General features: G+C 48.6%; 4 protein-coding genes across 6 annotated transcripts in view; 3 read left to right on the top strand and 1 right to left on the bottom strand.

Annotated features, from left to right (window-relative positions):
- Positions 1-5,867, top strand: part of SLC9A8 (solute carrier family 9 member A8) — a 67,845-nt gene extending 61,978 nt beyond the window's left edge. For both annotated transcript variants that reach the window (XM_047068199.1, XM_047068201.1), the window contains 3 exons: positions 1,037-1,257; positions 2,195-2,341; positions 3,275-5,867. In XM_047068199.1, coding sequence (XP_046924155.1) covers positions 1,037-1,257; positions 2,195-2,341; positions 3,275-3,382 — 476 coding nt within the window. In that variant the 3' untranslated portion in view covers positions 3,383-5,867. The remainder of the gene's footprint in view (positions 1-1,036; positions 1,258-2,194; positions 2,342-3,274) is intronic.
- Positions 5,868-14,137: 8,270 nt separating this feature from the next.
- LOC124503764 (interferon lambda-1-like) lies at positions 14,138-16,048 on the top strand. Its single transcript, XM_047069008.1, has one exon. It carries the CDS (start codon positions 14,970-14,972, stop codon positions 15,540-15,542), a length of 573 nt encoding a protein of 190 aa, XP_046924964.1. The 5' UTR covers positions 14,138-14,969; the 3' UTR covers positions 15,543-16,048.
- A 2,509-nt stretch (positions 16,049-18,557) lies between these two features.
- SPATA2 (spermatogenesis associated 2) lies at positions 18,558-29,780 on the bottom strand. Of its 2 annotated transcripts, XM_047069060.1 has the most exons (3): positions 29,569-29,780; positions 22,821-23,265; positions 18,558-21,905 (listed from the first exon to the last, which is right to left on the bottom strand). In XM_047069060.1, the coding sequence occupies exons 2-3, from the start codon at positions 23,154-23,156 to the stop codon at positions 20,679-20,681; spliced, it is 1,563 nt and encodes a 520-aa protein (XP_046925016.1). In that variant the 5' UTR covers positions 23,157-23,265; positions 29,569-29,780; the 3' UTR covers positions 18,558-20,678. The 2 variants fall into 2 exon arrangements, with proteins under 2 accessions (XP_046925016.1, XP_046925017.1); XM_047069061.1 differs by lacking the exon at positions 29,569-29,780 and having other exon boundaries at positions 22,821-23,581.
- Positions 29,781-40,017: 10,237 nt separating this feature from the next.
- Positions 40,018-55,797, top strand: RNF114 (ring finger protein 114). The gene is made up of 6 exons (XM_047067987.1): positions 40,018-40,180; positions 45,979-46,129; positions 48,738-48,844; positions 49,216-49,330; positions 52,555-52,662; positions 53,939-55,797. The coding sequence occupies exons 1-6, from the start codon at positions 40,041-40,043 to the stop codon at positions 54,002-54,004; spliced, it is 687 nt and encodes a 228-aa protein (XP_046923943.1). The 5' UTR covers positions 40,018-40,040; the 3' UTR covers positions 54,005-55,797.
- Positions 55,798-69,991: the final 14,194 nt, after the last annotated feature.

The following is a 69,991-nucleotide window of genomic DNA, read 5'->3' as shown; positions in this document are numbered from 1 at the left end:
GACTCCAGACCCTGTGCCTAGACCACTCCTAGGACACCCCACCATCGTCCGTGCCCTTCCCTTCCTCGGCCACCCCACCTCCCGCTCGCCCCTGTGGCCTGTTGCTTCCACTCTCCATGTCTCTCTTAATGCCATCCCCCTGCTGTGTCCCCATCTTGGGTCTACACTGCTCCTGTGGTCACACCCCCATTATGCTGTGATGCTCCAGCCTCCGTGTCCGGACCAGATCCTTCACTGTGTGCCCCCCCCCCCATTCTCCCTTCTTCTGGCGCTCACTATCTCACGGGTCCTTGTCTGAGGTCTCCCCTCCCTGGGACCTCCCCTCTCTGGCACCAGGCAAGCCAGGAATTTTCCCAGGAAGTGCTGTTTTCCAGCTCAGTGCAGCCCTTCAGCCCAGCTAGCAGCCTTGCGGGGGACCACACCAGGAAGGAAGAAGGGAAGAGTTCATGAAGCAGTTCCTGGCAGCCTCTGGCCAGCAGCAGAGCAGCCCCGAGCCTGTCAGGAGCTGTGCAAGGGCAGCATCTTCAGAAACCAGGGGCCGCTGGCCAAACTGCCTTTGTGTGGCCCTGGGAGGACATGTCTTTCTCAGTCTCAGTTCCATATCTATCTATCTATCTATCTATCTATCTATCTATCTATGTATCATGAAGAAATGGAGGACCAGCTTTACCGGCTCTCCTGTGAAGGTCCAGCGAGATTGTGTGCGCAGAGCCCTTAGCACAGGGCCTGGCACACACACGGGGAGTGTGAGCCCTAGGCTGGATAATTCTCACGCATGCGCATCTGGGGCTTCGTGGCCCGGACAGGTCACCTCCTGTGAGCTGCTTGGCCACCCTGTGAAGTGAGAGTGGCATGAGCTCAGGTCCTCTCCTCACACCCCTGAGCCTCACGGGAGGACCTCGCGCTCGGCAGTGGGGTGCGTTAGAACGTGCGGCCGGCCTGAAACGGGGCCGTGCCCGGATTGCCAGGGCGCCCGGTCGGTGACGCAGCTCCCTCCTCCCTGTGCGTCTCCTCTGACCCCCTTCCCTGCCCCCAGGCCTGCGGGGGGCCATCCCCTACGCGCTGAGCCTGCACCTGGACCTGGAGCCCATGGAGAAGCGGCAGCTCGTCGGCACCACCACCATCATCATCGTGCTCTTCACCATCCTGCTGCTGGGCGGCAGCACCATGCCCCTCATCCGCCTCATGGACATCGAGGACGCCAAGGCGCGCCGCAGGAACAAGAAGGACGTCAACCTCAGCAAGACGGAGAAGATGGTGAGTGCCGCGTGGGCCGGGGCGGGGGCGGGGGCTTGGTCTCCACTGCAGCTGGGAAAGGGGGAAATGAGACACGATTTGAGGACCTGAGCACCTACGCACGCACGCACGCACGCAGAACCAGAATTCCGAGGGGGAGCCTGGGGGGCCCAGCGTTTTGTGGATTCCCAAGCCCTCCCGGTGATGCTGATGCGGCCGGGGTTTGAGAACCCTCCCCGCCCCTCCCCCCTCCTGCACCCGCACCACCGCCCAGGCCCGCCAGCGGAGGCCACGTGGCTGTGGCTTCAGAGCCACTCCTCCAGCAGAGCAGCAGTTGCTACATTCATACTCTGGTGGCCTTTGGTCATCCCTGCGGAGGGTGGGCCTGTCCTGGGCCTGGGGCCTGGAGCGGTGCTGACCTAGATCCAGTGACCTGACACCGCCTCCCCCTCCAGACCGGCCCTGCCACGCTACTTGTTCTCATTGCCCTCCAGTTCCCACCAGGACCGTTCCCCGCCCCCCACGCTGACCAGGAGACGCCGGCCCAGGGCAGAACCACAGCTGGTGCAGCTATGGGCAGAAATGATAAAAGAGCCTCCCTTGTTCCGTTTTCTGGGAATGAAATAACCTAGGTGGCAGTTCCCAGTCCTGCCCGCACATTAGAATCACCCTGGAAAGCTTACAGACCAAACCCCAGCCCACACATAAATTCTGGTTTATTCATAATTCTGGTTCATCCCTGGGTATCCATCGTGTTTTCACAAACCTTCCCGCCTCCCCGTGGGCTCCCAGGAGGCGCTTTGCTGGCCACAGACACCCCGCACTGATGCGAAAGCACAGTTAGGGCTGGAGACGCTGGTGGCCGGAAGTGAAGGGCTGCTGGATGGGCCGGGTGGTGTGGGGCCCCCCAGGAAGACACCCGCTGATGACCCTCAGACTCCCTCCCCTCCCCCCGCAGGGCAATACCATCGAGTCGGAGCACTTGTCAGAGCTCACAGAGGAGGAGTATGAAGCCCACTACATCAGGCGGCAGGACCTCAAAGGCTTCGTGTGGCTGGACGCCAAGTACCTGAACCCCTTTTTCACGCGGCGGCTAACTCAGGAGGTGGGACACTGGCCCGCGCCCCCCAGCTGAGGCTCCCTCCCCTTCCTCCCTCAGGACCTGCCGTGGCCAGGAGCGGGTGGGCAGCGGGGAGCCGGCCGGGCCAGCTCCCCCCTACTCGGCCCTCTCCCCAGGCCGGCAGCTGGATGCGCTGTGGAACTCAGCATCTGCTGTTTTTCCTTCACTGCCATTTTTAGCGCTAGTTTAATAATAGACTCGTCAACAGTTTGGTTTTCCTGGATGATAGACTCAGGACATTGATCGGCTACTGAGTCTGAGCTGAAAATTTCAAACATGCGGGGCCTCAGGCATTGGCTTAGGGCTCTTGTTCCATCCCCCTGGGCACAGCTGTCCTCTGGGTGACAGTGACACAGTCTCCTGGGGACCAGCCTGGGCCTGCTTTGCCGAAACTGCCATCCGGCCCCACCTTGTTCCTGAGCCATTTTCCCTCGCCGGCGGTCATGATCGCCGTCAGCGTGGGAGCTCTTGCCGAGCCGGGTGTTGTGCCAGATGTTAATCATTGTAGCTGCGTTTCATCCTCCCGACATCTTGTGTCGTGGCTGCAGCTGCTCTTTGACCAGACACTGGGGAGACTGAGGCCTAGAGAGGTGAACTAACCACCCGGGGTCACACAGCTAATACATGGCAGGGGTGGAAGCAGAGCCCAAGCGTGTCTGATTCCAGAAGCCACGTTTTTTAACATCACGCCATCCTGCCGCCTACTCCGGCTTCTGAGTGACACCCCCTGTTAATCTTACCCCTACAGAGAAAAATCCCAGCCTCAGTTAGTCAGTTAAGACTTTGAAATTGCCCGTGGCCGTGTACCCTGCCTCCCTGAGGTATAAAGCAGCCCCCCCCCCGCCCCGCCTTCCTCAGCCCTAACCCTGACCTGACCCAGACCCACTGATGAGGGCTTGGCTGTGTCTTCTGCCCCAGGACCTCCACCACGGACGTATCCAGATGAAAACCCTCACCAACAAGTGGTACGAGGAGGTGCGCCAGGGCCCCTCTGGCTCTGAAGACGACGAGCAGGAGCTGCTGTGATGGAGCAGGGCGCCCGGTCGGGCCCCCCCACGGCTCCCGGGACAGACACGCCGCGAAGGCCCCCGGTGCTGCTTGCATCGGGCGGCCTCCTCGGGGCAGATGGAGGCGGGGTGAGGCAAAGGCCACGGTCCTCTTAAACCCGGCGTCCCCGGCCCTTGGAGCCAGCTGTCTGCTTCGGAAACAGTCATCCCCCCAGGCCTCACTGAGCCGGACCTCTGCTCGCCGTGTTGCTTCTCAGCTCGCAGATCAGAGGGACCATGTGTCCAGGTAAATTCTCCTCTTCTGCACCCAGGGCGAGTAGTCCTCTGCCGAGCTGCGGCGCGTGAGGAGAGAAATGGCGCTGCGGAGCCCGGCCGTGACCGGGGCGGCCAGGGGAGCGCCGGCTCGCAGCTTCCGCCGTTCCCAGCCACGGCCTTCATCCCGGGAGCACCTGCTGAGGCCGGGATGGGTGTCTGTTCTAGCGGGGCGAGGAGCCAGCCGTTTCCCCTTGGTCATCGAGGTGCCTCCGGCCTCAGCAGCAGCAATTCTGACCTAAGTGCTGGGCTCCGAAATCTGGAAAATGTCACACTCCCCTCCGTGATGTTGCTTGCACTCCTTGAGAAAGAAAAACCGAGTGACAAACTTCGTTACCTCTGGCCCCTCGCGGGCTGTCTCCCTGTGTGGCAGGCGGTAGCTGCCCTTCTCTGGGAATACGGTGAATGTTCACGCCGGTATGGAGCAGGGGCACATGGGCCCTTCTCTAAAGCCCCATTGGAAGCTTGGGTTTTGGGGTGAGGAAGCCTAGTCTGTGGGGTCAGAGCGCCCTCTGGAGGGAGAGGCTAGCGTTACAGGGCTTGTGCAGGCCGGCATCTGCTGTCTTCTAATGGAGTTTAAATTCATGCACTTTTACGAAGTAGTGAGAGCCTAGCAGTTACCTCCCTCACTCGGTGGACCTTATTGTCCATAGGCCCCATTTCCTGGGCTCCACGCAGTCTGCCCACCGTTTACCTGCTGCCACCTTCCTTCCCTCTCCCAGTTCTTTTCCATCTTGGGTCCCAGCTCGCCCAAGAACTGGAGCAGGGGCCAGAGCGGCAGCCCCCTGTGCTCCTCCCTGCTACCCCCACCCAGGACTTGCCCACGTGCACACCCCCTGCCCTGTCCCCGTGGTCCCGGCCCCTGGGCCGTCTAGCAGGGGGAGCTGCCCATCATGTCCAGATGAAGTGGTCACTGACTTTCACATCCGCGCCTCACACCTGCTAGCCTTCACCCACGTGTGGGCCAGTGGCAGATCCCCTGTGTGGCTCAGGGTCCCTGCCTTGGGACTCGGCACCCTCTGGCATGGTTTACTTCATCATGTGCGGTCCTTGGTTCTCTGTGGGGACACCGTGGGCCAGCACGGACCCTGGGCTGGCAGCACGTATGTTTCCATCTCTTCTGCCTCAGGCGGCAGGGCTCTGGACGTCAGCAAGGACTGAACTCTCCAGGTCTCTGCTGCCCAGCCCACCAGGCCAGGCCCCTGCCCAGACCCCTTCCCCTTTCCCGAAAGAGTGAGGCCTGTCAGGCTGGAAGCATATGGTTTCCTTTTTATGCATGAAAAGTAAATCTGTACTTGATAGGATTAAAATATGGCCATTTCTCTTTTTGTAACCTCCTACTTTAACCCCTTAATTTAAGCCAAACAGGAGCATTCTACTCCACCTCATACCTTCACTGGAGGAGTAATGCCATGCGTAATTCTGGCCTCCATCATGTCCTACTTGCTTTTAGAGGAAAAGTAAAAGAAGAGGTCAAAGAGGGAGGGGACCTTGTCCACCCCTGGAGGGAGGTGGGCAGGGATCCCCGACTAGAGTGTTCTCTCATTCCCAAACCCGCAAGTAATCTTTCTTCCTTGAAATTCATGGTGTGATCTCAGAAGTGCAACTTGCATTGCAAACTCAATAGTTTACCAGAAAATTTAGTGGGGAGGGGGCTGTGAGTTCATAGAAAATAGCAGTGAAAACAGGATCTCCTCGATTCAGACTGCCCCTTGTCACCAGGTCCCATCTGGCCTCCCACTTTTAGCTGAGACCTGAAAACGACACTGAAGTAGAGAAGGGTCCCCAGGGTGGAAAGTCCCCAGGGCCTGGCTCAGTGGGCAGGGGGCACCTTTCCTGGCAGTTACCAGCACCAGCTTGGGTCTCCTGTGCTGGGTCTTCTGCCCCCCGCTGGCTAAGGGAGGTTTGGCAGGCTGGAGAGCATTCCCGGGAGGACAGGTGTGCCCTGTGTATCTCAGGTCAGTCCCTTTGCCTTTGCCACACGCACAGCTCATGGAGATGGGTTTTCCTGGTGGATTTTTAAAAGTGTCTTTGCCTGAGAATCAGAAATGTGCTGTTGGCTACCTTTAGCATACCTAATAATTCTATTGGGGGCAATAAATGCCTAGTCGATTAAAAAAAATATCCAGCATAACTCCAATTTCCCACAAATTTACTTCGTTCTGGGTCTAAGCCGTGGGACAGGGAAGCCACAGCACATAGACAAGGTCACACTTTAGGGTGAGGTGAAGGCTGTAAAGTCAGTGAGGGCCTCTGGGGAAGCTGGCCAGTCACCTAGTTAGCCAGTGAACTAGAAGACGTGCTTGCCTTGGGGAGCCATGTGGCAGCAAGCACCCCTCCCCATCCAAAAGCGCCCCCCCCTCCACAGCAGGCCTAGCGATTTTGAACTCTTGAAATAAGTCACATGGCCTGTCGTTGTAGGACTCCTGGGAACAACCGTACCCCAAAGCTTGTGGTATAGGTGTTACAGGGAAAGGAGGTGGCTTGCCCTAGGTCCCCCAGAGATCACGTTTTGGGCTAGGCTAAGCCAGGGCCAGGCAGGAGGAAGGTGGCTCAGTTCCACAGTGTGGTGCTCACTCAGCCCAGCAGCAGAAGCACAAACCTCCCGCACCCAGGCCAGCTACCTCTCTTCACAGTGGAAATGCTGGCCAGGCCTTGGTTGACATAAGGCCAAGGGGCAGGGCCTGGCCCATAATGTTGGTGATCCCAGAGGACCCTAAGTCAGCCTAGGGGGGGTCCTGGTTTGCCTGCAGATTCCTTTGTGTGCCATGGAATGTGGAGAGATTCGTGAGTGGGGCTCCTCCTGCCCTTGGAACCTATGTCAGAGCTACAGACTTGGCCTCTGGCCTCGGGGGGTCTCGGTTCCACATTCCCACAGGGGCCTGCACATTTGGCAGAGTCCTCAGCGGGGTGGCCACAGCCGGGATCCCACTTCTGCTTTGGTGGGGAGACTGAGCGTGGGGCAGGGTGGCGGCCAGCTTCTCCTCGTCCGAGTTACGGATGTCAAAGGCGCAGGCCTTAGAACTGGTCCCTGATTCAAGTACAAGGAGGAATCAGCATCAATGATCTGCCATTAATTAGGACTTTAAATGCAAAAAAGAGAGAGAGAAAAAAGGCACCCTGACCCTCCCCTATTCCCTCCAGAACACGTACCCCTGTTTCTCCTGCTGGTTGACGTGTAGGAAACCAAATCTGAACCGTTCCCGAAACAGCAGCCAGAATCATTAAGAAGCTGCTGTACCAGGAACTCCGTCTCCAAAGCCCTAGGCGATACGTCTGAAATGCAAACACCCCTGTGAGAGGAAAGCCTTAAACCGAGCCAAGTAGCCACCCTGCCTTCCGTTTGGGTTCCTGCGATTTCTCACGCAGATGGAGTCAGACATTCAAGAGCTTCTGTTGCTGTTGGCCACGTGACAGAAGAAGGATGACTCTATGTTTCCCCTGGGCCGTCCCATCCCACTGCCCACCCCATTTTTTCACTTTCCCGCCCCAGGCAACGTGGTCCCGGAGGGAGAAAACGTACTTGGCCTCTCTCACCCGCGAGTCGGTCTCCCAGGCGGCTCTGCGCGGACGGACGGGCCCGACGTGGGGTGAGAGCACCACGTGCCCTCAGGAGCAGCTGCAGGAGCCTGGGCCGCGTGACCGGACGGGGGACGTGCAGACGGTTGCTCAGGAGGGAAAGGTCACCCGTCACCTTCGCGGGCCTGTGCTCCCAGGAGCCTGGCAGCCACGTCAGCACGTTCTTGGCGCTCCCTTCTCGAAGCCCCGGCCCTGCTCTGAGGAGCCTTCCCGCTACAGGCCCGGGAGGGCTTGTCACTCGCTTCGGGGCTTTGAGGTTGGTGGCTCACCCGAGGCTTTAATGTTTTCTCCAGCACAGCCTGTGCCAAGCTCGAGTTGTTCTCAAGGTTAATCAGAAGTTTGAATTCTTTTGAGTAACTTTCTTTGTAAAAACGAAGGAATGTTTACAGTGCTGCTTTTTTATTTGTTTTGAGACCTTGGCGAAGGTCAGGCTTATCCTTCGTCCTACCCCATGCCACGTAAGTCGTAAGAGGTATCTGTCAGGTCCTGGTTCCTGAGAAAGGATTTGCTGCTCCTGTCGAGATTGGGGAGGGGTGGGGAAGGTCAGAGATGGGGGCGCCTGTAGCTGCTCTGCCGGAGCCCCTGCTTCACCTCACTGGACTCTTTAAAGAATTCAGAAGCGGATGGCAAACAGTAATGTCACTGGATACTTATTTAGAAATAAAAACGAACGCTGCTGAATCAGAGCCAGTTTCTGTGTTCGTGTTCAGGTGGCTTCGCAAACACATGGGACTCAGCTGTGTCACCACCTAGCAAACTCGGGGGCCAGCAGCAGACGTGTCGCAGACCCGGGCCTGATTCCTGCCCCCGGCCCTTAGCGAGGACCCCGGAGGCCTAGCCTCCCGCCGGCCCACGGCTGCTCCTCCCCGCGGGGGCTAGGGACCCATCCTCCCCAGGGCTCCCTGGGCTGCCGGTCTCCTGGCGCCTGGGACAGCAGATCAGCCCCCGCGGGCCTCTGCCGGGCGGTGAAACCAGGAACACGCGGGTCCGTCCTCCAGGGTCTCGATCCACACACACAGCTGGAGGAGGCTCTGTGGAAGGTGGTGGCGTTAACCTGTGGGAAGCCTGGAGCTTCCGTTTGTTTTTACCCCCCCACCCTTCCAAAAGGCCTCCAAAGCTGCTTATGGCAACAGGCGCAGACACAAACCATGTAGTAGTGAAAGCAGGCGGGATGGCCTGTCCTGATCCCAGGCACTTCACCAGAGAGTCAAGAATGCTTTTGAACATCTTCAAGTAGTTGAAAAAAAATTCACAAGAATATTTCATGACATGAAAATGATAGGAAATTCAAGTTTCAATACCCATACAATAAAGCTTTGCATTTTTTAGTTAAAAATTCATGGGCTGGGGGATGCCTGGGAGGCTCAGTCGGTTGAGCATCCAACCTCGGCTCAGGTCATGACCTCGCAGTTCGTGGGTTTGAGCCCCGTGTCAGGCTCCGTGCTGACAGCTCAGAGCCTGGAGCCTCCTTTGGATTCTGTGTCTCCCTCTCTCTCTGCCCCTTCCCCCCGCTTGCACTCTGTCTCTCTCTCTTTCTCGCTCAAAAATAAATAAGCATTAAAAAATTTTTTTTCATGGGGGTGCCTGGGTGGCTCAGTCAGTTTAAGCGTCTGACTTCAGCTCAGGTCATACCTTGTAGTTAATGGGTTCGAGCCCTGCATTGGGCTCTGCTGACAGCTCGGAGCCTGGAGCCTGCTTCAGATTCTGTGCCTCCCTCTCTCTCTGCCTCTCTCCCACTCACACTCTGGCTCTCGTTCTTTCAAGAATAAGTCAATATAAAAAAAATTCATGGAGGGGCACCTGGCTGGCTCAGTCGGTAGGTAGAGCACGCGACTCTGGATCTCAGGACCATGAGTTCAGGCCCCACGATGGGCATAAAATTCAGTTTTTAAAAAATTATGGAAATTTTTTCTCTCTCGTTACATAAGTACTGACGTTAACTTTTTTTTTTTTTTTTTTGGCCTCTTGGCTCCCAAAGCTGAAGATATTCACTTCCCAGCCATTTACAGAAAAGCCTGCCCTAGAGAAATTCTTACACACTCTTGCCCCGGGAGACACCTGTAAGAATATTTGCAATAGCACACGATTAGAAACAAGCTAAATGTTTCTCTCCAGGATAAGCTGTGGCAGTCACGCAAGGTATTCTGTGCAGCGGTGAAAAAGGATGGATGAACAAGTGAAACTAGCATGAACATATCAGCACAGATAAATCTCAGAACAGTGAGAGGAGGGGACAGCAAGCTGCTGGCGAGCACGGTATGACGAGCACGTATAAAACCACACGAAACGATGTGACATGAGGTGCTTAAGGATGTGGACAAGTGTGGTGAAAGTGTAAAGGCTGGGAAGGTTGACACTGGGAGCAGGGGCTCATCTGGGGCAGGGAAGGGAAGGTACAGAACTGCATTTGAACCGCATTCCCCCCACTCCGGCTTCACCTATCTCTGATGTCTCATTTACTAACGGAACCATGGGCAGCCAGGAGTGAACCCTACCTGTGAAGTTGCAAACCAGAGCCTCTGTCATGCCCCACTCAGTAGAGGGGAGGGGTGTGTAACTGTGACTCGCTCCAAGGGGCCACCCCACGCCATGACTCCCTCCTCTCAGTCAACATTAGGTCTCGTCATAGGTGGCGAAATTAAAATCCGTGATGGCTTTCCTGGAGTCCCTGAGAACCAGGATTCTTAGCATGGGAAAAACAGACTGATGAGGTTAAGTAAAAATCCTATAGTCCTGACTTTTAATTTTTTTTTTTTTTTTTCGACGTTTATTTATTTTTGGGACAGAGAGACAGAGCATGAACGGGGGAGGGGCAGAGAGAGAGAGGGAGACACAGAATCAGAAACAGGCTCCAGGCTCTGAGCCATCAGCCCAGAGCCTGACGCGGGGCTTGAACTCACGGACCGCGAGATCGTGACCTGGCTGAAGTCGGACGCTTAACCGACTGCGCCACCCAGGCGCCCCTGACTTTTAATTTAAAGTAGAAGTGTGATCTTATGACATATTTTGTTCTGGAAAGAACGTAAACTCCGCTCATAAAAAAGACCAAGAAGCAATGACTAGCCCAGTGGCAGTGAGCATCCCTAGCTCTCAGACCGTGGTCTCCAAATGTCACTTCACAGTGACAGGACCCCTCTCTGGAGAAACGTGATTCCAGGACCTGGGGAGGAAATGTGCAAGATGAACTTGGAGCACCCTGTCCTACCAGAGAGTGGAAGCAATCAAAGGTTTCAGGGTCAAGTCAAAAGGATTCAGGAAGGACTGGAAGAGGTCCCTACTGGCCAAACCCAGGCATCTGAGCACCAATAACAATAATGTATAGGACTGATATTTAAAACATACTGAAATCAGTGAGTTCATACTTTAAAAAAATCAGTCGCTGTTGGGGGATTCTAAGGCATCAGCTCATTAAGTAAAAATAAGGCAAAGAGGGGCACTTGGCTGGCCCATGACTTGACGTTTGATCTCAGGGTCATCACTTGAAGCTCCACGCTGGGCCTTAAGCTTACTAAAAAAATGGTAATAATTGGGGCGCCTGGGTGGCTCAGTCGGTTGAGCATCCGACTTCGGCTAAGGTCATGATCTCGTGGTCTGTGGGTTTGAGCCCCGCGTCGGGCTCTGTGCTGACAGCTCGGAGCCTGGAGCCTGTTTCAGATTCTGTGTCTCCCTCTTCCTCTGACCCTCCCCTGTTCATGCTCTCTCTCTCTCTGTCTCAAGAATAAATAAATGTTAAAAAAAAATGGTAATAAAGGCAAATAATTGAGCGTTGATCTCGCTTAAACTAGACTACTGGTAGTCAAATACTGGCTGAAAGAAGTTTCATTTTCTTTTTAAAAAAATAATTATAAATTTACAGGAAGTTGCGAAACAATAATACTAAAAGGTCCCAGTACCCTGCACCCAGTTTCCTCAGTGGTGACATCTTGCACAACTACAGAACAGTATCACAACGAGAAAACTAACATTGGAACAAGCCACACATCTCATTCACATTGTACCAGTTTTACATGCACTAGTGCGAGAGTGTGTGTATTTAGTTCTATACAATTTTATCACATATGTAGATTCACAGCACCACAAGGAAGTTTCTTTTTATAGAAGTATCCCAGTTGCCAAACAAAGAAGGGATACTAGCATGGGAATATCTACATTTTGCAACTTCCAATGAAATGACTGGTCTAAGGACTAAAACAGTCCTAATGGCTGTTACTCTCCCAAAGGGAGAGAATTCAACATCATGTGCCTCCTGATGAAAGAATACAACATCCCCAAAACTCACACCAAATCTGAGCAAGCCTCAAAAGTCAACTACCATGAGATATGCCACATTAATAGAATGGAAGACAAAAAAAGTCACCTCAGTCGATGCAGAGAAAAAGCATTTAACAAAATTCAAAACACTTTCATGATAAAAATACTCCACAAAGTAGGAATAGTAAGAAATTGCCTCAACATAATAAAGGCTACATATGAAAACCTATGTGTCTGGGTCGCCTGGGTGGTTCAGTCGGTTCAGCATCCGACTTTAGCTCAGGTCATGATCTCACAGTTTGTGAGTTCGAGCCCTGCTTCGGGCTCTGTGCTGACTGCTCAGAGTCTGGAGCCTGCTTCAGGTTCTGTGTCTCCCTTTCTCTCTGCCCCTCCCCTGCTCGCACTCTCTCTCTCTCAAATATAAACATTAAAAAATTGTTTTAATTAAAAAAAAAAGAAAACCTATGTGTCCCAGTGAACATCATACCCAATGGTAACAGACAGAAAGCTTTTCCTCTAATATCAGGAACAAGACAAGGATGCCTACTCTTGCCACTTGAGTTCAACACAGTGCTGGAAGTCAGCCAGAGCAGTTAGGTAAGAAAAAGAAATAAAAGGCATCCCAATTGGAAAGAAACAAATAAAATTGCATCTATTCTCAGATAACAAGATCTTCTATGTAGAAAACCCTAAAGATTTCACACACACACACACACACACACACACACACACACACACACACACGAAACCTGTTAGAATAAATGAATTCAACCAAGTTGCAGGATACAAAACTAGCACATAAAAAAAAAAATCAGTTGCCTTCTATACATACACAATGAGAAATCTGAAAATGAAATTATAAAAACAATCCCATTCACAGCATCAAAAATAATACAATCATTAGGAATAAACTCAAGCAAGGAAGTGAAAGATTTGTACCTGAAAACTATAAAACGTTACTGGAAGGAATTAAAGAAGACACAAATAAATGGAAAGATATTTTGTGTTCATGGGTTGGAAGACTTCATATTATAACAGTGTCCATACTACCCAAAGCAACCTACTGGTTCCATGCAATCAATCCCTGTCAAAATCCCAATGGCATTTTTGCAGAGCTGGAAAAAAATGGTCCTAAAATTTATACTGGATCTTGGGAATGCAAGCTGGTGCAGCCACTCTGGAAAACAGTGTGGAGGTTCTCAAAAAACTAAAAACAGAACTACCCTACGACCCAGCAATTGCACTACTAGGCATTTATCCAAGGGATACAGGTGTGCTGTTTTGAAAGGAAACATGCACCCCAATGTTTATAGCAGCACTTTCAGCAATAACCAAATTATGGAAAGAGCCCAAATGGCCATCGATGGACGAATGGATAAAGAAGATGTGGTGTGTATATATATATATATACACACACACACACACACACACACACACACACACACACATATACAATGGAGTATTACTCAGTAAAAAAAAATGAAATCTTTTGCAACTACATGGATGGAACTAGAGGTATGCTAAGTGAAATTAGAGAAAGACAAATATCATATGACTTCACTCATACGAGGACTTTAAGACACAGAACAGATGAACATAAGGGAAGGGAAGCAAAAATAATATAAAAACGGAGGGGAACAAAACATGAGACTCTTAAATATGGAGAACAAACAGAGGGTTACTGGAGGGGTTATGGGAGAGGGGATGGGCTAAATGGGTGAGGGGCACTAAGGAATCTACTCCTGAAATCACTGTTGCACTATATGCTAACTAACTTGGATGTAAATTTTAAAAAATAATAAAATTTAAAAAGAAAAAGCTGGTGGGGGGAGGGGAACTCCTCCTCTTCCCTGAGAAATTGCTTTTCACAACTTGTCACAGGCTTGTCACAGTATGACCACAGAGCTGATATGAAGATGTTGGAAGAAAATGAAATATTATTTATCTGTATTGTGAGCTGGAGAAGAAAGTAGAGAGTGGGGCCATCATGCACCAACCAGATCGTCCGTGATTCTCCCAGAGTAGCAGCTGGGTCTGGGACCACTGGCCTTCTTGGACTCTCAGACCATAGGTCAGGGAACATTTTCTATAAAGGGACTGATAACAAATATTTCCAGCTTTGAGGGCCACACAACTGTTCAACTCTGCCTCTGTAACCTGAAAGCAGCCACAGATATGAGCATGGCTAGGTTCCAACAAAGCTTTATTTATGGACATTGAAACTTGAACTTCATGTAATTTCCACATGTCACGAAATATTGTTCTTCTTTTGCTTTTTTTCCCACAGTTTAAAAAGGCAAAAAAAAAAAAAAATTATACTGGATCTCAAGGGGGTACCCTGAATAGTTGAAACAGTCTTCCTGATTTCAAAACATATTATATACAAAGCTACAGTAATCAAAATACTGTAGTACTGGGGGGCGCCTGGGGGGCTCAGTTCGGTTAAGTGTCTGACCTCGGCTCAGGTCATGATCTCATGGTTCGTGAGTTCAAGACCCGCATCGGGCTCTGTGCTGACAGCTCAGAGCCTGGAGCCTGCTTCGGATTCTGTGTCTCCTTCTCTCTCTGCCCCTCCCCCGTTCATACTCTGTCTCTGTCTCTCAAAAATAAATAAACACTGAAAAAATAAAAAAAAAAAAAACCTGTAGTACTGGCATAAAGATAGACTTAAAGACCAATGGAACAGAATAGAGCCCAATAAACCCTCGCATATATGATCAAATGAGCTTCAACAAGGGTACCAAGAACATACAATAGGGCAAGGACAGTCTCAACAAATGGTGGTGGGGAAACTGGAGATCCAAACGCAAAAGACTGAAGTTAGACCTTACCTTACGCCACATATAAAACTTAAAACGGATTAAAGGCCTAAATGTGAGATCTAAAACTATAAAACTCCTAGAAGAAAACACAGCGAGAAGTTTCGTGACAGTGAATCTGGCAATGATTTCCTGGATGTGACACCAAAAGCACGGGTAACAGAAGCAAAAGTACACAAATGGGACCACAGCAAACGAAGACTGCGCTTCAAAGGGAAGCCGCCTCTGCCGCTCAGGCACCCTCGCCCACACTCCTCGCCCCGGCACCTGCCTCGGCCTCGGTAAGGGGCTCCCCACAGTCAGCTGAAGGCTGCCCCAGAGAGTCCTAAACGCGATTGTCCAGACACTGGACTTCTCAGAAACAAGGCGTTCTCCTATGAGGGAATTTCAGTTTCTCTTTCCTTCTCGGCACAAGTCCAGGGAAGGGACTCATCGGATGCCTTTTCTCTACAGCTCAGGCGGCCTCGCCCACACCCACGTGCTCACCTGCTTCAGCGACTGGCTCCGCCTACTTAGGCCTTTTCAGGCCCAGTGGAGATTCCAATTTCCACTTGCCTTTTCACTTTACATACATCAGCTGGGATTGCCCAGCGATTCTGGCTAAAAGCGGAGCCATGCGGCCGGGGAAGCAGTCGAGATCGGGCCATGGCTCCAGCTTGGGTTGTGGTGCTGGTGACCGCGGTGCTGGGCTTGACCAGCGCGGGCCCTGTCCCCACTTCCAGGCCCCCCCCAACCAGGAGGGGCTGCCACGTGGGCAAGTTCCCATCTCTGTCGCCGAGGGAGCTAGAAGCCTTCAAGAAGGCCAGGGATGCCTTAGAAGAGTCACTCCCGCTGAAGAACTGGAGCTGTGGCTCTCGCCTCTTCCCCAGGACCAGGGACCTGATTCGACTGCAGGCCTGGGAGCGCCCTGCGGCCTTGGAGGCTGAACTAGACTTGACGCTGAAGGTCCTGGGGAACATGACCGACTCATCCCTGGGCGTCGTCCTGGACCAGCCCCTTCGTGTGCTGCGCCACATCCACTCCGAGCTCCAGGCCTGTGTCCGGGCTCAGCCCACGGCAGGACCCAGACCCCGCGGCCGCCTGCACCACTGGCTGCACCGGCTCCAGAGGGCCCCAGAGGAGTCTCAGGGATGCCTCGAGGCCTCCGTCACGTTCAACCTCTTCCGCCTCCTCACGCGGGACCTGAAGTGTGTCACCGGTGGAGACCTGTGCGTCTGAAAACCTGGACCCGACCCCAGCCCGTCCGGGACCCAGAACTTCTGTATGCACCAGGCCTCATCCTTCCTTAAGTTATTTCCTTTCAATCCCTTATTTATGGACCTGCAGCCCCGCTCCATAGCCATAAGAAATGTTTATTTTTCTACTTTTGTGCAATGTGCAGCAAATAAACAGTAAGGAAGAGAGAAAAAAAAGAGCCAACTACTCTGGAGATGGAGAGAACAGAGGAACATGTTAAACAACAGTGGGAGCTGCAATCGGCAAAGTGCAGACTCTAGCGAACTCTAAAGGACTAAAAATCCAGCTTGACAAAAACATTTCAAGGAAAAAAAAGAGAAAGATAGGGTCCCTATACTCTACAGGAACAGCTTTGAGGGTAACGGTGATTTAAAGGTCTATCCACGAAATGCAATGTGGAGACCTTATTTGAGCCCTGATACAAACTGTTTTTAAAATATGAATTTAGGGGCACCTGGGTGGCTCAGTCGGTCAAGCGTCCAACTTCGGCTCAGGTCATGATCTTGCAGTTCGTGAGTTCGAGCCCCGCGTCGGGCTCTGTGCTGACAGCTCGGAGCCTGGAGCCTGCTTCGGATTCTGGGTCTCCCTCTCTCTGCCCCTTCCCCGTTCATGCTCCGTCTCTCTCTGTCTCTCAAAGATGAATAAACGTTAAAAAACAATTTTTTTAATATGAATTTATACAACTGGACATCAGAACATTGACTGCCTATCTATCGCTATTAAAGAATTATAAAAATTTAGATGTGATAATGGTATGGTGTTTTAAAAGTCCCTTGTCTTTTAGAGACACATACTGAAATATTCCACTGAAGCAGATGTCTGGAATTTGCTTCAAAGGAATTTAGGAGGGAAGTGGATGGACAGGTAAAAAGGAAACCAGGTTGGCCACAAGTTGGTAGCTGTTAAATCATGGAAGCTGGGTTCATTTGTACCTCTTTTGTAAATAAGATGGTTTCTTAAATGAGAATATGGGCCGGGGGAGGGGGGTGGCGTTTAAGCAAGATAATGGCTCATTCCTCTCTTACATAAAAACTCTGGAGGTAGGCAGGGCAGGCTGGCTATGACGGCGGCTTCTTAAGCATCAGGGACCCAGCCGCTCCCAACCGCCCCTCCCTCATCACTTGGCTTCCGCCTCAGAGTCTCACTGGGCCGCTCCATTCCAACCAGGAAGGAGGCTCGGGTGGGAAGAAGAAAAGATCCTTCAAAGACATGTCTGAGAAGCCACACGAACCACTTCTCCGTCCCACTGCCCAGACACGGCCACATGACCACGCCTGGCTGCAGGAGCGGCTGGGGAAGGCAGTCTTTACTCTGGATGGCCATGTGTCTAAAAATCGGGGCTTCTATTACCAAGGGAGAAAGGGTGAGAGGAGACGGGGGTTCAACTCAAAGCGTCTGCCACAGCTCTTCTCTCTCTCTCTGAGACTGGTAATCGGGCGGGCGGGGTGCCACAGATCGGTGCTCGAAGCGGGCAGCAGGGCTACTGGGCAGCTGGCGGGCACGATGATGTTAAACATGCTTGTCGTTTACATACACAGATTAAGCAATCTGCTCTGAAGCCACGACTCTGCTCCGGGCGCAGCAGCGAGTGTCTGGCTTCCTCCGCTCTCCCAGGCTAGGTGCGCATCTCTAGGAAGCCGCTCTTCCTGGCGGTGCCATTTCCTGGGCTGCAGCTAAAACCCAACCCAGCTCTTGCGCCTCGGTCTGGCCCGAGGCCTGGATTATTTGTTCACCGGCGCACGAAATGGAGAAACCTGCTATTGTCTGACCGCTGAGGGGCCTTGTAGGGGCCGACCCGGCAGTGGTCACCGTCATGCAGAGACCCTGCTGCTACCAAAAGCCAGGATGTCCCAGGGCGCCTGGGTGGCTCAGTCGGCTAAGCGTCCAACTTCGTCTCAGGTCATAATCTCACGGTTCGTGGGTTCGAGCCCTGCGTCGGGCTCTGTGCTGACAGCTCAGAGCCTGGAACCTGCTTTGGATTCTGTGTCTCCCTCTCTCTCTGCCCCTCCCCCCCCTCAAAAATAAATAAACATTAAAAAAAAAAATTTAAGAAGCCAGGATGTCCCAAATCACAGCTGCTCTTCTACCACCCTCAAGATCTTTGCCATGTATCTTGCAAACCCTCCTTTTGAAAAACACTTAAGGGGCGCCTGGGTGGCGCAGTCGGTTAAGCGTCCGACTTCAGCCAGGTCACGATCTCGCGGTCCGTGAGTTCGAGCCCCGCGTCAGGCTCTGGGCTGATGGCTCGGAGCCTGGAGCCTGTTTCTGATTCTGTGTCTCCCTCTCTCTCTGCCCCTACCCCATTCGTGCTCTGTCTCTCTCTGTCCCAAAAATAAATAAAAAACGTGGAAAAAAAATTTAAAAAAAAAAAAGAAAAAAGAAAAACACTTAAGTTGATTTTTAAAGTGATCTCTTGTCATTGCTGTAGATGGAAAAGCAGTACTGCCTGCTCCAGACAGAAGGTAACGGGACACCTAGCTAAGACTCTGCCTAAGGCTCCGAGCCTAACACCTGCTTCCTCTTTGGTAAAGACAAGCTAGCATTAAATGGACTTTCTCCTTAAGGCATTTAAACGGATTGAAAGAAAAACGTAATCAATTTTTTTCATAATGTCCTTCAATGTTATTTAATGCCTGTCAGTCACCACCAACAATCATTTCTCCTGGAGTATGTAGTCCTACTCCTAAGAAACATGGCTGAACTTGGCACACCTCAGTTTCCCCACCTTACAGGTGGGGATCGTAACACTACCTAGTTTACAGGATGACGGAGACTATTCTGTGGAATCACGCATGTGAAGAGTCAGCATGCAAAGTACCTGGCTCACAGAGTAAGCACTCGAAAGCGGGGCTCTCATCAAGTTATCAGTTTTGTGGGAGAGAAAATGAGAGTCCTGTCATCAGAGGATACAGCTTGAGCAAAACAAACAAACCATCCAAGCAGCCCAAACTTCAAAAGCAGCAGGGAGGGAGGGACATAAAACTCCAAACACTTTAATAATGGAAGACACTTTATTATTTTTTTGAGTCATCTCTCAACATTTCAACTCTTGATAGAAATCAATCGCAAAACATCTGTCTTTTTAAATTAGCATGTATTTACCCATCTCAATCACAGCAACCTCATACAGTAAGGTACACGCCAAGGACACGGTCAGAGATCTCCTATTCCAGTCTATAAACACGGTATCTCCATGATGACATGTGTGCCGGACTTTCTCTCCCAGGACGAGGTGGGCACTCCTGCTCCTGCCCACCAGTAGAAGCTACCTGGCCTCACAGTCGCTTAAAAGTTCCTGTAGTGCTGGAGCGATCTGGGAACGGAAAACTAGAAAACTAGAGCTCTCAGGAGTAAAACAGGCATCGACACTTCTGAAACGTGGGAAGGAAGAACATCAAAGATGATGACCCCAGAATGGGCTGGTCTCAGTAATAAAGGTGTTGAAACTCAGCTGTATATACACATTGAGTATCTACATGTGCTCTACTAGATATATAAAAAAGAGCCACAGAAGATTTGGAAAACCTTAAAATCACTCCACTGCATTGGAAGAACATCAGCAAATTCACAGTGGCCTCAGGATTCAGCCAGAGCTAAATGTGTTCGAGAGCCGAACACCTCCTTCTACCAGAAAACCCACTGCACGTAAATTCCTATATTCTGTACATCACAAACACGTATGGCTAAAATATGTTAGTTCACAAGGAAGCGGTTTTTAGTTTCAAACTCTTGCCCCACTCCTGCTCTGCACCCCAAAAGCAACATCCAGGGGTCATTCACAGGAGGAGTATAAGGGGCCTTCAGGTTTGGAAGCGCTTAGGCTCAGCTGAGCATCTCAGGAGACGTCCGTCTGATGGGCACACGCTGACTCGGGCCCACTTTTAGTGCAAAAAGATCACCGACGTGGCAGAGGAGTCCTGGAAACAGGCGAAGAAGGCTGAGATGGAGGGGCGGGGAGATCCCAAATGACGTTCCTTCTCAAACGAGACTCAAGAAGTTCAGAGTGCAGGTTCACACGCGGCAAATGGCAAAGACCAGGCTGTAGGTCCGCAGGGTGAGGTTCCTGAAGGGTCACTAGGGTATCACAGTCCGCAGGTGCACAGAACTCCCGGCCCGCACTAGCCCCCTAAGTGTATGCTGGAGGTAGGTATATAGAGATTTATTGGAGGGAAGACAGTGGCTCGCCACCAATTCTGGGACATCGTCTGTTCCTCCTCTGCCCCCACACTCTCTGCTCTACCCTTGGGCTGTGGTGTGTGTAGGATACAACACGGAAGGGGAGGAGACCCTCCCTTGGAAGACTAAAGAACCCAGGCCATTTGTATAAATAGCTACATGATCAATGTTTTAACCACTGTGAAACACACGGCAAGTTGAATATTTATTTAAAAATAAATCTCAAAAATATCTATTTACAGTACAGTAAGAGGGGCATGTGCAAACAACAGAAAGGGGGAGAAGTCCATCCTGCCGTGGACGGTCCACGCTTCAGTGCGTCGGAGCAAAGTGCACAAACGCCACAGGCTGAACTGAGCTGTGGTGGCAACAGGATGCCGTTCGGTGAATACCGGACTCAGTCCACCTTTGAAACCCACACGGGTGGAAGTCAGGGGCGGGGAGTCCAGGAGGGGATCCTTGTGCCCGGGAAGGGGGTGGCCAAGGGATGAGCCACTGGAAGAGGCCCGGTGTGGCAGGAGGGCTCATTTCACAAGCCAACAGGCCTCTAGCTCGGCGCTCCAGGTGGGCGTTTGGAGGGGACCTGGAGGGCCCTTCCCAGTCCAAGTTGGCTTTGCAGTGGGAGGGGTGGGTGTGGCAAGAGTCTCAGAGACAGAAATCTTTGAAAACAAACAATGGAATAGGGAGTGGAGAGATTAGCAAAAATGAATCTGAACGGAAGTGCCACCCTCTCCCTTGTCAGGTGACAAAGCAGCCATCAAAGGAAATATCTGGGTCGCCAGGTGAACGCGCATGTGGTGCGGGCGACCCCACGATCCCCTGACACCTACACGGTCAAATGCAGGCCTCTGCTTCCGAGATCAATACGTGAACACTTCTTCCCTGGGGGAACCCAGAAAGTCGGTGGTGTAGCCCTTGGAGCAGGGGGGTGCAAGGTCGAGTCTATCTGTACACGAGATGGGAGAGCTGGGTGGACTTGTAGTTCAGCTGGTTGTTGGGCATGAACTTGTGCAGCTCACTCTTTTTGCAGCAGGGGTCATAATGGTAGGCGCCGAGGCAGGTGTCGCAGGAGACTTTTGAACACTGGGTGCAGGTGTTGGCGGCACCCGGGCGGTTACAGAAGCCACAGCGGGAGGTGGCTGTGGCCGAGGGCTTGGGTTTCGGGTGGAGGTGCGGCAGCCGGTCGAGGCCCTGAGTCTGGCCCGCGTACTTGTCCCGCAGAGACGACGCGTGGGCCAGGCTGTCGTGGGCAGAGGCCTTGCTGGGGAAGGCGCCGGGCCTGGGGGCCGGGGGACCGGCAAGCAGGCCGTCGCAGCGCTGGCAGAGGGAGGAGCTGCAGGACAGACCGCAGTTTTGGCACTTGGACAGGGCGGACTCTTTGGCGGGGGGCGAGCGCTTGTGGTAGGGGGCGTGGGCATCACTTCTGAGCAGCCACACGTCCGGCCGCAGGGCGTCCTGCCTCCGGGACGCGGCCCTCGGCTCCGAGTCCGTGTACAGATCCACGTCATCCTGAGCGGAGAAGTACGTGCCACGCAGCGGGCCCAGACCGTTGTTCGGCGAGGGGGGCGGCAGGTCATCCGGGCTTCCGTGGGCGGAGCTGGACACGGCCAGGAGCGAGGGGGACGGGCGGCTGATCTCGTCCTTGAGGCCATCGCCCACGTCTGCGGCCACCGGCTCCTTCCGCAGGCTCAGCGAGGCCTTCAGGGGCGGCTTCCGGCTCTCCCAGTAGCTGTCATAGGCGTCCACCGACCTCGAGGGCTTGGTCACCCGTGGCTTGTAGTAGTCCTTGGCCGCCCGCTCGCTGGCTGACTTCTGCAGCGCCACGCGGGCCATGGAGGCCGTCAGGTGCTCCCGGCCCTCAGCCCGGCGCCGCAGGGCCTCGGAGCAGCCCCGCACGTCCTCCGCGCTGCTCTTGCGCTCGCTCACCACGTCCAGCTCGGAGTAGCCCTTGTCCTTGACTTGTGAGTGGATTTCCAGCATCTGCTCACACTCCACCTTGGCCAGAAAGAGCTCAAAGGAGACCATCTTCACCTGGAGGGTCTCCACAAGCTCTTTGAGTTTGTACGCAGTCCCTAACTCAGGCACGTAGCCCATGTAATGCAGGATGGCTCGGATGTCCTCTTCCAGCAACGACGACTTGACATAATAAACGAAGGGGCCCGTGTAGGTCTAGGAGAAGGAAGGGGACAGAAAAAGGCGGGATTTGCTCTCTGAGGCACACGTGGTCTGAGCACACCCAAGTGTGAGCGGGGGGAGGAGAGAGGAGGGAAAGATCTCAGCAGCCCCCCCCCCCCCGCGTAGCAGACAGAGGCCAGCTGGGCACACGGCGTGAGGGGAGCTGCACGGCACGGCCTTGAGCGGGAGGGCACAAAGCCACCAGCTCCCCATACGAGCTTCCGCGGCTCTGCGCCATTTGAGGAAACAGGGCAAACGTGGTGAAGAGAGGGGATCAGAGCCGAGGCGGAAGGCCCAATGAGCAGGAAGAATATTCCTTTCTGGATTTCTGCGGAGTTCTGAAGAACAAAAGCCTGGCTTTGTGGAAACTCTCCTGAGCCATCGCTGCCTTCAGCACGATTCAGAATTCTCTCGCTCTCTTAAATCCATCCTCCACTCTCCTGTCTCTTCCCACTTAGTCCGAACCGCCTCTCAGGGGACCCCGGCGTCTGCAGCAGCCTCCTAACTGGTCTCACCGCCCCACTGGTCTCCTTCCCATACAACAGAATGCTTTCCAAATGTAAACCCGATCTGGGCCTGCCTTGCCTCCCAGCCTACTTAGGGCAAATTCAAGCCCTTTGCCCTGGGCTTGGAGGTCCTGCGTAACCAGGGTGCTGCCCGCCTTTCCAACTTCACAGCTTCAGACAGGAGTTGCCAGGGGCAGGGACTCAGTAAAGAGAGGACACTGGTCAGACGGGCAAGGTGGGGAACAGTAGGGGGTACTTCTAGTTGTTGGACCAAAGGCGGTGGGCAAGATACCCGGACGGGTCTGCAGGCAGAGGAGGGATGTAACTGGCACAAGCCCTCTCAGGTCGGACTGGGAGGGGCAAGAAGGGAGACCGGTGGGCACGGCCCTTCCCCAGACCTTACCTTGATGCTTCTGAATTCCTTCTTCCACGGGTAGAGGAAGAGGTTGACACCGACCGTTTCCAGCACACTGAAGGCGCAGGCCAAAGCCCGCAGGCTGGAGGAGCTCAGCGAGCGCAGGGAGCTCTCCACCACCTCATAGAACTGGATCAGCCGGAATCGATAAAAGGGATCCACCTTGTGCAGGCTGAGCAGCGTCGAGGCTGCGACCCGCAGGTACTCATCGTTGCCAGGCCGCTGCTTGCTGGGGGTGGCATCCACTTTGCCCTCGTGGAACTGCACGTACTTCCGAAATAAATCATCCTTGTATTTTGTATCCATTGAACTGGGCTTCCCCATCCGATCCAGGGACGGGGGGGCTACCTTATCTCCTCCATGGCTTCTGGGTTCGAGGCAGTGACATCGCTAAAAGCACTGACATGTTGCCCACCTGGACTAGGGGCATGCTCTGGAAGGGGAAGAACAAGAAGCACATCATTCCTCGAACGGGTCCACGTACCAGCTCGTGGCTGCCGAGGCAAAACGAAAGTCAGAACTGGCCTGAGCTACAACTGGGCACCACCAGCCCCCGGCCCCTCTCTGCGCATCCATGCAACACATTTAACTGAACACGTACTATGTTGCAAAGTTGTGGTAGAAACAAGACAGGTAGGTCCTTGACTTTGCTGAACTCATAAATGAAGAATGTGATTAGGAGCACCCAACCTGGTTTTGTAGGGAGGAGGAGAAAGTTTAAAAAATCCCCCCCACCCCCTGGAACCAGAGCGTATTATGCTAAGTGAAATAAGTCAGAGAGAGACAAATATCCTATGATTTCACTCACATGTGGAATTTAAGAACCAAAACAGATGAACACAGGGGAAGGGAAGGAAAAATAAAAACAGGGAGGCAAACCGTAAGAGACTCTTCAATACAGAGAACAAACTGAGGGTTGCTGGAGGGGAGGTGGGTGGGGGGATGGGCTAAATGGGGGATGGGCATTAAGGAAGGCACTTGTTGGGAGGAGCACTGGGTGTCATATGTAAGAGAGGAATCACTAACTGGGTTCTACTCCTACACTGTATGTTAACGAACTTGAATTTAAATAAATAAATAGATATCTCCCTACCCCCACCCCAGGCAACGAAGGTTAGACTTGAAGGATGAGGAGTTTGCCAGGCCAAGAGGTGGGAGGAGAATGTAACATCAGAGGCGTCCCTAGGGAGGAAGGCCCTGAGCTAATGCTGCCAGGCACTCACGCACACTAATGCTCTTCATCTTCTTAAACCACCCTAGGAGACACAGGCACTACTACTCTGATCCCCGCTTTACAGGTGCAAAAGCCAAGACAGAGAAATGTAAAGAAGGTGCCCAAAGTTACAGAACCACGAAGAGGCAGGGCTGAGACGAGAGCCCTGGCAGCTGAGCTCCATGGTCGACGCCCTTACCCACCACTCCCTGCTTTCCTGAGGCAGGAAGGAGCTTGGCGAACACAAAGAAGGCCAGGATGGCTGAAGCGGCCAGGGGGAGGGAAGGGAGTGACCAGAGATGAGGCCGCAGGCACCAGCAGGGCAGGATCCTGTGCCTCGAGGCTCAGAGAGCAGAGCGTGTGAAGAGCTGTGTATTTTATTCCAAGAGGCATGTGAAGCCCCAGAAGAGCTCAAAGCAAGGCAGGGAGGGCCGTGATCACATCTGCAACTTTAAAGAAAGACCACACTGGCTGGTGCCCCCTGGAGGATCTCTGACAGCCTGCTACCTTAGGAAAGGTTTACAGTTCTCCAATACCTATAGCTTATTCCCCTATACTTAGGAGAGGTTTACAGTTCCAATGGACAGGACAGAACATTCTGAGTTGGGGCACACCAAATTTGTACTTTTTTAAAAAAAATTTATTTATTTTAAGAGAGAGAAAATGAGTGCACATGTGCACGAGGGGGGGGGGGGGGGGGGGTTAGAGAATCCCAAGCATGTTCTGACTCGAGGCTCGAATTCATGAACCGTACTGCTGGACCACTCAGGCGCCCGAATCTGAACACTTGCTGTCTGCGGGGCCACGGGTTAGAACACGCACAGAGTAACCAGCATGGTCAGTGCCACAATGCTGGGAGCAGACCTGCATTCATCGAGGGTACTGCCGGGGCCCCAGGAGGCAGCACAGCACAGATCTGATCTATGAACAGCTCGGTCTGCTTCTCTGGGCCAGTCAGATAAATTGCTCAGCCTCTCTGGGCTTGTTTTCTCATCTGACAGTGGGGGTTGATCATAGTACCTGGAGTTCAGAGTCGGTGTAAGGATGATGATCAGTATATAAAGGTCTTCACAGAGGGCTGGCTCGAAATACGCCCTTGAAAAACACGAACAGCTATTCCTGGTATCTGAAGGTGCTATACCCCTGCCAAAATGCCAGGCGTTTTCTTTTATTTTTTTCTTGAGAGAGAGAGAGAGAGCAAAAGCAGGGGAGGGGCAGAGAGAAGGAGACACAGAATCTGAAGCAGGCTCCAGGTTCTGAGCTGTCAACACAGGGCCCAACACAGGGTTCGAACTCGTGAACAGTGAGATCATGACCTGAGCCAAAGTCGGACACCTAACCGACTGAGCCACCCAGGCACCCCTAAAATGCCAAGCATTTTCAAGAAGGTAAGGTGAGCGTGGGCAAATATCTCCAGCCAGGTGGGGGATGTGCATTTTCACAGTCGCCCATCCTGACCACAAGCTCCACGGGTGCAAGGACCCTGACTGAATTACTCAGTAAGGTAACTAAGCACAGAACCAGAGGCGGGCAGGGAACGTGCTTCAGAAACACCTGCTAGCTAAGTGGAGGAGGCTCCTGCTGGCTGTGGAGACCACATGGGACTGAGAAGGAAGCTACAGTGAGAAGGGACAGGCCCAGCAGTCCTTCAGATCTGAGTTCAGCTCAGGAAGTGCTAAGGGCCCACAAACCTGGCAACGATCATGAGGTCAATAAAATCATCCACTCTCAATGAGCCACTCACCTGGCTTCTTCACAGTTTTGGGGAGACTCCAAGGATCTTAACCAGGAAGTGAGGGGTGAGATGTGCAGGAGAACTGGGGACAGAGAGGCCACTTTCTCCCAACCACTGCCCTCCCAAGGGAGCCCCATGCTTCAAGAACACATACAGCCAAGGAGCACAGGAGGCACATGAAAATCCATTAGGATAAAATTCTACCTCCTGACCAAGGCCAAAGGCTTCTCACGGTCTACCCCTGCTCATCTCTCATAGCTGTCCTCCCCTTCCAAGTTCCACCCACACAAACCTTTCTGTTGTTCCTCAAACACACAAAGCTCACTTCTGTCTCAGGACCTTTGCCCGCGTTGTTCCTTCTGTATGTTCTTCCTCTGATTCTTCCCGTAGCTGGCTCACATTCGTTTTTCGGGCCTTAGCTCCAATGTCCCCCCTCAGAGGCCTCGCTGACAACCCCAGCTCAGTGACTCCCACTTTCCTAGTCCCTCATTACCCCATTATCCTGGGGTAATCACCAGCTGAAAGTGTCGTTATTCATTTACTAACTTCCCCTCTTTGTACCCCCACCGTAACCCAGCATGCTTCACAAAGGCAAGGACCACATCTGTTTCATTCACCACAGCGCCTGGAACACAGCTTCGCACACAGTAGGCGTTTGATAAAACAGGAGAAATGAAAGAGGCATTCGTGACGCCATGCCTTCAGTTTCTCATTGAGCTCTCCCAAGATTCCAGGGAGGTCAGCTCCATGACAGGACATGCTGTTAAGTAGCCAGAGCTACTGGACCCAAGATTCCAAGCCTGACCTTTTGAGGCACCCGTGTTCCTCCCATACCTCCAGGACTCTTGGGCTCAACAAGTATTTATGCAGCACCTATCTCGTGCCAGGCCCTCGGATGGGTGCAGTGGGGGGATAATCGGGGGTGGGGGGGAACTGCAGTTGGGAAGCCACAGCCCTGCCCTCAATCCTACCTACAAGAGGTCACTATCAATGTATGTATCGCAAGCCGAGAGAAGACATCACTGTCCTACCAATAAAAACCGGTATGTATTTCCTATTTTGTATTTACAAGAGAAACTTCCATCCTGCCTCTGGTCCCAGGGACTATTTTTTGGTACATCTGAGAAAAACGTAAACAAAGGGACATGAAGCCTCCTAAATGCGGCTGTGATTTTTCTCTGACGAAGTCAGCGCTGAGCCTATAGAGGCTGATTTTTTTTTTTTTTTTTTTTTTTTTTTTTACAAAGTCAGCCACTCTCAAGCTCAGTGTCTGCTGCTCTGTAATCACATCACAGTCCACACCCATGTTTGTTGCTGGCACACAATAAACAAGGAAAAGGGATCCAAATAGCCCAATCGGTGTTGGTGTTCCAAATCCTCAAGTCAAGGATGGGAAACCCATCTATGATGAGTCTTGAGTGAACCTAGGTAGGTGAGTAAAAAGGTGAAAGAAAATGAACGCTAAGAGGTAATTAAAGAAAGGGAGACGGGAATGAATCATCACTGAGGTCCTACTACTCACTCAGCACTGGGTCTTCTGCTTTACCTGCATCATCCCATTTAATCCTCACACCAGCTCTAGGAGGAAGCCAAAGTTCAGCCATGAAACAACCAGCCCAACAGAGCTCCCAAGGGTCCGAGCTGGAATTTGAACTTGGGTTGGCAGGCCCTGAGGCCTGGGTTTTTTCCCCCGTTTCCCCCACTCATTTATTGCTACAATCTACCATTCACTAAGGGATCAGTACATGAGGGCCCTCTGCTAAGTGCTCAATGAAAATCAGTGAAAGCCACAGGACAGCCCCAAGGTTAAAGAGGAAACTGAGGCTCAGCGAGGCCAAATCACTTGTCCTGAATCACAGGGAAGGAAGAAGGAGGATCTGAGGTCCGCACCAAGGTCCGATGCCCAAACCCTGACTCAAGCTCTATGCTGCTTCTGGGCTGCACCTGCCGGACAGCTCTACTTGAAAGGGCTAGGCTAAGTTAGAACATCCCATGGCAGGGCAAGCAGACTTGAGTTCTAAAAATTGCTATAGTAGCAAAATTCCCATCTTCCCACACCGAAGGGGGCTGGAAGAGCTGCAAATCTCTTTAAGATGTAAGCTCAAGGGCCAAGGGAAGAGGCTGGCCAGAGACCGGCCAGTGGTAAAGCAGCTGACATCATCCCTCCTGAATACATTTTCTGAGAATACAGGCTGCATTGTAGCTGGTCATAGCTGGTGTCTTTTCTGAGCATAGAGCCAGCAATTTATTCCCAGCACTCTGCAAGAACAACAAAAAAACACGCTCTCTGCAAAAACAGCGTGGTTACAGGAGACTAGACAGCGCAATGACAGAAGCCGTTAATTTCTCCAAGCAACCCAAGGATTGGAGCGCCATGACGTGCCAGTCTGGTGGGGGGGGGGGGGGGCGGGAAATGGCACTGTGAACATCCCTAACAGCGTCAGGCGGGTGCCCAGAGCCAAGAGGCCTGGTCAGCACTCCCTGCACCCACAATCTGGACTCCCTTGGAAAAGCAACTCAATGAAGAGAGAAGATGTTACATATACACTCAGGGAGGTGGTGGTTTTTTCATGACGATGATAATTTTTTTAATGGTTTTTTTTTGTTTTTGTTTTTGTTTTTTTTAATAATAATGTCAAAGGAAAGCTGTATCTGTTTCAAACCCCACTGAAAGGAACTGAAATGATTTGGGGTAGCAAAGCATTAGCTTGGCCCATTCAAGCACAAACATCCCCCAAGCAGCATCTGAAGGAGCCCCCTCCCTGCACAGACATAGGCTATTTAGGACGCATCATTGCCCCAGTCCACAGGTTTATAGATCTCTGGTCTAGCTTCAGCCAGCTCAGAGTTCCCTCGGCCTCCTAACAGCAGCAAGAGGAGAGCAAGCCATTCAACCTCTTCGTACGCCACTCTTTTGCACACATTCCAAACCCGAGGTTCCTGAGACACATCCAAGGCACCTTGCACTGCCTGTGAAACACCAGAGGGCCCCCATACCCCAATCAGATTCCAGAGAGATTCAGAGAGAGGTCTTGCAAACCTCTGAAAATAACACCAGCTATAACCTGCTGAAAACGGGCTTTCCTACTGGCAGCTGCCTCTCAGAGAGGCTCTGAAGGAAGCAGTTTCCACTCCCTGCTGGGGACAGGAGCTGGCGGCTGCTATTCCCAAACTGGTAATTCCTAGTCTCTGAGGGCCGTATCAGTTGTAAAAAAACACCCCAGTCCCAAACTCAGGCCCCATCTGGCTTTGTGAATGAATTCACTGCAGCTATCACTTATTGGACGCCAGCTGTATGCCAGAGACCGTGCTTCACAAGCATTATCTCATTTCATCCCCACTACGGCCCTAGCAGGCAGGTTCACTCCCATTTAAGTAATTAGGCAAATGAGGCTCAGAAAATGAAATGACTTGTCCAAGGTCACACAATAAGTACAAACCCAGATCGGCTGCCAGACACTGGGCTGGGGACCACTGCGCGGTAACTGCCTCGCGGTGGGGTCGGGTGGCCTCCTACTTGGTTAGTCGCCGAAGAGGGGGTGTTCCTCCTGAGCTGCCCTGAGCCACCCATGGCCGGTCCCAGGAATCTGCGAGGCAGTCTCCGGGGGAGTGGGGATCCTGAGGACAAGCTGGGCCCTCGGGACGCAGAAAAGGCGGGCCCGCCCGCCGCCCCCGCCGGCCGCAAGGGGACCCCGCTCTCGGGTTGGCCGAGCCCCGCCGAATCGGGCGCCCCCTCTGCCCTGGGAAGCGCCGGAGGCCGTTTCCGCTCGCGGCCGCCCCGCACTCACCCGGCACTGCCGCCAAGGACGCCCCGGCCGAGGGTATCCAGAAGGAGCCGCGGCCGCCGCCGGAGCCGGGCCCCGCTGGGCTCTCGCCGCTCCGGCCGGCTGCAAGGGACCGAAGCCAGTACCCCGAGACTAGCGGCGACCCGGAAACACTAGGCCAGGAAGTGACGCCTCTCGGAGGCGGGTCCAAAGGGAGGCTGGGCCGCGGCTGCGCGTCGTACCGGAGCGAGGCCGATGGCCGCGGGCTACGGAGGGAGAAGCGGGAGGTAGAAGAACGAGCGGAGGAGTCGCGGAATCCGGCTCTGGGGCTTGCAGGGCCGCCGCCTCGACTCGGACTAGCCCCGGAAACAAACGAGCCGGACGTGACGCACGCCAGCCCCAGGATGGTGGCTGGCCGGGTTGTCATGGGAACCGGTGTGGAGCCGGGCGGTGGAGGCTAGGAGCTGCGAGCGCGGACTGAGTGATCCCCGGCCTCCGCCTCCCGGACTCGTCCCTTGTCCAGATGATCTGCGAGCAGCTCTCCCGACTGAGCCTGAGCAGGAGCTGAGAGTTGGAGTCCTCACCCCATTTTACAGACACAAATAACGAGGCTTAAAGAGAGCAAGTGAGGTGCCAGGATCACGCGAGATGGAATCCGGCCTTGAGAGGACTGTCTTTAAGAACGGGGCTCCCAGCTTTGCCTTTGCCACTTACTAGGGGCGTGACCTTGGGCAAGTTACCTCGCCTATACGAGCCTCAGCTTTTTCACTTGCCTTTCATATTGCCTCCTTGCTTTGCTACTTTTCACCAAACACCTTAGTACCAGCATGGTCTACACTGGCTTCAATCATGGTGTGGCTTGGACTTGTCTATACTCCCACCAAACATATTGACCGTGAGCTCACCGAGGACTCAGTTTTTGTGGTTCACCATTCCACTGAATCCTTAGTGATTGTCTAACACGTATCCAAGACTTTGTCAGACATATTTGCGACTGGACCATGATTCTGTCTCTCAAACTTAACCCCAGACATTTATTGAAGTCTCGGAGCCCACTCCATGCCCTGTTCTCTTCCTCCATCATGCTCTTCTACCCTTCTGGCCTCTGTGCCTCTATATGCTGTTCCCTCAGTGTAAATGTTTTTCCCCCTCACCTCTTTCCTTCCCAAGATAGATAAGTAGATAGATAGACAGACTCGCTTTAAACCTGACACCCCCACAAAACCTGGAGCTCCTTACTCATCTGTGTTTCCCCTGAGCTCTGCACGCGTCTGATCTGGATGTGCCCAACAGATGTTCCTTGATTGCAGGATTCTCTCTCTCAGTCTTAGTGTCGCCAGCTAAAGCCACTGGGTCTTGTCTCAGAGGAGCCAATGACAAAATACACAGGGAAACATCTGGAGAACCAGCAACCCGCTATTCAAACAGCAGTGATGACTATACCTGTTGCTATCTGAACACCACTCGAGGTCTTTGTGTACTTCAACCTTTATCAGCTCAGGTTTAGGCTCCTCTCTTAATTATCTGCAAAGTGATGGTGAGGAAAACTGTCCCACAGAACTCTCTGCCTTTGCAACAACTCAAAACTTTCCTTTGGAAACTGTTACAAGACTGCACAATGGTGGCTAAGAAGTCCCTTACAGCTCTGTGGTTCTGGGGCAGCCAAAAGGGAAACAGATTTTTAAGGAGGCTTTACTAGTAGGAAACCCTGGTCATTGAGATGCAGTGACATTTTATATCAGAAAGGACCCAAAGTCTCCCCAAGGGAGTCATGTTTCTCATCTTTTAGACAGGGTTGAAGGCCTGAGATTTCTCTGCTTGGTGATGTGGAATGATAGAAGCATCCTTTTCAGATTTCATTACATAACGATTAGCAGATTATATAATAGACATGTGACAATGATTAGGCACCTCTACTTCCTCAGAGCCAACAACACGAAAAATCTACCTACTTCTTTCTATTTTTTACTTTTTTATCACAAAAAAATAATGCATGAATTTCAATGATACAGATGTGTTTAGAACAAAAAAGGAAAGCAACCCTATGACCCAGCAATTTGATTTATTGGAATCTACCAGAGAAGCAAGCATAAGTACACAGACCTGTTGCATCCTTGTTGGTATTGCAAAAGCAAAAACCAAAAACATTCTAAATGCTCATCAATAGGGAAATGAAGTATCCATCCTAATGAATACTATGTATCACTTAAAAAAGATCATGTAAACCTACCTTACTCTGCAGTACATTTTGTGGAATGAAAAAAGAAAGACATCCCCCGAAATGGAATACAAGACATCAACCAATATTATATATGTTCTAAAGGTATGTGTATATGTATAAAGTCAACAGGAGACAATAATGCAAATACCGATCATTTGTTGTTTTTTTTTTAACAATTAAAAAAAAAATTTTTTTTTAACGTTTATTTATTTTTGAGACAGAAGGAGAGACAGAGCATGAACGGGGGAGGAGCAGAGAGAGAGGGAGACACAGAATCGGAAGCAGGCTCCAGGCTCTAAGCCATCAGCCCAGAGCCTGACGCGGGGCTCGAACTCATGGACCGCGAGATCGCGAGATCGGGAGATCGTGACCTGAGCTGAAGTCGGACGCTTAACCAACTGAGCCACCCAGGCGCCCCTCGATCATTTGTTTTTTAAATAATTCTACAAATACATATTATATGATTTTTATTAATATCTGCCCCCCCAAAAAAGTAAGCTCCATGAGGACATAACTATACCTGTTTTTCTCACAATTATATCAACACTATCCCCCATACATATACTACCCCACACAAAATAGGAGGTTCAACAGTATTCGTGTGTTGTTGTTTTTTTTTTTTAATTTTTTTTTTTCAACGTTTATTTATTTTTGGGACAGAGAGAGACAGAGCATGAACGGGGGAGGGGCAGAGAGAGAGGGAGACACAGAATCGGAAACAGGCTCCAGGCTCTGAGCCATCAGCCCAGAGCCTGACGCGGGGCTCGAACTCCGGGACCGCGAGATCGTGACCTGGCTGAAGTCGGACGCCTAACCGACTGCGCCACCCAGGCGCCCCTCGTGTGTTTGTTTTTTAAGCAAGGCTCCACATCCAAAGTGGGGCTCGAACTCATGACTCTGAGCTCAAGAGTCCCAGGCTCTACGGACTGAGCCAGCCAGGCGTCCCCAACAGTATTTGTTTCTGATGGAAATTTTCACTGAATCCCGGGTTTGATGTTAAGATTTCAGGGGCATGACTATGAACAAGATGGACACAGCCCCTGCCTCAAGGAATGTATAGTCTCCTTACCAGAAAGAGAACATTAATAAGACTAGGTTCCTATTGTCCAAATCTGGGACAATCTGAACATCAAAATAAGTAATGATACTGATGAATTATAATACTTCGGAGGGAGGGGAAGAAACCATGATCCCGTACTAATACTAAACATAAAAACACGAAATGCTGTGTTTGTCAGAGGAACATGCCCCAGGGCTACATGTGGCCCTGGATGCCAGGTCTGACCCCCGCACTAAGGGTGGATGAGAAGCAACAAGTTAGTTCACCTAGTTAGAGAGATGAATGCATGAGGCAAGCCGAGAATGCGTTGATAGAAGGGCAGCCCAGTCTCTGAGGACCTCAAATGTCAGGCCAAGAGTCTGGGTTTGCCCCTGTGAGCACCGGGGAACCACTGAAAGTCTGTGAGCAGGAAGGATGGTAGTTACAGCCCTTGCTCTCCAGACCAGGTGTTTGGTGCTTGGTAGACAAGAAATCAGCACGTAAGGCCCCTAGAAATATGGCGCAATGGAATAGAAATGACTCTGCGGCCAGTGGACCTGGGTTCAAGTCCCTGGTACTGCATTTAGTAGCCCCATGAGTTGGACAAGCCACTCAGTCTCTCTTAGCCCCTCTACAAGCCTGGACTCTGGAACCAGAATGCCTAGATTGGACTTTGCTGCTTCCTTGCAGCAAACATAAATATAAATATATACAAATATATATAAATAAATATAATATATATATTAATATAAAACAAACACAGCAAAATAGGAACATCCAGGAATGTGGGTGAAGGAAGGGTGTATACCAAGGTTCATTGTATTATTCTTGCACCTTTCCTCCAAGTTAAAATTAAAAAAAAAAAAGGTTGAGAAAAGCAAGTATCAAAATAAACTGAAGAACATACTCTCAGTTGGCCGTATCACAAAAATGTGAACCGAGATTTATTTAATTTTTTCAAAATGTTTATTTATTTTGAGAGAGAGAGAGAGAGAGAGAGAGAGAGAAAGCACACACGCGCATGTGCAAGCAGTCGAGGGGCAGAAAGAGGGAGAGAGAGAATCCCAAGCAGGCTCCACGCTGTCGGCACAGAGCCAGATGCGGGGCTTGATCTCACCAACCCAACTATGAGATCATGACCTAAGATGAAATCGAGAGTCAGCAACCCAACCGACTGAGCCACCCAGGCACCCAGCTATGTTACTTTAAATGTAATTATGCTGGAGGGCAAATAGGCAAGTGCAAATATCATCTGAAAAGACATGTTTCTTTTTTTCTTACTTAGAAGTGTATAACTTAAAATTTTTGATACTAGGAGATAATTCTCATTAAATGTTAATATTTGCTAGCCTTTGTAGTAAATTCTTTACATGCATTAAGTTTTTTGTCTTTTAATTTTTATTTTGAGTTATAATTGCACAGATCTTAACAAGTTATAATTCACTGAGTTTTGACAAATGCACTCACCATTTCTTTTAAAATATAGAACATTTCCAGGGCGCCTGGGTGACTCCGTCAGTTAAGCAGCCGACTTTGGCTCAGGTCATGATCTCACAGTTCGTGAACTCCAGCCCCACGGCAGGCTCTGTGCTGACCACTCGGAGTCTGGAGCCTGCTTTGGATTCTGTGTTTCCCTCCCTCTCTGCCCCTCCCCTGCTCACACTCTGTCTCTTGCAAAAATAAACATAAAAAAAAACAATAATAATTGAAAATAAATAAATAAATAAATAAATAAATAAATAAATAAATAAAATAAAATATAAAACATTTCCAAAACCCCAGAAAGTTCCTTCACGTCCTTTCCAGTTAAGTCCACACGCAGAGACAATCACTGTTCTTATTTCTTTCACCATGATTAGTTTAATCTGGAATGTCATGTAAGTATAATCATTGGGGTCTGGCTACTCTCAGCATCTGTTTGGGGGACTCATCCACATTATAAGTATAACATGTTAATAGTTTGTTCCATTTTATTACTGAGTGGTATTCTATTGTATGAAGATGCCACAACTTCTTTACCCATTCACATGTTGATTTACTTTTGGGGTATTTCCAGGTTAGATCTATTTGAACATTCTCTTACAAGCTACTATGAGCATTCTCGTACAAATCAAATCTTTTTTTTTTTTTAATTTTTTTAAATGTTTATTTATTTATGAGACAGAGACACAGCATGAGCAGGGAAGGGGCAGAGACAGAGGGAGACACAGAATGTGAAGCAGGCTCCAGGCTCTGAGCTGTCAGCACAGAGCCTGATGCGGGGCTCGAACTCACGAACTGTGAGATCATGACCTGAGCCGAAGTCGGACGCTTAACCAACTGAGCCACCCAGCCGCCCCTCTCGTACAAATCTTTTAATGGACATATGTTTATATATCTTTTGGGTAAAAATTTGTGAATTTTACTTAAATTTTTTCTTTAGGGAAAATTGGAGTCACAGAGTGGACTTTTCCATAAATGGTGCTGGAACAACTGGAAAAGCTAATGTTGGATCCACCCGTCACACCACATACAAAAATTAATTTGAGACAGATCATAGATCTAAATATAAAGGCTAAACCCACAAAACTTCTAAATGAACATGTTGGAGACTATCTTTGGGCAGATAAGGATTTTTTTTAGGACACAAAGCCTTAACAATAAAAGCGGGGGGAAAAGACCTTATCGAAATTAGAATTTTCTGCTCATCAAAAGACAATTAAATTTGCTTCAAAATAATGCAGGTGGTGGGTGAAGGGTGGAACTGAGGAGGGTATAGAACAAATAAAACTTCATAAGTTGATAATTAATAAAGCTGGGCAATAGGTACATGTAAATTTATCATTCCATTCAATTTACTTTTACATATGTTTAAAATTCTCCATAATAAGTTTTACAATGTGACATATATGTAAAAAAGACGCAGTTAAGAATATAAATAGGCAAGCCACAGACTGAGAAAAAATATTTGCAATACATATATCTGGTAAAGGATTTGTATCCAGAATTTACAAGGTGTCCAAAAATTTGGTAGGGTTCTAAGAGTTAGGCCTTAAATAGCTTTAAAGTATGTAAAGCTCAAAATTGCTTGTGTGCCACATGTGTGGGTAGGTCTATAGCAGCACTGCCCACAGAACTTTCTGTGGTGATGGAGATGTTCCATATCTGCTGTATCCAATACATAGCCGCTAGCTATAGGTGGCTATTGAGCTCTAGAAATATGACTTGTGAGACAGAGGAAATGAATCTTTAGTTTTGTTTTTAATTTATTTAAATTAAAAAAATTTTTTTGATGTTTATTTGTTTTTGAGAGAGAGAGAAACAGAACACAAGCAGGGGAGGGACAGAGAGAGAGGGAGACACAGGATCTGAAGCAGGCTCCAGGCTCTGAGCTGTCAGCACAGAGCCCGACGCAGGACTCAAACCCATGAACCATGAGATCGTGACCTGAGCCAAAGTTGGACGCTTAACCCACTGAGTCACCCAGGAGCCCCTAATTTATTTACATTTAAATAACCATAATATTGGATGGTTCAGGTCTATGGGATAAAGTCCTGAAAATAGAAGACATAAATCAAAGGGTATATGCTCTTGTAACTTAGATAATTATAGGGAAATGGCCCACAAAGGAGATTATATTGTCCATCACTGCATAACAAATGACCACAAACTTAGTGGCTTAAACAACACATGTAGATTATCTCACAGTTTCTGTGGGTGAGGAGCATGGGCATGGCATGACTCGTTCACCTCAAGCTAGACAAGATCTCCTTCAGATTTCCTTAGGATCATTATTTAGCTGAATAACTTTTTAAAGGATCTGCCCCCACCCACCTACCTCACGGCCCATTAGAGACCCCATATTTCTTCCCTGAACCTTGCAGAAGGCCTGGCACACAAGAGACCCTCAGGGACTCTTTGTTGCCTGAATGAATGAGTCTACGTTGGTGGCAAAAATCGAGCCTGCCAGGGAGCGCCTGAGTGGCTCAAGTGGGTTAAATATCTGACTCTTGATTTTGGCTCAGGGCATGATCTCACAGTTTGTGAGTCTGAGCCCCGCATCGGGCCCTGAACTAACAGTGCAGAGCCTGCTTGGGATTCCCTCTGTGTGTGTGTCTCTCTTAAAATCAATGAATAAAAAAAAACTTAAAAAGAAAATCAACTCTGTGAAGTCTTTGAGTAGGACCGACACCCCCACTCCAGGCTCACAGAAGATCTTAGATGATGTGGGCAGCCTGAGAGAGGCTGACAAGGGCTCCAGGAGAGGAAGAGACTGTTGTGGGAAATGGTTTCCTTGAGGACATTAAGAAGGGAAGGTTCGTTGATTTAACACACATTATTAGGTTGATTGTGGTTTGAAAAACAGCGAGTATGAGTGTGGAGGTGAGAACTGGCAACGCATTTGCAAGCTGAGAAGGGATAGGGAAGAAATTCTCACTGGGGATGCTTAGGAAAAACAGGAAGTGATGTAGCACATTCAAGCTAGTCTCAGCACTGATGGGGGGAGGGGGGATAGTGTAGGCTAGCGGTTCTCAAAGCATGGCCCCTAGTCCAGCAGCAGCAGGCCTCACCTGGAAAACTGTTGTAAATCCTTGGCCCTACCTCCACTGGCCTGCTGCATCCGGAACGCTCAAGGTTGGCTTCAGCAATTGGTGGTTTAAGGAGCCTTCCAGGTGACTGATACTCTTAAGTGCACAGGTCCCGAAGCCAGACTGCATTTGTTCAAATCCTGAGTACCATTTTCCATCTGTGTTAAAAGGTAACTGCTTCAATTTGCATAGCTGTAAAATGGGGATAGTGGAACCTAAGTCATAGGCTGCAATGAGGATTTATGTAAAATGCCTAGAATGATAAGCACAAAAAAAGTTCACTATTAATATTTCAATCCTGTCCTTTTGTCTCTGTGACCACGTGTATAAGCTCGTGGTAAGTTCATCTCAAGAGCCCAAACTGGAGGCGGTCAAACTGAAGCCCAGGTCTGGGGCTCCCCTGCCAGGGTCTGGCGGCAGCTACAAGGCTAACAGAGAGTCTTGTAAATACCTACAGCACGTCTCTGCCTCTGCCAAGGCAACCCCATCCCTGGAGGGGAGACAAGGCATATTTGGCTGGAAAGAGATCAGATGCATGGATGCCTGCCATAGGAACAGAAAAAAGAAACAGTAAAGTGTAAACATGGCCCCCCTTGGGCTGCTGCATATACGTGCCAAGTTATTTATTGGTGAAAAGATGCTCACATGGATCGCTAAAAATAATCCTCTTGCATTCAATTAACCGGGTTAACAAACAGGATTTATTTGCCCTGTGTAGTCTACAGACTGTGAGGCCTCTGTGGCCTTTCAGAGTGGAAGTGTAATTGATCAATGATTATCCTGGTTAAGAAAACCTGGTTAGAATTGTTAGGGAGCCTGCCTTTTAACAAGATGTATCTTTTGGTAAATGGGCTGGCCACAAGAGCCAATTTGGTGCAGTAGAAAGTGGAGAAAGTTGGAATTCAAAACATCTGGGCTGCAGGTCTGCCGCCTTCTTGTGAGATTCAGGTCTCAACTACCTCAGGAAGCCTCAGCTTCCCTGTCTACATAGAGCAGGAGTTGGGCCCCATCACCAGGGCCAGGAAGTGTGTGTACACAACACTGAAAAACGGTGACTTCCTGAGGGAGCCGAGCCTCCCATTTCTGCTTTCACTGGGCCAGTTCAGGGTGGCCGTGGCCTGTCTTCAACGCCTCTTGTCATCGCTACTTTCCCTTCTTAGCGTCAGCATGAATTAATGATTCTGTCTTGTTCCCATTGTACTTTTAAGGTGCTCTTAGAAATAAGGCAGATTTTTTTTGGAACGTAAGCTGGTACAGCCACTCTGGAAAACAGTATGGAGTTTCTTCAAAAAACTAAAAATAGAACTACCCTATGACCCAGCAATTGCACTACTCGGCATTTATCCAAGGGATACAGGTGTGCTGTTTCGAAGGGACACATGCACCCCCATGTTTATAGCAGCTCTATTGACAATAGCCCAAGTATGGAAAGAGCCCAAATGTCCATCGATGGATGAATGGATAAAGAAGATGTGGTATATACATACAATGGAGTATTACTCGGCAACCTAAAAGAATGAAATCTTGCCATTTGCAACTATGTGGATGGAACTGGAGGGTGTTATGCTAAGTGAAATTAGTCAGTCAGAGAAAGACAAACATCGTATGACTTCACTCATATGAGGACTTTAAGACACGAAACAGATGAACATAAGGGAAGGGAAACAAAAATAATCTAAAAACAGGGAGGGGGACAAAACAGAAGAAACTCATAATATGGAGAACAAACACAGGGTTACTGGAGGGGTTGTGGGAGGGGGGATGGTCTACATGGGTAAGAGGCACTAAGGAATCTACTCCTGAAATCATTGTTGCACTGTATACTAATTTGGAAGGCAGCTATGCTCACCACTATACCACCAATGCTATACTAATTTGGATGTAAATTTAAAAAAATAAATAAATAAAATAAAATAAAATAAAATAATAAACTGTCAACACTCGTAAAAAATTAAAAAAAAAAAAAAGAAATAAGACAGATTTTGGGGCACCTGGGTGGCTCAGTGGGATTTCGGCTCAGGTCATCATCTCACGGTTCGTGAGAACGAACCCTGTGTTGGGCTCTGTGCAGGCAGTGTGGAGCCTGCTTAGGGTTCTTCTCTCTCCCTCTCTCTCTGCCCCTCCCTCACATGCACTCTCTCTCTCTCCCCTTTTCTCTCAAAATAAATACATAAACTTAAAAAAAAAATTTCTGTTTGTAGCTCAGGAGTGGTCTCCCTTTAAAATTTGTTTGCCTAAAAAATAAAAGTAAGTAAAATTTGCCTAAGTTTAAAGAAAAGGCAACTCGATTTGGGGTAAAATATTAAGTAATGGTGATGACAGTCATGATTTAAATCGAGGAAACACCTGCAGTGACACAAGGCCTGTTCCAATTCTTCCGGGCTCTGGATGGGACTTCCACATTTTCCAGATTTCCCTCCTCTCACCCTCCCTCCCAGCCTCCGGTCCGAGGGCCAGGAGGAGTGGCCCATCCTCTGGCCCCTCCCCAGCCTCGCGCCCTTCCCATAAGCCACGCCCCAAGTGCCCCGGACGGCACAGCGTTTCACTCCGTCCCTCCCACCGTGGGCCGAGAGCCCCGCCCCCAGCGCGCGCCAGCCTACAACCTCCGCCCCGCCCCCTCGGGCTCCTCCTTCTCGGCCGCCGTTGCGCCGCTCTGCGCGGCAGCAAGATGGCGGCGCAACAGCAGGACCGTGAGGGTGGTGCGCAGCTGGCTGGGCCCGCTGCGGAGGCCGACCCCCTGGGCCGCTTCACGTGTCCTGTGTGCTTAGAAGTGTACGAGAAGCCGGTGCAGGTGCCCTGTGGTCACGTGTAAGCGGCAAGCCTGGGCCTGGTCGGGGGGAGTCTGGTAGGGAGGGGCGAGACCGGGCTGGGAGGGTTCCGGGGCGGAAGCTCAAGGACCGGTCTACAGGCGGCTCTTCGCGGGGCCCTCCGGGGTTCCTGAAGGTCTGTGGAAGTTGGCGGGGCGTGCTTCTCCGCCCTGCTCGCTTCCAAGTATCCCGCCGTCTGTTGAGCGCCTACTCTGTTCCAGGCGGCCTGTCAGGCTCCTTCTCACCCCCGATAGTGGAGTGGCACCCTGCTGGGGATTAGGGAGGGTCTCAAGTCGGCCTCGGCCGTAGGTGGGGCGCCTGGCTGGCTCCATCGGTAGAGAGTGCGACTCTGGATCTCGAGTGGTCAGAGTTTACTTAAAAAAAAAAAAAAAAAAAAAGTCGGCCCTTAGCCGCAGTTTCTATTGACTAGCCTGTGCGTCGCTCCTAAAGTAAGGCACGTATGGCGTCATGTCTCCAGTTCTGCCAAGTAATTCGAATGTGCACCGAAACTGGAAAAACGCTGAACTAGACTAAAAGAACAAAAGGGAAGTCTTGATAATAGATCTCACCAGTCTGCCTTTAACTGTGAAAGGGGTTGGGAGTTGCGGGTAGCGATTGTTGGCATTCCTACTTGTGTGCGAGGTTTGCTGCGTTTTTTGTTTGAGATTAACCTTCCGTGGCCTGCATGTTGCTCATACGCTGGTTAGGACGACTGAAGGAAATGTGTCTGAAAATGATAGTACAGACCCTGGGCTGGGGTAGGTGCCTTGAGGTTGGCGGGTTTTGAACCCAAACCTTGCTCCATCAGACACACAAACACACCTAAGTTGAAACAACTGTAGAAAATGTGGCCACTTCTCGCCGCTGGGAGTTGGCATTTCCTCGGTGGTCTCCCGCAGTGCTTATCATGGGTATCACCTTGGTATCGTTTTTAGGACACCTTTGCTGGAGAGTAGGCACGATAGGCGCCTGCTGGGCCTCACAGGTATTCTTATTTGTGCTGCAGTCCTGCAGAGGAAGAGGGTTGGCAGCCATTTTGCAGGTGAGGGCATCGAGGCTCGCAGGGGGCAGGCTCACCATTGTCTGACCCTTCCCAGATGAACTGCAGGTGTCTCCTTGCCAGCCCAGAGAATGATTGGCACCTGGCAAGGGCTCTCCAGCCACACGGACTGCTTTTTGCTTCTTCAAGTCCTCTAAGCTCTTTCTGGCTTTGGGCTGTTCCCACTTGCAGCTGAGTTAGCCTGGAACTCTTCATACCCCATCTGCATCTCCCCTGCCAACTACTGCACATCCTTTCCAGACTTCAAGTCCCCGTTTAAGCCACCTCCCTTATCACCATCCCTACTTAAACTACTCTGCTTCACTCCTGGGGCTTCCTTCGTCCTTACATAGAGCAAAACTCGAGATCATGAGGGCAGTGACCATATCTGTATTGCCCCTCTCTGTGTCCCCAGTGCCTAACGTGTGTCTGAGCATCCATCTTCCAATCTTCCATTCAGCCAACTAAAGTGTGTGCTCACTATGTGCCAGATTCTTGGGGCGTAGTAAGAAACAAGGTGATAGTGCCCTCAGTTTACAGTCTAGTGAATTGATGGTAGGTGAGACTAACAAGTGTTCAAAGTATTGTGAAACTTCATTGTGCGGTGGGAGGATATTACAGGGATCAAAGTGGTGTGGATGAGTAGGGGAGCGATTGGGTAATGGGTGGATGAACCGAGAAATTGGCGGTGGAAGCAAACTCATGTGAGTTACGGTGGAGGCTAGATAGCGTTCTCATTGAATCCTCTTTTCCTTGGATCAGCCCTCCTTTCTACATTTACCTAATTTTGGACCAATTCATTGGATTTCTTTTCTTTACTTTTTTTTTTTTTTTTTTTTGATAGAGACAGACTGAGCAGGGGAGGGGCAGAGAGGGAGAGACAGAATCGCAGGCAGGCTCCGTGCTATCAGTAAAGAGCCAGTCTCAGGGCTTGATCTTAAGAGATAATGACCTGAGGCAAGATTGACCTTGCCCGCTCTTAACTCTCAGTTAATCGACTAGGCCACTCAGGCGCGCCTCATTGGATTTCATTTACCATTAATGTTTATAAAGAGGCTTGATCTAGTGCAATTTAGCAACTGAAGAGCAGCAAAATTCGAGGTTTTATTGAGCCACATGAACCTTCCCCAGGTCAGAGGTCAAGGGGGAAGTACTGGGTTTTAAACCTTGGCTCTTTTCTATACTCACCAGGCTAGTTCGAGGTGTTCATCAACTCTGCTGATTGAAGACAGATAGATGCACCCCTGTGAGGGGAGCTAAGTCTCCCTTAGCTCTAGCCAAGTGCTTTTTGCTCAGCAAAAAGTGGCAGATATTTGCTAACGTCTATGCTTGGAAACCAGCATCTTTGTAGCTCTGGCTGGATGGGGCATTGAGTTTTTATAAAACTTTATTTCAAGCCCTAAATGACTGTGTCTCTGCAATTCAGTGGCATATAGCTGGAGAAGGGACTTTGTACATACCGCTGTAACAGAAAGGGTGGAGCACCTAGAAGACTGGACTAGATCAAGGCCCATAAATAAAAAAGGGAAACGGAAAGCCAGCCCAAGACACAGGAACCATTTAAAACCAGGCTTGCAAAGGAAATGGTCAACAAAACTAAAAGGCAAACAACAATGGGAGATGATATTTGCAAATGACATCGGATAAAGAGTATAAAAACCTATAAAGAATTTACCAAACTTAACACCCAAAAAACCAAATAATCCAGTGAAGAAATGGACAGAAGACATGAATAGACACTTTTCCAAAGAAGACATCCAGATGGCCAACAGACACATGAAAAGATGCTCAACGTCACTCCTCATCAGGGAAATACAAATCAAAACCACACTGAGATACCACCTCACACCTGTCAGAGTGGCTAAAATTAACTCAGGAAACAACAGATGCTGGGGAAGATGTGGAGAGAAAGGAACCCTCTTGCACTGTTGGTGGGAATGCAAACTGGTGCAGCTGCTCTGGAAAACAGTGTGGAGATTCTTCAAAAAATTGAACTACCCTACGACCCAGCAATAGCACTACTAGGAATTTATCCAAAGGATACAGGAGTGCTGATTCATAGGGGCACATGTACCCCGATGTTTACAGCAGTGCTTTCAACAATAGCCAGATTATGGAAAGAGCTTAAATGTCCGTTAACTGATGAGCGGATAAAGAAGATGTGGTTTATATATACAATGGAATACTACTTGGCAATGAGAAAGCATGGAATCATGCCATTTGCAGCAACATGGATGGAACTGGAAGGTGTTACGCTAAGTGAAATAAGTCAGAGAAAGGCATATGTTTTCACTCATGTGGAACTTTAGAAACTTAACAGAAGACCATGGGGGAAGGGAAGGGGAAAAAAAAACAGGGAAGCAAACCATAAGAGACTCTTAAATACAGAGAACAAACTGAGGGTTGATGGGTGGGGAGAGGGGAAAATGGGTGATGGGCATTGAGGAGGGGACTTCATGGGATGAGTACTGGGTGTTGTATGTAATCGATGAACCACGGGAATCTACCCCCAAAACCAAGAGCACACTTTACACACTGTATGTTAGCCAGTTTGACAATACATTACGTTAAAAAAAAAAAAAAAAAAAAAAAAGGCTTGCATGTTGGGCATGTCTCCGGCACAGAGTGGCTTGTGCATATTTGGTTAACGAGCTGTGTATCCTGGTGTGTGCTTGAAGGAAGGCTTGAAGCTGCTTTTACCTACCATCTAGGCTTCGTTTCTCTGGGACCCTCAGTTCTCTTGGGTTACTCTGGTGATCTGCCTTTGAGAAGAGGTACAATAAGTGATGGCCACAAGACCCTGTCTACCTCTCCAACCTAATCACTTACCCTCTCTCAGTGGTCTACCCATCATGGTCCCAAAGCCTCCCTTCCTGCTTTTTGGAAACCCCTTTGCACTTGGTATATCATCTCTGTGTGTACCTCTTTGTGTCCAGGTCTGTGTGGCTGTGTCCTCATAGTTTTGGGTCTCAGCTCAGAGGCAGAGGGCCAGAGAAAGAGAATCCAAAGCAGGCCTCACATTCAGCACGGAGCCTGACTCAGGGCTTGTTCCCACAACCCAGGGATCGTGATCTGAGCCAAATCAAGAGTCAGTCACTCAACTGACTGAGCCGCCCAGGTGCCACTCAAATATTACTACCTCTTTAAAGAAGCTCTGTATGATCTATGTCGGCTGATCTCTTTGCCTTGTTTTATTTCCTTCGTATACTTCATCTGTATTGGAAATTAACATTTGTGTTTTTCTCCACTTTGGAATATAAACATCAGGGTGCCTGGGTGGCTCAGTCACTTAAGCATCGGACTCCAGCTCAGGTCATGATATCACCGTCTGTGAGTTTGAGCCCCGCGTCGGGCTCTGTGCTGACAGCTCAGAGCCTGGAGCCTGCTTCATATTCTGTATCTCCCTCTTTCTCTGCCCCTTCCCTGCTTGCTCCCTCTTGCTCTCTCAAAAATAAATAAACATTAAAAAAAAAAAATCAAGACTGGGCTTTTGTTTCCTTCTCTGCTTTACTCTCAGTGATGAATCACTAGGCCCCCTCACCTTCTTCCAGCCTGGTCTGTTTCGTGTGGCAGTGTTAACACCTAGCTTAATGACAAAGAGGAAGAAAATCCTTAGAGACAGTAAAAATTTGTGAGATGCACAGGTTACCTTTGATGATACGTGTTGAATTCTTCCTAACAGATTTTATTATCCTGCCTTAAGTGTCTCAGGTTGGGTATGTAGCTGGGCTATTTTCATGTCTTAGTGTCCATTCTTTCTGTGTGTCCGTTCATTCTTATCTCAGCATTATTACCTGCCTAGTTTCAGGATAGAAACTTGGCCGTCTTTGACTTTCCTTCTCCAAACTCAGTAAGCTACCAAGTACTGCTGACTCCCCCTCTGAATCATTTCTTCACTTAATTCACTGTTGCCTCAGGCCCTCAGAATTCCTTGCCTTAGCTGTTTGGTTCTACTTCAAGGCTCCTGTCTTTCCTCACCTTAAAAAAAAAAAAATGAAAACCAAGAACTCTATTGTCCATGATAACCTCAGCTATTTTTCTAAAACTTGGATTTGGCCTTGTTGATTGATATCTTTAAACATCTGGGTTCCTACTGTTTCTGAGGAAAAGTGTTAGACTTTTATTTCCTTAGGTGCATCATGAGTTTTTTAAGTCTAAGGGCCTAGAGTATTCTTCCCTTCTGCAGTTGAGCTCTTTCTTCTAAGGCTGTTTCATGAATGCTGCCTTTGAAGTCTTACCAGCCCTGACCTCCTTGGGTCACAACTAGTTGGTCTTCTCTCTGTGTCCTCGTGGTGCTTTATATTCACCTCTAATGGTAGCACCTCGTGTTTGTGGTGCATTTCACAGGTGCTTGACACTGTACTAAGAAGGGTCTGCTATCCATATCCCATTCCAGTAATCCCAGAGGTAGCTACTGCCGTCTCCATTTCACAGAGGAAAAACCGAGGTTCAGGAAAACTCCCCCAGATCCCTCAGTGGCAGGTACTGAGGTTTGAAGACTGTGCCATGACCCCTCTCACCGTGTACCATGATAGTTGGCGTTTTGTTTTGCATTTGTTTCTGTTGGTGGACCTGTGTGTGCTTTGCAGGACCTCCACCCCCTGCTTTTCTGGCCTGGGAGGACTCCGCATTTGAATCAGGAGTTAGGGAGCAACGTGTTTTTAACCCATTACTCATTGACGTCTTTTTAAAAGTTTATCCATTTTTGTTGTCTTGTCTCCACGATGCATGACGCAGGTTCTCTGTGTGTCTTGTTCTAGCTTTTGCTCTGCATGCCTGCAGGAATGTCTGAAGCCGAAGAAGCCTGTCTGTGGGGTGTGTCGCAGCGCTCTGGCACCTGGCGTCCGAGCCGCGGAGCTCGAGCGGCAGATCGAGAGCACAGAGACTTCTTGCCATGGCTGCCGTAAAAATGTATGTGGAAGTAAAACGGAAGTCGGTGTCCTTCTGCGATGAGGGGGTAAAACACAGAGCTGTTGCCACGTGTTTCTCAAGTTAGAGCATGACTAGGTGACTAACAGCACGTGTGCATGCTAGTTATCTGCAGCCGTGGCTGTGCTGTTTGATTTTAATACCTTTATTGGTTTTGATTTGCTTTTTTAAGAGTTGGTTTAGTATATTATATATCGTAGCTTTGGAAACTAAAACGTTATCCCATTTTGTTCCTTTAAAAGACGCGCTTTTCCAAGATTATGCGTAACTTTAGATTATAATGACAATGCTATTTATTTATTTCTTTTTAAATATGTATTTATTTTGAAGGAAGGAGCACACACACGCGTTTGCAAGCTGGGAAGGGTCAGAGGAAACCCCAACAGGCTCCACACTGTCAGCGCATAACCTGACGCAGGGCTCTGTCTCCTGAACCATGAGATCAGGATTTGGATGCTTAACTAACTGAGCCATCCAGGAGCCTTTGTTTCTTAATTGTTTTAACATAAGATGAGGTCATCTCAAAAAAGTTATCTGCTGTAATGAGTTTGAGGGAAAATTTTGTCATCTGTGTCAATATAGATACAAAACTTAATATTTGAACTTTTTAGCACTTGAAAGGAATCATGACATAAAGGTCAGTATGAAATTATTTGATTATAATAGCAATACCAAACATTTGAAGTGCATCCATTCTGTTGTATAATCTTGTTAGAATCCAGTGTATTTAACATCTATAATAAAGGAGAAATATTATTCTTATTTTCCAAGAGATACACACAGCCTTACAGGTTTTAAAATCATTATGATTTTCTTAATTTCAGATCATACAAAAGTATAAAATAATGTAGGCTTGTTTCCTACTCTAGAGATTACCTTTTTATTTTTTTAATGTATTTATTTATTTATTTATTTATTTATTATTTTTTTTTTCGACGTTTATTTATTTTTGGGACAGAGAGAGACAGAGCATGAACGGGGGAGGGGCAGAGAGAGAGGGAGACACAGAATCGGAAACAGGCTCCAGGCTCCGAGCCATCAGCCCAGAGCCTGACGCGGGGCTCGAACTCACGGACCGCGAGATCGTGACCTGGCTGAAGTCGGACGCTTAACCGACTGCGCCACCCAGGCGCCCCTAATGTATTTATTTTGAGAGGGGGTGTGAGTGAATGGGGGTGGGGGCGGGGGCAGGGGCAGAGAGACAGAATCCCAAGCAGGTTCCTTGCTGTCAGCACAGAGCCCAGCACAGGGCTCAGCACAGGGCTCAATCCCACACACTGTGAGATCGTGACCTGAACCAAAATCAAGAGTCATATGCTTAACCAACTGAGCCACCCAGGTGCCCCCAGAGATGATCTCTTTACAAGTGATTCAGTTTAGGAGGCTGCAAAACATTTTTTGCCCTTTGACAAACGCAGATCTAAGGTTTTTACCAAATACAGTTGTCAGAATTTTACAAAATAGGATCATAGTATATAATTCTAGAGCTTTTTCTCATTTTTGAAAAAAAATTTTCACTTAATGACTTACTGGTGTAACGTGTCAGTTTTGTTACTTTAACACATTAGTGTGGATGGCCATAGGATGGATATACATTCCCATCTCCTTCCTTTCAGATTGATTTAGCACTTAGGGTACACAGTGGCTACTGTTCTGAACAGGGATATTTACCATCCCTTTTAATTGGGAGCTCTTTGGTTGGCAGCTCGAAGTCAAGTTCTTTAGCTGGAGGTAAGACAGAAAGAAGCATTATGGTAAACCAGAGCTCAAATATTGAAACTTCCTTTTTTTCTTGTGCCTTCCTTTAATTTTGGAACTCAGGATATTGAAATGAAGTTACCCGTTACTTTATGCGTGATGGATTTTTCTTTTTCTGTATACTTTTGATATTCTCCATTTTAAAGATTAATGTTTGTATTGTATCATATCTCTACGTGTATTCTGCCTCAGAAAATGTTTATCTTCCCTTTACCTCCCCTTTTTCTTCATTCCTTATACTTTTTCTTTCTTTTTAGAACACCTGCAATGAAGCACTCTCCTCTAGGTTTTCTCTTTTCAACTTGTAAAGGCTAGATTCTGTAGGAGAAATAGAATTCACATTTCTGGATTTCTGTTTTTTGTTTTTGTTTTTTAAAGATTATTTACCACAGTCTGGAATTCTGTACCTTAACTAGAATTACTGGTCTTTATCTCTTATACTTAAATGATTACTTTTTGCTGCTGCACATAATAGAATGTGGTTCTTGGCTTGCTGTGAAGAGGCTAGTTTAAATGCTATGTGTAAAACTTTTAAACCTTCCCTGGGTTTGGAGTGTGTCTGAGCAGAGAGCATACCTTGAATACAAAAACCTCTAGGAGAGTTATTTTCGAGTGGAAGCAGACATCCTGGATTGGTCAAGTAAGACATCAGCTTTGGTATTAACAGAGCCCCTGCAGCAAACGTGGTTTTAGCCCTGTCAGCATAGCTGGGAGTCTGGTGAGATTGTTTGCCAGGGTGGTACAGGTCTGGTTTTCACCTTGCCCTTGTTTTGGGACTATGTGGGACCTGGTCCAAGGTCTGACTAACTTGTGGGCTGTCATTCTTCCTAAGTTCTTCCTATCCAAGATCCGGGCCCACGTGGCTACCTGTTCCAAATACCAGAATTACATCATGGAAGGTGTGAAGGCCACCACCAAGGATGCCTCCCTTCAACCAAGGTGAATGACTCCCTCAGGTGGAGGTCCTCTTCTGCTATGAAGACAGTGGACACTTTGCATGTTTCAGGGTTTAGTTGTAGGAGTTTGGGGAAGTGGATGTATAGTTATTATTCAGATGTATGCTGGCTACGGATGTATAACTATTATCTGTCCGTTTTCGTTTTGGGGTGGGGTGTGGAGAACTCTGATGTTCACTTCAAATGTTAGCTCTGCTATGAAGTTATGTTCAAAACAGTTGATGTGCTTCTGAGGTAATTGTCAGAATCCCTGTCATAACACTTTGAACTCTGCTCCTTTTTGGAGGTATGGAGATTGAAGTGTGGAAGGGTACTCACAAAGAGATTTCTTCTGTTCTGCCTTTCATCTTCCAGGAACGTCCCAAACCGTTACACCTTCCCTTGCCCGTACTGTCCCGAGAAGAACTTTGATCAGGAAGGGCTAGTGGAACACTGCAAGCTGTCCCATAGCACGGACACCAAATCTGTGGTAAGAGGAGCTTTTTATGGAAAAAAATTAAACAGAAAAATGAACAGTAGTGCAGCGAACTCCTGTGTACCCTTCACCTAGATTCACAGATTGGTAACATTTTACAGTATATGCTTAATGATACTCTGGGTGATACTCTACATTTTGCTAGCCATTCAATAATAAGTTACAGATACCATGACCTTTTGTCCTACACACTTCAGCATATACCTCCTAAGAACAAGAGCATTTTCTTCGAAAATCACGTTTTTTGTGTTTGTCACACTCAGGAGATGTAACTTTGACATAATCTGATATCTAATATAAAATTCATGTTTAAATTTTAACAATTGTAGGGGTGCCTGGCCAGCTCACTTGGTGGAGTATGCGACTCTTGATGTCGGGGTCGTGAGTTGGAGCCCCACGTTGGGCTTAGAGATTACTTTAAAAAAAAAAAAAAAAAAGTGGACTGCCCTTGAATTTTAACCATTGTTACGTCCTTCATAGCAATATCCTCCTGCCCCCAAGTCCTTGATCTGTGTGTTACACGTAATTGTCATGTCTCTGGTGCTAGGTCTTTCTTTGCCTTCCATGACCTTAACATTTTTAAAGAGGACAGGCCAGTTGTTTTGTAAGAGGTCCTTGGATTTCGGTTTGTGTGTTTTTTCATCATTAGAAGCAGGGACGTTCCATAAGCGATGTGTCCTCCAGATGCCGCTTCAGGGGTCATGTGATATCTGTTGGCCCCTTTGTTGGATCGCTTGGTGTCCACCAGGTATCTTCTGTGTAAAGCTGTCATTTTCCTTTTGAGAGTAGTATCTTTATAGTTGTGGGGAAAGGGAATGTATATGAAATTATGGTGCACCTGAGCGGCTTAGTCAGTTAAGCATCCGACTTCAGCTCAGGTCATGATCTCACAGTCTGTGGGTTCGAGCCCCGTGTCGGGCTCTGTGCTGACAGCTCAGAGCCTGGAGCCTGCTTCAGATTCTGTATCTTCCTCTCTCTCTGCCCCTCTCCCACTCATGATCTGTCTCTCAAAAATAAATAAACATTAAAAAAAAATTACTAGGAAAGTGTTTATCACTCCTTTAAGTATCACAGACTAGGTACGTAGGGTTTTTTTGTGTTTTTTTTTTAATGTTTGAATGTGGTCCTTTTCAGTAGTATTACCCTTTCCTCTTTTTCCTTTCAAGTAAGTTCTATACCCAACATTGCGGTTTCTGGTACTACAACCTAATTTTCTCTTTTTTCCCCTCCTTTGGCTTTCTGACATTCCTGTGGTTATTTTGTCTCTGTTGAAGCCTCTCTTCCTTCATCCATTGGCCCTCTGTTCTATCCCTTCTCCCTTTACAGAACTCCTTCTTAACTGTTGATGTTTCAGCCCTTCCCTTTGGAAGTGACCTCCTCCTCAGTCTCCTGACCTGACCCATGATCTAGCCCCATATCCACAGCTGCCTGCCCAGCTCCTTCCACCAGGAATCTTCCACCATTTCAGATTCGTCTTTTGCTAATCCCTTTTGTTACGATACCTTCCTTATTACTGGTGGAGTTCCATCTCTAAGCTGACCACTGAGGCCTGCTTCTCCCTGTCCCAGCTCCTCTCTGTCCATCTCTGAATTTTCCATTCTAGCCAGCTGATCGCCTGTAATGCCTGTACTGCTGACTCCTGGCCTTTCCTCTGTGCCATTGCCAGTCTTGTGGAGCACCCTCTCATGTTGTGTCTTTCCAAATACCTCCCAGTCTTCAACGCCCAAACTGACTTCTTTATTATTTTATTTTATTTTCATTTTATTTCAGTTTTTTTATTTTTTAATTTACTTAATTTATATCCAAGTTAGTTAGCATATAGTGCAACAGTGATTTCAGAAGTAGATTCTTTAATGCCCCTTACCTATGTAGCCCATCTCCCCCAACCCCTCCAGCAACCCTCTGTTCTCTATATTTAAGAGTCTCTTATGTTTTGTCCCCCTCCCTATTATATTAGTTTTGCTTCCCTTCCTTTGTGTTCATCTGTTTAGTATCTTAAATTCCTCATATGAGTGAGGTCATATATTTGTCTTTCTCTAATTTCACATAGCATAATACCCTCCATTTCCATCCATGTAGCTGCAGATAGCAAGATTTCATTCTTTTTGATTGTCGAGTAATACTCCATTGTGTGTGTGTGTGTGTATACCACATCTTTATCCATTCATCCATCAATGGACATTTGGGCTCTTTCCATACTTTGGCTATTGTTGATAGTGCTGCCATAAACATGGGGGTGCATGTGTCCCTTTGAAACAGCACACCTGTATCCCGTGGATAAATGCCTAGTAGTGCAATTGCTGGGTCATAGGGTAGTTCTATTTTTAATTTTTTGAGGAACCTCCGTACTGTTTTCCAGAGTGGCTGCACCAGTTTGCATTCCCACCAGCAGTGCAAAAGAGATCCTCTTTCTGCGCATCCTCACCAACATCTGTTGTTGCCTGAGTTGTTAATGTTAGCCATTCTGACAAGTGTGAGGTGGTATCTCCCTGATGAGTGATGTTGGGCATTTTTTCATGTGTCTGTTGGCCATCTGGATGTCTTTGGAGAAATATCTATTCATGTCTTTTGCCCATTTCTTTACTGGATTATTTGGTTTTTGGGTGTTGAATTTGATAAGTTCTTTATAGATTTTGGGTACGAACCCTTTATCTGATATGTTTGCAAATATCTTCTCCCATTCTGTTGGTTGCCTTTTAGTTTTGCTGATTGTTTCCTTCTCTGTGCAGAAGCTTTTTATTTTGATGTGGTCCCCATAATTCCCAAATCGACTTCTTATATGAGGGCTTTTCAACGTCAGCCCTCTCGTCTCAGCATTTACTTTGTAAAAATAGCACAGAAGGTTGTGTTTTACTTCCTCAGGTTATTGTTCATTTGTCATTTCCTTGTTTTTCTTTGTGCTTTTGGATCATTTTGTGTGCTGGGTCAGAAGGCCATAGTCTAGGCCCCTACTGGGCTGACACATTGTCCTGACCACAGTAGGGGGTCAGGAAAGGGTAGTATCATGGCCAAAGCCATTAGGCACTCTCACGTGTCCTTTGACCTGAGTGGGAGACTGACAGTGTTTTCTGGGATACGAACGTACCTATGAAGGAGTGGCCAGGCCCTAAACTGATGTGTCAGGAAAGCTGCCCTGGAAGAAAGGCCAGATACGGGCCACATAGGGCTAATGTTAGCTCAAAGGTCAGGTGCCTGAGACCGTGCTTTTTTGTTGAAAGGTTTGTCCGATATGTGCCTCGATGCCTTGGGGAGACCCCAACTACCGCAGCGCCAACTTCATAGAGCACATCCAGCGCCGGCACCAGTTTTCTTACGACACTTTTGTGGTGAGTCTGGAGCCCGGGGCCTGATCTCTCCCCTGGGGTAACAGCACAACAACATCCTTTCTCTTACCTGGAAAGCTGTGGGTCCCATTGTTGAGTTTTGTCATTGATGTGATGGGCTCCCTGGAACAGCAGCTGTGTGGTCTATGTTCGTGAGCCCACTGAGTGGTCAGAGCCTTTGTTGTGTCTACAGTGAGACATGATGTAAGATTGCTCCTGGGTTTTCTTCCAGAGGTTTTTCCCACTTTCTTTTGGTATGTGTAGTTTCTGCCCGTTCCAGCACCTGGCTTGGGATCCTGAAGCTCAGATGCCCATGGGACCAGGCAGGTAATGGAAATGGTCTCCCTGAGGATTTGCAAGCCAGACGGCACCTGACGCATGTCGTGCTGCCATCAGCTCCCGCTGACAGCAGTGTGTAGAGACACAGGCACAGCATTGCCAGTTTTCTCCGTCTGTCCCAACCCCAAGAAGCTGGAAGGGCGGAATTCCATATGAAGTGTCACGTGTTTTTTAGAGCATCTTAGGTCAAAACACATCCACTTGCCAAAAGTAGTCATCCGGTTTGTGTCTTTTCCCTAGTGCTGAGTGGTTTGAAGGGACCCACTGTTGTGTTAGCATTCTAGTAATAGATAAATTTGGCCAAACCCTTGAAGTAGAACGTTTGTTTGTTTGTGTGTGTATATATATATATATATATATATATATATATATATATATATATATATATATATGTATGCTGTGAGGATTTTAGAACAGCATTCAGTCTTAATGGCTGTGTTTCAGGACCCAAGAAGGAAAGCATGACTCTTTCCTAAGTTGTCCTAAGAATGTGTATTCTCAGTCTAAGAGAGTGTCTGAGATCCAGACTTCCCAATAACTGTCCTTTTTGTTAGTGCCCTGAAGACAGATGAAATTCCCGAGTTGTAAGGAAGTAGGTAATTTGGCCTCGTTGAATTAAAAGTCCAGTTTCACTGCAGGGAAAGTCCTCCCATGTGAGCACTCGGTCTGTGCCAGGCCCGCGCACAGGTGCCCTGTGGTCCTCACAGTCCCCGTCTAAGGGAGCCATCAGTGTTCTCATCCTCAGGAGGAGGCGGCAGAGGCCCAGAGAGGTCGAGCGGTTTGCCCAGAGCTCCGTGGCTGGCACCAGAAACAAGCTGGGATCCATGCTGGGCCAGGCGTCTCCGGAGCCTGTCACTGGGCCGCCCCGCTTCCCCCATTGAACGACAGTCTTTGCAGCTGTGACAGGTGCCGGGGCCAAGGGTCTGTGTTTCACCCTCAGGATTACGATGTTGATGAAGAGGACATGATGAATCAGGTGTTGCAGCGCTCCATCATCGATCAGTGAGCGGTGTCTACTGTCCAGCTCGTGCTCCAGAGCGTCCGTTGTGTGTTGGGCGTGGAACCTGTGACTCCTACACCTTCAATGTACAACAGACCTGGAAGTGAGCTGTGGTCACTTCTGACAGGGAAAAAGGTCCCCAGGTCAGAGCCGTCCCTTCCTTTGGGGTCTCCCCTACTGTTAACTCTGTCATGTGTCTGGTCTCTGATTGCCCTCAGCTGCTCCCTGGAGTTTCTGCTTCCCCTTCTGGAAGAGAATCCAGGTTCTCCACCTACCCTTGTTTCACTCTCGTTCCTCCCCTTTAGTGTGCATCTCTCAGGTCCTCTGAGCCAGCCAGGACCTGTTCTGGGTCACGAATAGCACAAATGAGACCAGCACCTCCCTCCTCTCCTTGTCCCTGAGGTGAGGTGTGTGAGCTCTGGCAAACGTGTGTCCCATCGGTGGTGGAGCTCCTTCTGTGCTGCGGAGGTTCTGTTAGTTGGTCCTTAGCAGCAGCTGCCGGAAGCTGGAGTGTCCCTCCTGGGAAACATTGCAAAAGGCCTGTTGGGGTGAATGTTCTGGGTTTAGCACGATCTGATGCTGGAAGTTTTGATTAGTTCTATTTTCCTACCGCTCCTGCACACCCTTAGAGTTAACTGGTTCAGTCTTAAATGCCTGCATGGTGCCTTTTTAGGATAAGGTGTAACCACATCTTTTTAGTGACAATAAGTGTTTCTAGGTTAGGAAAGTTAAACTCCATTTATCCATAAGTGGGGAGGAGGGTCAGCTAAGAGCAGTGCGAGGGCCGTAGCTTTTTGGTTCTGATTTTCGAACTAACATGGTATTTTCAAAGGACTGCGTCATGTTTGCCTCTCTGTTTGGGAACCTGCTTACATTCTTGTCCTTGAGGCACGAGAAGGAGTCCTCACATGAATAAGAAGGAAGAAGTTTGGGGACTCCAGTAGATACTCTAGTTATTTTATCTTTTCTTTGGTAACTTAGATTAAACTGAGTATCTGAGTATTGCTTTTCTATCATAAATGGTTTCCTTATGAAACTGATTTCCATCTGTAAATCAGTGTGTGAAACCTGCCTTGTAAAGCAGAGGTCATGGGAAATCTGGTCTCACAGCCTGCTGTCTCCTTTTGACAAGACGCACTGTTAAAAAGGCAAACACAGCTCTTGTGAGCACTTGTTAATGGAAACTGCTGGAAACTAGCTCAAGAAACTTGAAGTTCACCATGTTTTGCGAATATTAATAAATACAAGGCTGAGAGCGGTGTCAGTCTAATCTGTAGGAACATGACCAAAAGACGTGGACTTAGGTTCATTGTTTCGTGTCAGACCTCTCTACTCTGAACATGGGAAGTTTTTCTGGTCAGTGGCTGAGGTTGTAAGTGGCAGGGAGCTTTGGGGCCTGTGAGCACCGCTGTTGTGGGCCTCTCCCTGCCTGCCAGTGGGGGCTGCAGACGCCTAGTGACCAGCAAAGACAGGGCCCTTTGCTAGGCAAAATAGTCTTTTCGAATGTGATGTTGCTTTGGAGGGCCCAAATGTTAAGGTCAGCGCCTTCACTGTGATTTCTGGAAAAAGTTCACTTAGCCCTCCCTGACTGGAGAGGTCTGAATCTGGAGGGAAATTTGACAAAGCCTTCATTTGAGGGAACGAATGACTGTCCATCTCACTAATGGTACCAAGAAACTGATTTCCTTGTATTAAGTGCACTTCATGTATTTCTAATAAGATGACTTTCCAGAAAGTGAAATTTGTTATGTTCTGGCTTTTAAAAGGTGAAATATAAATAAATTTCATAATTTATCCGATTGGCAAGCTGTAATGCCTGTTTTCATTAACCACTTTTTTTTTTTTTTTTTTTTTTTTAATTTCAAACGTTTATTTTGAGAGAGGGAGAGAGAAAATCCCAAGCAGGCCCTGCTGTCAGCACAGAGTCTGACACAGGGCTCGACCCCATGAACCTCGAGATCGTGACCTGAGCCGAAATCAAGAGTCGGACACTGAGGACTGAGCTACCCAGGTGTCCCTCATTAACCACCTTTTTGCTGAGGTTTGGGCCTGAGGAGACTCCAGAAGATTGTTGCTCTTTCTAAGGAGACATTCTTGTTTGTCACAAGTCCCATCTGGCTCTGATCTTTGTTCTGACGCTTTAATAGTGGGGCCTCACTGAGCTTGTCCTCTCTTGGAAATGAACACAACCCCTACTTGTCACAGCTGGGAGTTCTGGTGAGGCAAGAAGTGATCGTGCTCCATGAAATAAAGCTTTATTTAGACACGTGGCTTCAGCTCCATTCCAATGACTTAGCATCCCCGAGATGTTGTAGTAAAGGGTTTTGTGCATTAAGATCTGAGGTCATGGCATGTTTGTTCTGCATGCTGCCACTGGCTGTGGGACATCTGGCAAATATTTTCCCTTTTTAAATGTTTCCCTACAATAAAATAGGAGTGATGTTTCTGGCTTCTAGTTTCTTTATAAAGTAGGAGATATTTGCTATTTACTAACTAGCTGCCAATTACTAATCCCTTATCAATTTATAATTACACAGTTAACATGTGCCTAGCACAGTGCTGACACATAAAAGATGCCTAGTAAATAACATATATGCCTGAATGTAAGGAAGTCATTCATTTTTCCAGTAAGGAAATTTTTAAAGTTTTTTGGCCAAATTGACTATAAGAGCGTTTATCACTGCAAATGAACTATTCAAATGTCTATTTATTTTTAATTACATATATTTAAAACAAATGTAGAAGTGTTGCTTTCTTTTATTTAAAAAAAAAATTTTTTTTTTAATGTTTTATTTTTTGAGACAGAGAGAGAGACAGAGTATGAGCAGGGGAGGGGCAGAGAGAGAGGGAGGCACAGAATCGGAAGCAGGCTCCAGGCTCTGAGCTGTCAGCACAGAGCCCGACGTGGGGCTCAAACTCACGAACTGTGAGATCATAACCTGAGCCGAAGTTGGACGCTCCACCAACTGAGCCACCCAGGCGCCCCTAGAAGTGTTGCTTTCATCTAGTCGTACATTTCCAGGAATAGCTGCATCTTAAAGTTCTTGGGATTCAAGGAGCAATGTACACAAAACCCTGGCAGGACGCCTGCTGCATTGTGGGCACTCAGCTCCTGGACTTCTCTCCCTGGGCTTGTCCGTTCCGATCCCAATCCCATGGGAACCTTAAATTTAATACGGCCCAAACTGAATTCAGCATCTCCAGCTTCCTCCCTCCATGCCCCTCCCTCTTTATCATTCCCTCTTGCTACGGACAGTACCAGCAATCCATGAGTCTTCTTACCCCTGCATTTATACCCCCACCTTTGGCTAAAGCAGTTAAGTCCTGGACTCCGGTTACACATCAGGAAATCACAAGGTCTAATGCTACACACGGCGGCAGTCCTTGAAGTCCTTTGTCATCCCAGACAGATCAAGAAAATGGCATTTGAACCGAGACCTGAATGAAACAAGGGACAAGCCTGCTGACCAGGTAGGGAAGAGCGTTCCTGGAGGGAATGTCCAGAGGCCCTAACGGGAGCCTGTGTGTTACACTGGGGCAGGGCAGTGAGGGGGCAGTCATGGGAGCGTGTCAACAGGCGGCTGCTGGAGGGGGGCAGATCTGGGGCTTTTCTCTGGGTGAGATGGGAGCATTGGAGGTTCGAGTGACAAGACCTGGTCTAGGTTTAAAGAAGATCCTTCTTCTGACTTCTTACGACTAGACAAAATATTTTTACTTTTGATTTAGGTATGTAAGTAAGTGAGAATCGGCAGGCATTTGAGTATTTCATCTGCAATGGTGAAAGGTCTCATGTTCAGTTTGGCCAAAAAACTTTTTAAAATTTCCTTAGTGGGGAAATGGATGATGTCTTCATATTCAGGCATACACAGTATTGACTGAACACCTACCATGTGCCAGCACTGTGCCAGGCACTGGGGATTCACATATAATCAAATGTATAATTACAGACTGGTGAGTGTTCATGGTAAGGGATTAATAAATGGTAGCCATTTAATAAATAGTAAACATTCCTACTTTGTGAAGAAACCAGAAGCCAGAAGTCCACAGGCTCACAGTATCATCTAGACCTTTTCTCCTTTCTCCACCTGGGCCTTCTCCCTCCCACTCGAGTGCGTCGAGTGTCGCCTGCTGTTGGCTCTCTTCCTAAATAGCATCTGAACGTGATTGGGTTTCTCCCACCATCTACCTACTGGCCCCTACCTCTCCTCCAAGTTCATACCCAGACACCTTGAGCTGGTTGTCCTCCCCCACTGCTTCAGTTTCTCTTCTTTCCCAATTTTACGCAGCTCCTCCAACCTGTGCTTTGAACCCTGCCCTCCCCCAGAGACCAGACAGGACAAGGCACGTCACTGACTCCAGCAGATAGGTCAGTCTCTCTTAGTCCCCTCCACTTCATCTTTAGCCTGTTTCGTGCTCTTGACCCGGCCCTCCTCTTAGAAACCGTTGCTGCTGCGGCAACACCGTCCTGGTTTCTTTTCCTATTTCTTTACCATATTCCTTTTCCATTTCCTTGGCAGCTGCCATCTCCGGTTCCCTTCCCTTAGCTGTTGGAATTCTTCAGCCTCTGCCCTAGACTCACCCCATGTCCTCTCCCCAGGCAGACTCCCCCCCCCACTGACCACTCTTCTCTTGGCTTTCATTACCGTCCATGTGCTGATGAGCCCAGACCCGTAGTTCTCAACCAGACAGCTCTCTGGAGCTCCAGGCCCACAGAGCCAGCTTCTTCTAAGACCTGTCTGCAGAATGACTCGAAAGCATCTTTGGTTCTGCATGGCCCAAGCTGAGTGAGCTCTTCCTCAGCCCTCTTACTACCACACCTCGTGCTGGGTCCTTCACCCCCCAGCACCTTAGAGAAGGTGCTACACGTCCCTCCAGGTTGCTCAAGAGTTAGCCTAAACATCATCTTTAACTCCTTTGTATACCTCAACACCCCATGTTACAAAATTATGATGTTAGCTCCCATATCACTATCCCACTGCCACCAGCATCTCAAAACCCGCCATGACCTCACCTGAATTACCGACGCAGCTTTCCTTCTGGCCTCTCCAGTGTTCTCTAGCCAACATCCACTGCATCTTCCACCAAGCTGCCAGAAGGAGCCTTGAAAACCCTTCAAAGGCTCCAGTTACCCTCGGATAAAGTCCCACCACCTTGCTGTGGCCCTCCAGGCCCCCTCCAGGGCCCCCCTCCAGGCCCCCTGTGCTCTGCCCTCTGCCTGCCTCTCCAGCCTCAACTCCCGACACTCCTACTCCTTGTGCTCTGACCATACGGGCCTTTCCACGTCACAAGCGTGTCAGGTCTCCCACTATTACTCTGAAATAGTTGGTCCTGCTGGCCCCCTCCTCCACTTCCCCCACTGTTTTTGCTTCCCAGTTGCAGTTTGGATTCCTAGATCAGACTTTCATGTCTGATGTTCCTCTAGAAACTTCTGATATTAATCAGAGTGTGTATTTAAAAAATTATTTATTTGTTTTGAGAGAGAGTGAGCATGTGAGCGAGGGGAGGCAAAGGAGTGACAAAGAATCCCAGGCAGGCTCCTTGCTGTTGGTGCAGAGCCTGATGCGGAGCTTGAACTCACGAACCGCGAGATCATGACCTGAGCCGAAACCAAGAGTTAGACACTTAACTGACTGAGCCACCAAGGCGCCCCCAGAGTATTTATTAAACTTTTGTATAAATACTCGGACTATACTATTAAGTTTCCTGAGGTCAGGATTCCTATTTACTTCTGTGGCCCCATTGCGCAATATTCAGGTAAAATACAGGACTCCCAGTTACATGTTAATTTCAAGCAAACAACAAGTAACTTTAGTATAAATACGTATGAAATATTTCACAGAAGTATAATTTGCTCAAGTCAAGAAGTGAATGCGAGGAATATTCATGCTAAAAAATACTATTTGTTGTTTGTTAGGAATCACATTTAATTGGGTGTTGTGTGTTTTTTACTGGTCAAGTCTGTAAACCCTACTCAATGTGTATTAGCACGGCAAATGTTCTGAACATCTGCTATGTGCTAGGCAACTCACACCTCATTAAATTATATTTTGTGAGGGCGCCTCAGTGGCTCCGTTAGTTAAGCGTCTGACTTCGGCTCAGGTCACGATCTCACAGCTTGTTGAGTTCAAATCCCACGTCCAGCTCTGTGCCGACAGCTCGGAGCCTGGAGTCTACTTCAGATTCTGTCTCCGTCTCTCTTTGCCCCTTCCTGTCTTGGGTACTGTCTCTGTCTCTCTCTCTCAAATATAAATAAACATTTAAAAAGCAACTAAATAATTGTTTGTACAATTCCTTGTTTTAATGGCTGTCTCCCATACTCAGAAGTTAAGCTCTTGAGGGCAAGGACTCTGCCTGTCTTGTGCCCTACTCTCTTTCATACTTGGTCCCAAATACCTTCAATACATATTCCTAGCATTGAAACGGAACTAAGAGGGGGCTCTTTTACAATGGTACTTCCTTTCAGTGGCCCCCAGAATTAGGGGCCTGTGCGGTGGTAAGCAGAGCCTGAAGGGGGCCGTGTCTCCTGGAGTCTGGAGCTGGCCCCACCGTCTGTGGGGAGCAGGGCCTTGCTGGGCAGAGGAGGCAAGACTCAGGCCGGCAGGCAAGGGAAGATGGCCGCTGCCTGGTGGAAACCGGATCTGCCCAGGCCCTCGACGATGTGGTCCCTGGATGCTTTCTTGCCTGTGTTCATCTCCTGATTCCCCAACCTTCCTTAGTGTCTGCTGAGCGTCCCACATAGGGCTCAGCGGGGCACTAAGAGTACAGGAATAACGATAATCCTTCTCATCCTTGGTTCCCGACATAGTACCTCCCCACCTGCAAATAATTTTGATTTAATCGTCTGGTTCCTGAAAGATGATCAAAGCCAGGCATTCAGGTTACTCTGGAAAAGTCCTATCTTGAATCCTCTTAACCAGCCCTTCGGGAGAGACGCTAATAGCATTCCCGTTACACAGATGAGGGAGGGGAGGCCACATAGGATGAGTAATTTGCACAAGCAGGGACCCAGCACTTGGTGTTTCAGCACAGAAGTGTGATTAGATGCACGGTCTCAGGCACACTGCACAGCCTCCTATTCCCAGCAACCACTAGCTCTGTGACCAGTGGACAGATTATTCTAATCTCTGCCTTGGTTTCCTTATCCATAAGATGGGATTAATGAGTGTCTTCCTTAATAGAGTTATGGGAATCTAGTTAAATAGTCCACAGAACGCATTAGGACAGGGCCTGGAGCAAAATAAGTGCTTAATAAATGAGCTACCAATGTCACCACTATTCCCCCCACCCATCCCTGAGACCACTCAGTGCCCGGCCCCACCTAAGCAGCTAGCAGCTGTAAATGTTTGGTGACTAAGCTGCCATTATTAAGTGAGGTGTTTCCCAAACTTGGCCTGAAGACATGAATTACCTGGGAGTCACTTACTATAAAATAGATTCTCAGGCCCTTCCCTTGGAGATTCTGATTGGTAGGTGTGGGTGGGGCCTGGGAGTCTATCTTTTAGAAAGGACCTCAGGTAAAATGCATCCTTAGGCTAGTTTAGCAAATCCTATTATAGAATGTGAGGTAGGCTAGTGTTACCGCAAACCTGTTGTAGCTTGGGTGGGGCAGCGGCTTAGGTGATGGTTAGAATCAGGTGGACAAGCTCAGTCCTTACAGGTTGTAAGACTTTAGTGATACCTTTTCTGATTCTAAAAATGATCTGGACTATTTGGTCTCAAATGATCTCCCCAGAAATTATTTACAAAGGGAAAATTAGCAGCTTTGTAATGGAAAAACCTAGCAGACACCTTCTTCACCGAGTGATTAAAGGTAACATCCTCAGGGAGCCTGGGTGGCTCAGGTCATGATCTCACAGTTCGTGAGTTCAAGATCGGCATCGGGCTCGCTGCTGTCAACGCAGAGGCAGAGCACGCTTCGGATCCTGTCTCCAGCTCTCGCTGCCCCTCCCCCATTCGCGGTCTCTCAAAAAAAGTATCCTCGATAATGGGGCAAACCATGGGTGACTCGATGGGATACACCTGAAGATACGGCAGAAACATTTAACCTGATGTAACCATAAGGAATTGTCAGGCAAATCATCCCAATTGAGGGACATTCTACAAAACAGCCAGAACTTCCTAACTGTCAAGGTCAAAGGAGCCTACAGAGGTGTGGTAGCTGACTTCAGTGCTGTGTTTGGATCCTTGATAGGTGAGGGTTACCATAAAGGATATCATTGGTCCAATTGCTGACACTGGAATATGGACTGTGGTATGTAAGGAACAGTATTGTATCAATGTTAGGTTTCCCAATTTTGATGGTTATATTACAGTTGCATAGGGGGATATCCTTGTTCTTAAATTTGCATAGAGAAGTTTAAGTTTTTAAAAATGTTTTATTATTTATTTTTGAGAGAGACAGAGACAGAATGCGAGTGGGTTGGGGCAGAGAGAGAGGGAGAATCTGAAGCAGGCTCCAGGCTCCGAGCTGTCAGCACAGAGCCTGACTTGGGCCTTGAACTCACGAGCTGTGAGGTCATGACCTGAGCTGAAGTCAGATGCTCAACCGAGTGAGCCACCCAGGCACCCCGCATAGAGAAGTTTAAAAGTAAAGGACATGATGTCTCTAATTTACTCTTAAATGGTTCAGAAAAAAAAAATGGTGATACCTGTTTATAAATTTGTATAGATAGGAAATATACACAGTGCTGAAAATTATGAAGCAAATATGTACAGTGTTAAGAATCATAATGGTTATTATTTGTTTTTAACATTATTCATTTTTGAGATACAGAGACATAGTGCAAGTGGGGGAAGGGCAGAGAGAGAGGGAGACACAGAATCTCAAGCCGGCTCCAGGCTCTGAGCTGTCAGCAGAGACCTACACAGGGCTCGAACCCACGAACCGTGAGATCATGACCTGAGCCGAAGTCAGACACTTAATCGACTGAGCCACACAGGTGCCCCGTAAAATCATAATGCTTATTGTTAAGAAAATAACAAGACAGGAGGATAGAAAAATACAAAGAAGAAAGTTGAAACCACTTCACCCCTACTGACAACTAATCCCATCAATAGTAGAATATTTATGTGTCCTTGAGTCACCATATATTTTTTTAAATGCTTACTTATATTTTTTTTAAACGTTTATTTATTTTTGAGACAGAGAGAGACAGAGCATGAACAGGGGAGGGGCAGAGAGAGAGGGAGACACAGAATCCGAAACAGGCTCCAGGCTCCAACCTGTCAGCACAGAGCCCGACGCGGGGCTCGAACTCACGGACCGTGAGATCATGACCTGAGCCGAAGTCGGACTCCCAACCGACCAAGCCACCCAGGCGCCCCAATGCTTACTTATTTTTGAGAGAGCGTGAGTGGGGAAGGGGCAGAGAGAGAGAGAGAGAGGGAGTCACAGAACCCGAAGCAGGCTCCAGCTGTCAACACAGAGCCCGACTCCGGGCTGGAAATCAGGAACCACGAGATCAGGACCTGAGCCTAAGTCGGAGGCTTAACCGACTCAGCCACCCAGGCGCTCTGAGCCATCATTATTTTTTTTTTTTATTTTTATTTAAAAAAAAATTTTTTTTAATGTTTATTTATTTTTGAGACAGAGAGAGACAGAGCATGAACGGGGGAGGGTCACAGAGAGAGGGAGACACAGAATCTGAAACAGGCTCCAGGCTCTGAGCTGTCAGCACAGAGCCCGACGCGGGGCTCGAACCCACCGACCGCGAGATCGTGACCTGAGCCGAAGTCGGACGCTTAACCGACCAAGCCACCCAGGCGCCCCATATTTTTGACTGAAATGTAAAATGGGCAAATGCTTCACGTCTCGTTAACTTGCATTTTCACTCCCATGATGTAGCCACAACATCTTTCCATGTCGGTCTGGTGTTATTTTTAATGGCTGCATGGTGCTGCTGGTGAGGCGGGGCCGTACTTTAGGGAGTATTTAGATTGTTTCCAGCTTGACTGTTCTAGACCGAGACAGAGTGGGTGTCCTTACAAATACATTTTTGCCTGCTCTCTGAGTGTTTTATTATTCAGAGCTGCTGGATCTAAGGGAAAGAGGATGAGAGAGAGGCAGAAATAGGGAAAAAAGCAGAGACAGGCAGAAATGGCAGAGACGAGAGAGAGAAAGAGAAACGTGCCCCAGAGACTGAGAGGGCGCTTGTCCAAAGCACTGGAGGCCCCAGCAGCCCGGCCACAGGAATCCAGGCAGAGAAGTGACTAAGCCACTTTTTGGAACACACCCTGCAGATACAATTGTAGGTAAGGTCAGAGTCCTTTGTGTGGGGATTTTCAGGGGACTATTGTTCTTGAGAAGCAACCCGGTTACCCATCAACAGAAGACCGGTTATAGATTATGCTGGAAGTGCTCATTGGAGCCAGTCTCCAAGTCGGGCTACCAGATTTAGCAAATAAAAATACAAGAAGCCCAGTTAAGTCTGAATTTCAGATAAAGAATAAGTCTGTCCCAGTCTTATAATAAAAGCCTGTTTGTCGTTCATCTGAAATTCTAATTTAATGGGGCATCTAGGCTTTATCTGGCAAAACTGCCTTGAAGACCCGTGAGAACATACAGGTGAAGGTTAGAGGGCTTGTGTGTGTGTGTGTTTGTACACATGTGGGCTTCTGAAGTGACCCTGGAGATTTTAGCTCCTGACCTGGGTGGTGGGTGTAGTTGAGGGAATGGGACTTGTCTATTGTCTGGGCCTCAGCTTTGTGCTGTGTAGTGATTTGTGTATATGTCTTAAAAGTGTTGACATATTGGGGCACCTGGGTGGCTCAGTCAGTTAAGCGTCTGACTTCGGCTCAGGTCATGGTCTCACGACTCGTGAGTTCGAGCCCCGCATTGGGCTCTGTGCTGAAAGCTTGGAGCCTGGAGCCTGCTTCTTCGTATTCTGTCTCTGTCTCTCTCTGCCCCTCCCCTGCTCACAGTCTCTCTCTCTCTCAAAAATAAATATTAAAAAAAAATTTTTAAGTGTTAATATATTAAATGCAAATATTAAAAACATCGTGATTTCCTAAACTCCATTTGAACATTTTTGATCTTAACTGGCAGGGGGTGCCTGGGTGGCGCAGATGGCTAAGCCTCCGACTTTGGTTCAGGTCAAGATCTCACAGTTCATGGGTTCAAGCCCCACATCAGGCTCTGCACTGACAGTGAGGAGCCTACTTGGGATTCTTTCTCTCTCCCTCTCTCTCTGTCCTTCCCCTGCTTGTGCTCTCTTCCCCCCACCCCCCCGCCCTCAAAATAAATAAACTTAAAAAAAAAAAAAAAAAAGCAGCAGCACTGACCTGGGCCTGGGGCTCTGAACAGAGCGTGTGAACTGTTTTCCCATCCTGGAACACTCATCTGCCCCTGGGCTTCTTAATCATGGTCACTGCTGCCTGAATGTTCTCTCACTTCCCTTCCCCTCTCACCTGCCCATCCTTGTGACCTCAGCCTGGAGTCAGTTTGGATCTCACTCCTCTGACTCAACTGGGGTCCCTTGGGGCTGCTGAGTTGCCTGCTACTATCTCCCTCCCTCACCTGTGAGCTCCACTGGGCACAGAGACCTTGTTTGTGGCCGGCTGGGTTATCACCATATCCTAGCCTCTTAGGCCGGGTACCCTCTGCTTCTCGCTCGCTGTGACTTGGGCACGTCAGTATTTCACCTCACTGAGCCTCAGTTTCCTTATCTATAAAATGGGACTGATAATCTTGCCATGGGAATCAAATGGGCCGGTGTGCTAGAGATGGGAGAGTGAGATGGTATTAGGGTCTCTGAGGTGATGTTTGAACTGAGGCCAGCTCTAGGAAGAGCTGGGAAAGGCTGTCGTGGGCAGAGGAGCATAAGGGCGTTCCCCCTGCTACGGGAAAGAACCTGTATGACGAGGAGCAAGAAGGCCAGCAAGGCGGGGAGAGTGAAGGTGATGGAGCCGCTCGGGGGCCACGAGCAGGGTTTGGAGCTTATTTTGAGTCTGAAGCGAAGAGCTCACTCTGACCTCACCTCACTTTGCTCACTCTGACCCGTCTTGGGCCTGGAGCACCAGTGGGAGCACCAGCACGCCAGGTGTGGGGAGGCCCGGCTGCAGGGCATCCCTCAGCCCACACACAGAGACACCTGCCGCCCTCGAGGCCTGGGACAACTGCCTTTGAACCAGGGTGATCACCTCCTTCCAGTTACCCAGGATTGTTCCAGAACCACCCCCTTCTTATTGCCCCAATGAATAGATAAAGAAACCACGTCTCAGGGGCAATCAGTATAGTCTTGGTTTTGTGGTTGGCTTTTTTTCATGACAAAGCCGTTTATTTGTAATTGTCACATGTGTATCTAAAATAAAACATTCATATCCTTCAGAAAAGGTGAGGAGAAGGGACACTTGGGTGGCTCAGTTGGTTCAGTGTCCGACTTTGGCTCAGGTCATGATCTCACGGATTGTGAGCTTGAGCCCCGCATTGGGCTGTCTTTTCTTGCAGCACAGAGCCTGCTTCGGATCCTCTGTCCCCCACCTGTCTCCCTGCCCCTCCCCCTCCCCTGCTTGTTCTCTCTCTCTCCCTCAAAAATAAACATAAAAAAGAAAACTGAAGCCTCCTTCCTACCCCTGTCCTCTTCCCTCCTCAGATGCTACCAGATGCTTGGGTCACCTTTCACAGATAGTCTGTGCCCACGGGGTGGATATTATCTTATTTACTTCTGCACGAAAGGCAGCCTGTTAGATATGCTGTTCCCTTGACTTTTTGTTTTTCACTTAAAAGTCTAGCAGTTCATTCATCCATTTGGCTAATATTTATTAAGCACCTCCTCTCGGGGTACGTAGGTCAGAGCAGTGAATAAAACTGGTCCTGCCCCGATGGAGCCATCTAGAGCAGAGAGTGAATATTTAGGTTTTAGGCCTCAGTACTGAGGACATTATGTAGGTACCTATATAAGAGAAAATACATTTCCACAATTTTTTTTGTTGACAAAATGTAGTATTTAGGAGCACCTGGCTGGCTCAGTCAGTTAAGTGTCCCAACTTCGGCTCAGGTCATGCTCTCATGGTTTGTGAGTTTGAGTCCTGCGTTGGATTCTGACTCCCTCTATCTGCCTCTTCTGTGTATGCTCTCTCGCTCTCAAAAGTAAGTAAATAAACATCCTTTAAAAATGTAATATTTAAAGAATTTTTTGATAATACAGGTCTACGAAAGAGAGGAATGGAATTCTCTTTTGAAGATTTACATTTTGCTTTTAATTGGGATTCCAAGTTAGTGTTCCCCATCCTCAAATCGATTGCAAACAGTCATCTGTAAAAGCCATTCTTTTTTTTATTTTACTTTTTATTTTTTTTATTTGAGGCGGGGGGTGGGGAGAGAGGGAGAGAATGAGGCAGGTTGGGGAGGGTCAGAGGGAGAGAGAGAATCCCAGCCAGGTTCCACCCTCAGTGTGGAGCCCAATCCCACGCGGGGCTCCATCCCAAGACCGTGAGATCATGACCTGAGCCGAAATCAAGAGTTGGTCGCTCAACCGACCGAGCCACCCAGATGCTCCTGTAAAAGCCATTCTTAGCACAAGGGGCCATAAAAGGCAAACCTTAGGTTGGATTCGGTCCATGGGCTGTATTTGCCAACCTCTGGTCTAAAGGGCAATCAGCAAAATAAGTAAAACATACACAATGTCAGGTAGTGGTTGAGTTGCAGGGGAGAAAAGTCAAACAGGGAGGGAGATAAGGGAATGAGGACTGGAGAGGGAAGGGGTGGGTGGCTGACGAAATGGTGCCAGAGAAGGCTTCCCTGAGGAGATGAGGGGGATGAGCCTGGAGGCCCTCGGGAAGGAAAACATTCCAGGGGAAGGGGGCATCACATGCAAGTTACCGGAGCCGGAGCATGCCCGGTGTGGTCCATTGTGGCTGGTGCCTCATCAGCTCGGAGGGGCCACGAGGGCCGGACCCTGCATTAGACCTCCTGGTGTAATGCAAACGTTGGGTTTTCCTATGAGATGGGAGCCATGGAGGGTTTATATACACAGATGGTCTTTGACATTTTAACAGCTGTAAAATATTCCATTGATTGGACTATTAGGTATTTAACAAGTCCTATGATGGATGACTTGTGCTACCCTATTAGAATTAATGAGGCTAATACTTGCACATGATAAAAAGAAAAAGACCTGGGATGTGGGATGTGGTAAAGCCTCTCCCTGCCACCCCTGCCTGGCAGCCACCCAGATCCCCTCCTGAGAGACAATCACTGGTACCAGTTTCTTGTGTCTCCCTCCAGAGGTGGCTTCTGGGTCTCTAAGAAATACCTACATATTTCCCCCACTTTCTATGCAAATGGTATTACATTGTGCATGCTGCTCTGCACTTTGGTTTTTACCACTTCATGTCTTGATCATCCCTCATCCATTACATGCAGAGCTTTCTCCCTTTTGACAGGTGTGTAGTATGACTGCACCATAATATATTAAATGGTCTCCAGATGGGCATTGGCTTGAGTGTAAGAGCATCAAATACTACCTTGGGAGGCTACAGAGATACCATAGGAGTGAGGCTCCTGCACAGAACCAGGCACACAGGAGGTGCTCAGCAAATTGGAACGAAAAGGGTTTGCACATTTTTTCTGGGAGCCCCCGACTCGGGGCCACATTCAACAGACTTTGACCCAAAATCTCCCTTGAAAGCCATTTATATCCTGGGATTGGTGATTTTGACTCCTTCAGAGGTCCTATGGGGTCATAGGCCCAAGGCTGAATCACTGTTTGCTTTCAGGCAAGTGTGAGACACTCGAAGAAGCTTTCTTTTTTAAATCAAGGAAGGATAAGGGTGGTGGTTGAGCCTTGGCTCATTCCTTGAACTTTCTGTAGACATCGTCTTCTTCCTGGTCAAGATTAACTCTTTGACTCTGATTGATTCAGCCACCCGATTAATGATCTAATCAACAGGGGCCAAGTGGCCTAATATACAAAGAGTTCTTGGCAATTAAGAATTTCATCAATTCCATGACCAAAGGACATGAAGGGATAGTTCGAACACGGAGAAACAGAATGGCTTTGGAACACGTAAAAATGCTCCACCCCATTCATGTGAAATGCAAATTGCAACTAGGAGGTCTCACTTTCCTTTATCAGATGGGCAAAGATAAAAAAGTGAGAGTATACCCTGCCTGGCCAGTTTTTAAGAAGGGGCCCTCACTTCCCTGCTGGTGGAACTATAGTTTAACCTTTTTGGACGATGTTTGGACAAATGTATCAACATTTTATATAACGGCACCTTTGACCCAGAGTGCACAGATGTGTGTTCAACACATCCATGGAAATTGCCACGTTGTTTATAGTAGCGGAAAAATTGTAATCTAACCTGAAGGCTCTGGGAGGGAAAGTCCTCTTGTTAAATACATCCTGCCATTGTAGTATAATCCATACAATGGAAGGGTCTTCAGTCTTGCAAAAGATTAAGGAAACTGGGGGCGCTTGGGTGGCGCAGTCGGTTAAGCGTCCGACTTCAGCCAGGTCACGATCTTGCGGTCCGTGAGTTCGAGCCCCGCGTCGGGCTCTGGGCTGATGGCTCAGAGCCTGGAGCCTGTTTCCGATTCTGTGTCTCCCTCTCTCTCTGCCCCTCCCCTGTTCATGCTCTGTCTCTCTCTGTCCCGAAAATAAATAAACGTTGAAAAAAAAAATTAAAAAAAAAAAGATTAAGGAAACTGCATGTAATGATCTGGAACAATTTTCAAGATACTGAATATTGTTACTTGGGAGGATAAAGCAAGATACAGGCTAGCGTGTGGGCTCCCATTTGTGGTACCTAAAGAAGGCATGTACGTTAGTCTACATATATGTCTCCTTGTTTCTATAAGGACCCCCCGGGAGATCATACAAAGCACTGGTTAAAAATAATTGCCTTTGGGGAGAGAAATGGATATCTGGGATGAAGGAGACTTTCTTTTCTGTTTGGGTGTCACATTTTTAGTTACTGTTTTTACTTTTAGTGGGGGACGGACACCTGTGGAAAACGCAGGCCTCTGTTCAAATGTGTCTTCCCCTCAGAGGC

This window comes from Lynx rufus, unplaced genomic scaffold (genome assembly GCF_022079265.1).
Source record: "Lynx rufus isolate CCGP_SWC_20201006 ecotype Redwood Valley unplaced genomic scaffold, mLynRuf1.p SCAF_8, whole genome shotgun sequence".
NCBI lineage: Eukaryota > Metazoa > Chordata > Mammalia > Carnivora > Felidae > Lynx > Lynx rufus.
This window is presented reverse-complemented; position numbering and strand designations above follow the sequence as displayed.

Bases quoted from the DNA above. Each gene is read 5' to 3' on its own strand.
- LOC124503764 (XM_047069008.1), top strand. From the start codon at position 14,970: ATGGCTCCAGCTTGGGTTGTGGTGCTGGTGACCGCGGTGCTGGGCTTG.
- SPATA2 (XM_047069060.1), bottom strand. From the start codon at position 23,156: ATGGGGAAGCCCAGTTCAATGGATACAAAATACAAGGATGATTTATTT. The intron at 21,906-22,820 runs GTAAGGTCTGGG...TCCTTCTCCTAG, and splicing joins AGGAATTCAGAAGCATCAAG to ACCTACACGGGCCCCTTCGT.
- RNF114 (XM_047067987.1), top strand. From the start codon at position 40,041: ATGGCGGCGCAACAGCAGGACCGTGAGGGTGGTGCGCAGCTGGCTGGG. The intron at 40,181-45,978 runs GTAAGCGGCAAG...GTCTTGTTCTAG, and splicing joins CAGGTGCCCTGTGGTCACGT to CTTTTGCTCTGCATGCCTGC. The intron at 49,331-52,554 runs GTAAGAGGAGCT...TTTTGTTGAAAG, and splicing joins GCACGGACACCAAATCTGTG to GTTTGTCCGATATGTGCCTC.